At 41.0% G+C, this 72,089-nt stretch overlaps 6 protein-coding genes across 6 annotated transcripts in view; 5 read left to right on the top strand and 1 right to left on the bottom strand.

Annotated features, from left to right (window-relative positions):
* Positions 1–14,882: 14,882 nt before the first annotated feature.
* On the top strand, positions 14,883–19,657 carry unc93a (unc-93 homolog A; the record flags this gene model as incomplete). The annotated part of the gene is made up of 8 exons (XM_080833562.1): positions 14,883–14,972; positions 15,592–15,773; positions 15,969–16,198; positions 16,769–16,894; positions 17,329–17,540; positions 18,844–18,979; positions 19,085–19,216; positions 19,365–19,657. The coding sequence occupies 8 exons, from the start codon at positions 14,883–14,885 to the stop codon at positions 19,655–19,657; spliced, it is 1,401 nt and encodes a 466-aa protein (XP_080689688.1).
* A 3,119-nt stretch (positions 19,658–22,776) lies between these two features.
* Positions 22,777–41,395, top strand: LOC308360594 (protein unc-93 homolog A-like; the record flags this gene model as incomplete). The annotated part of the gene is made up of 8 exons (XM_080832606.1): positions 22,777–22,866; positions 23,350–23,531; positions 28,627–28,856; positions 29,338–29,463; positions 30,621–30,832; positions 40,602–40,737; positions 40,843–40,974; positions 41,133–41,395. 8 exons carry the CDS (start codon positions 22,777–22,779, stop codon positions 41,393–41,395), a joined length of 1,371 nt encoding a protein of 456 aa, XP_080688732.1.
* Positions 41,396–44,630: 3,235 nt separating this feature from the next.
* Positions 44,631–48,618, top strand: LOC308382834 (protein unc-93 homolog A-like; the record flags this gene model as incomplete). The annotated part of the gene is made up of 8 exons (XM_080860356.1): positions 44,631–44,717; positions 45,188–45,369; positions 46,196–46,425; positions 46,699–46,824; positions 47,034–47,245; positions 47,516–47,651; positions 48,001–48,132; positions 48,338–48,618. The coding sequence occupies 8 exons, from the start codon at positions 44,631–44,633 to the stop codon at positions 48,616–48,618; spliced, it is 1,386 nt and encodes a 461-aa protein (XP_080716482.1).
* Positions 48,619–49,074: 456 nt separating this feature from the next.
* Positions 49,075–53,434, top strand: LOC308382832 (protein unc-93 homolog A-like; the record flags this gene model as incomplete). Its single annotated transcript, XM_080860353.1, has 8 exons — positions 49,075–49,161; positions 49,512–49,588; positions 50,346–50,575; positions 50,710–50,849; positions 51,274–51,409; positions 51,974–52,105; positions 52,723–52,826; positions 53,342–53,434. 8 exons carry the CDS (start codon positions 49,075–49,077, stop codon positions 53,432–53,434), a joined length of 999 nt encoding a protein of 332 aa, XP_080716479.1.
* A 725-nt stretch (positions 53,435–54,159) lies between these two features.
* On the top strand, positions 54,160–55,941 carry ttll2 (tubulin tyrosine ligase-like family, member 2; the record flags this gene model as incomplete). The annotated part of the gene is made up of 1 exon (XM_080860715.1): positions 54,160–55,941. The coding sequence occupies one exon, from the start codon at positions 54,160–54,162 to the stop codon at positions 55,939–55,941; it is 1,782 nt and encodes a 593-aa protein (XP_080716841.1).
* A 14,100-nt stretch (positions 55,942–70,041) lies between these two features.
* Positions 70,042–72,089, bottom strand: part of LOC308382831 (G-protein coupled receptor family C group 6 member A-like) — a gene marked incomplete at both ends in the record, with an annotated part of 7,700 nt that continues 5,652 nt past the window's right edge. Inside the window, one exon of the mRNA XM_080860352.1 lies at positions 70,042–71,213. Coding sequence (XP_080716478.1) covers positions 70,042–71,213 — 1,172 coding nt within the window. The remainder of the gene's footprint in view (positions 71,214–72,089) is intronic.

The raw sequence follows: 72,089 nt of genomic DNA, 5'->3' as shown, positions 1-72,089 counted from the left end.
TCTACTCTACTCTATTCTACTCTACTCTACTCTACTCTACTCTACTCTACTTTACTCTTCTCTATTTTACTCTACCCATCTTGAGAGACATTTTGGCTAATCACTGATATGATATAATTTCTACAGTGGTGATTGTTAACTACACAGTAAGGCTTTGGCCAGTGCTTAGGTTATTGGTGTTGACGAAGTTTGCTGCACAAGAGATGTGAGATGTTAATTCTGGGGGAGAAAGAATGTTCTGTTCCAGCAAAGAATTGAGTAATCTCACTCCTGGTTGTCAGTCAGGGAAGTTGTTGAGCTGGAACACCAGTTAAAAGGGTCCTTGTTATTGATTGCAGGTACTTTAGTGGTTGGGCTTTTACTAAACTGTATGTCAATTTAAATAGAATCAGCTGCTTAAAACTGTGAATGTTTTCCACAAAGCCACAAAGTGGCTCAGATTGAATCACAGTGACAGACCACTGAACAGGATCGTTAGTGTCCGGCAAGGCTCAATATTCTGCTCATCTCATTATCTCTCTTTATGGGATGAGGTCAGAGGCCTGTCCTAAATGAACAGAATGCGGACATTCCTCCTTGGCATTGTCCAGCACACGCGGAATGTCCTGTGCCCTTTTATGTCCCGAGAGAGGCCCCGCGTCCCCTAACACTGCGGCCCCAGAGATGGAGTGGCTGGGCATTCCACCGTCCAGCGAACGCGCTTCAAAGGATGATGTGCTTGAGTGAGCGTGGGCTCGCATTTACTGACGCGCTTGCTTCTCCCGAGAAGCGTGGTTCTCCGCACCACTCTACTGCACCCACACCACCCCACCCCACCCCACCCCCTACATCTCTCACCACCGTTACATCAAGGAAGCTTTTATCATCATTATTCCCCCATGACAATGAAAAGAAAGGAGGGAAAAGATACCAGGCGTCATAATCCGAGGGCACCATCAGTCAGCATGTGTGAGTAAGAGACATTCTACTGCAGATAAAAACAAGTGCAGTAGTGCTGAGAGCTCTAGTCTCATGTACAGTATGATTACATGCATACTTCTTTGGTTTCCTAATCAGAGTTTTCCACTCTTTTATGGGGTGTAGTTTGGGTGTAGTTCACTTAGCTATCTGACCTAAAGGAAGTGCAGTCCTACATATCTCAGGGAGCAGGCCACTGTGAACAGGCATGTGAGATTAAGGCTTAATACTAAGGCATTCCATTTCACCTCCCACACTGTAAACCCTGGAAGCAGTCCTTATAAGGCTGAATTTGCTCATAAAGGGGAGAGTACCACAGTGAAGTCGGTTTCAGGCACACAGAAGTAGCTTGTCCAAGCAGCTTCCTCTACTGATGATTTCATCGGCCTGACAGATAAGCCAGAAACATTGAGCACTCGGGCTTGCATACATGCGTGGCCGGGTGTATAAGCACGAAAATGTCTCCTTGGCCAGAGCTGGGAAACACTGACAAAGCACTACTCATCAGGCACCCAGGCAGTACCATGAGAATATATACACACAGACTATACACGAGCTCACAGCTCGAAACGTAACTGATTTGGGGCGAATGCTATGCTAATGGCCCCTTGAGTAAGAGATGACCAGACTAGAGAAGTACTTGTGCTCCATTGAGGATGCAGACTACTTCTCGTTGCAGCTGCCAGACAATAGTGCGCGGGAGGAACATATTCATCCCACAGTGTGTCGAAGGGGCGACGGCATCAGCGAGCGGCGGCAGTAATTTGCGGGGCTAATTAAAAAGCCGTTCGAAAGAGTGTAAAGACGACAGCAAAGAGAATCAACCTGCCAGGAGTGTACCAGCACAAGCACAGCTGAAGAGGAATACACAAAAGAGGACATGAATTATTCATACTAGTGTTTTGGCACAAAATCTCAATCTTCACTCTTTCACTCTCAGACAGTATAGGAGTCTTCTGATTACCATCCTCTCAAAGGCTCCCATGTCTCTGCTTGGCTCTATTTTAAATTAACCTCAAGTTAAGTTGCTCGCCTTAGGCCTACGTCTTTCGTCTGGGTGTTACTGTCTGTCGAGACTTTCACAAAACGTTCTCCCAAATGTTGCTTCATTTGTACAATTTGCAGCTTTGCTAATTAGTGTGGTTCTGAAACCTAGAGCTGGAAGCAGGGAGTGACATCAGATAGCTCTGCTCGACCTAAAAGAGGGCCGGTTTTCATTACTGCCATAAACTCCTGCAGAATTGTGGTTTTGGAGTGTAGGCTCTGAATCATGGCCATTTTCAGAAGCAGTGGATTACATCACTGCAAACGAAATATGATGTAATGGTGAAGACGAACGGAGTGCGACAGACAGATTCAAAAATACCCGACTTATGTTTTGTCTCCATGGTTACAAGAGTTCAGTGTAATTTGTCTCAGGGACACTGCAAATGAGAGACTAATTAAACTGAAGTATTTCACAGTGAAACAGTTTGGCAAGAAGTGATATAATTAAAGCCGAAATGACTTTGTGATCTTGTGAAATGGTTGCTGACAGCCAAATGACTCGTGCACAAAATAATTTGCCACTTCAATACAGTACCATCCTTAAAATGTATATGTGCAATAGCCTACATCTATGAATCCTAAAATTGAAATGTGACACATTGAATGTATCCATTTGTCTTCACCCCATCCATCCATCAATCCATCCATCCATCCATCCATCCATCCATCCATCCATCCAACTATTCATATGTTTTCATCCAGACTGTCTGTAGTCTCTCTTATTGTCCATCTGACTCTCCCTATTTTGCCCCCCCCCCCCCCCCCAATCCAGCCCATAGACCACATGCGTGTCAGAGGTCTGTTGGGGTTTTGCTAAATAAAGGCATTTTTGTGGGATGTCAGCACCTCTGGGCCATTGTGCGTTGTGCTGGTAGCAGCACCAGAAAATGCCCCACAGATCCACATTGACATCAGCAAACAGCTAACAATGGCCTGGCACAGCGTGAGTCACACCGACCAGGACTGCTATCAGCAGGAAAAACACGTCCCGCCTGCTCAGCCACGCTGGGACACAAAAACACACTCACTCACTCACTCACACACGCACACGCACACACACACACACACATACACATACACATACATACACACACAAACACACACACACACACACCCGCACACACACACACACTCACTCACTCACATACACACACACACACACACACACACACACACATACACACACAAACACACACACACATACATACACACACACACAAACACACATACACACACACACACACACACACACACACACACACAGACACACACACACACACACACACACACACTCACACCCGCACACACACACACACACACACACACACCCGCACCCGCACCCGCACACGCACACACACACACACACACACACACACACACACACAAACACACACACACACACACACACACGCACACACACACGCACAGAACACACACACACACACAAACACCCACACACACACACACACACACATCCCCCCCCCCCTACACGCATGCACAAACACACACACACTCATAAACACACACTCAATCACCCCCCCCCCCCAAAAAGTATGTTGCAAAAATATGGTGAGGTTAGCCCATTCACTACCATTGTATAGATTGACAATTCAGATGAGTCCATTGTTGACGTGACTACCTCCGATTTCAGAACACAAATATAACAGCTATTGGTATGACAAAATGTCATTTCATTACAATATGACCATTTAGAGAGCATCAGTAACTACTGACTTGAAAAGTAGGGCTCCAAAGTGTACTGACAGATAGTTCAGGGACTTTACGAATGTGTCTGTCACAACAAAGAGCTAAATCAGCAGTCTCGTTTTCCACCACGCCTCTTCTGGTTCAAGTTGGTTCCTGGTGAGCATCACCTGTGAGTCCTCCTGGTTGAGTTGTAGTCAGAGTAGTTTAGGGAGCAGCATGCAGCCTGCAAGTGTGTCAGCCTCTGTGGAGCTTATGCCCAGCCTTTGGTCTGTGCGTGTCTCGGATTCCTCAGCGGATTTGGGGAGAGCGGGAGGTCAGAGAGACGGGGGTAAATCCACTGAGTTCCCACCAAAGAGAATGAACATACTATATTGCCCCCTAAAAACCTGTCTGCACAATTCTGAGCTTTGTATTGCACAATATGTTTTTAAGTGAATATATTGGTCTTACATGAAATGAAATCCAAAAGGAGGATAAGATTTGGAAGCCGTCCATCACCTTTTGTTGTATTTCAGGCCAAGCAAGTGACCCAAGGTCTAGCGAGGAGAGCAGAAAAGGGTGCAGCATTTATTCAGATTCGCCTTAACCTTTTCACTCTTTCGGTTCTATCACTTGCCAATTGACAGAGATATGACCAATATGGCAATGTTGTCTTGAAAAACATGGGTTGGAAGTGTACAATTATGAAAGTGGAAGTCCCAAACTCATTTTGTCTAGTGGTCTTAAATTTAAGGAATAGATATACATTGCTGATGTGGACAAGGACACGTTGCCTAGAAATATAAGTTCTAATGAGTTTTAAATGTACCTCCTTGTTAAATGTTATCAGTCTGTACGTCTCAGTGTTTGTTCCATGACCGACTGTTTGTATGGGGCACCATTTTAATGTATTTGGGTAATGATTGGATCTGTCTTGATTGTTGTCAAGAAAATAATAGCTTTTCTGTATCAACGTGAAAATGTCCGGTTCCCACAAAATGAGAGGTTATTTAAGATATGTCTCAGTCACATCCTCGCTTTAGGATAGCACAACATGTAATATCTGAAATTCTCTTCAGATTGTCTTGATAGGGCCTCACATACTCTTTGAGACCTTTTTAAAATAAGAATCTTTTGAACAGTATACAATATCCTACATTTCCTGTTGTTCTTTATATCCAACAGGTTTTTCATATAGGGTGTGGTTTTTATAATAAATTGTTGCGTAGCTGGTACAGTGTCTATTTGAAGGCTAATATTTGTGGGTGTGGTGCAACTTCAGTGCTTCTCGATTCAACATCTCCCTCTAGTGGTCAAACATTATAACAGCAATTTAAGGAACCCCCTGAGCAGACAGAAAGGTATTTATTTGGATGTTGCTAGCAAATGAGTTCCAGTCTGTGTTATTGAGTAGACAGGTGGTTTGGGGTGCCCTGTGATCCTCTCTGCTTGCGGCAACAACAACAGGATGTACCTGGATATGCTGAAAGGCAGACACTATCCTTGGACAGTCTGTTCTTGCTTGTGCTCTGAGTCCTAGTGAAAAGGAGCTGTGTGAGTTCTCTGTAATTGCATATTTGTGTGTGTGTGTGTGTGTGTGTGTGTGTGTGTGTGTGTGTGCGTGCGTGCCCGCGTGAGCGTGTGCTTGTGTGTGTTAAGCGGGAGGTGTATGTGTGAATTGACCATCTGAATCTTGACTTTTTTCATCCAGATATAAGATGCTGAGAGATGGGAAAATGTCATCATATCTGAACAACATCCATTATAAAATAAATAATGGTAAAAAGCAATGTTAATGTATAAAATATAAGTGAACACTGTCTTGTTTAAGTCATTGGTTCATGTTTTGGCATCGATAACTCTCACAGCTCTGCTGGTGTTGAAAAGAAACGTTCTAGAATGCGCCATTTCAATGCTTTCATTCCTGGCTGCTTGTCTGACTAAATCTACTCCTCCAAAAGCAACAATTACATCCTTCTTTATGAATTTTTCAAACCCCTGTTTTTTTCCACTATATTTCCGAGAGAGACTCATGCATCAAGCTCTCATTTCCTTGTAAAACAGTGAAGAACTCAGAGTCCATGATTTTAATTTCTGCCAGGGGGGAAAATAAGAATAATGCGATTGGAATCTTACATGAAATACTTGAGATTGAATACAACCCAAACCTGAAATGCAGGCGATTGATCACCGTTCGCATATGCAGCACGTACCGCCGAAATCCTCTGAGCCTTGATTCTTCGTTTTCCACCGCTTTCTTGGGAGTTTTTTTTGTGTCTGGCCTTCAGGCTGTTTTTACCACCATCTTAAAGTATGTCTGGATCATTAAAAAAAAAAAGAACTGAACAAGTCAGACATTTTGGACTTACTGCATCAGTTTGTTATTCGCTCCACTGGTGGATCTGTGCTTGGGGTCTTGCTTAAGGCTGTGTAAGGCAATTGGGAGACATTTGTTATGGAAATCTCAGGCTTAATGCCTGCAGAGGATGTGGGAGATGGAGAGTTCCTTCCACAGAGAGACAGGTAAAGGCCGGGCTGCTGCATTTGTGATTCAGATGAAGCTTTTAGAAATGGTAGGAAAAGCCAAATTTACAGTATTTCTCTGTTCCTAAAACACATTTTTTCAAAACATGCCTCGGTTTCTCTGAACACTAAACCCAAGTGCCAACTCCCTAAACCAATTCTGCTAAACTTTAAGCACAATTCTCTGCTTTAAACACAGATTTCAATTGTTAACCGCACTTTCTTCAAACCACAACACACAATTCTCTGCTTTAGACACAGTTTTCAATTGTTAACCACATTTTCTTCAAAACACTAAACACCATCCTCTCTACTTTGCATGCTTCATCAATGCCAAAACCGCATTGTGTTCAAACAGAAAACACTGCTAATCAAATGACAAAACTTCCATTTCCAAAGCTGTTGTGCAATTTGAAATCAAAACTTTAGCTCCTAGTTTGGAGAACAATTTATGGCAACATTGAAGTGAGTGGTGATCAGAGGGGCAGAGGAGTGAGAGTAAGAGGAGGAGGAGGAGGAAAATGATGAAGAGGAAGAGCAAGACGGAGAGCCATTACTGTATCTCTGATGAGATTCAGGCCAATGTGTTCAACCATGTGGTCAACATGGGTTTGACCATGCAGGAGGCTGGCAAGGCTGGCCAGAGGGTTCAACCAAACATAAGCCGCTTCTCAGTTGCACCGATTCTCCGGACATTCAGAAGAGAGAATGGGTAAGAAACACTACTACTATGACAGTAAAACACTAGTTTGAATGTATTTTACTGTAGAATATTTTACATTGCACTGTATTTGTAAAATTACAGTATACGTAAACAAATACAAAGTGCAACCACTGATGACCAAGACATATTCCTAAACATCAATACAAAGAGCCTAGCCACAGTGGACCATGTTCTAAGGCAGAACATCTCGAGAATGAAGCAGGTGTACAGGGTGCCTTTTGACAAAAACTCTGATAGAGTCAAACAATTACAGTATGATATGACTATGTGCAAGTAAGTCATATACGTTTCCACAACTGATTACGTCCTATCAGCACAGAAACATTACTGTACTGTATTGTAATCCAATCAAATGTTCAAATCAAACTGTATTTTCAGATGTTTCACAACACAACAATTGTCGATATTGTCTTGAGCAAGAACAGGATGCAGTCTAGTTTTTTTGGCCTTTTATTATTTTACATTTTTCTTTCATTTTTGAGTTAAAACATTATACAGTTACAATATTTTACAACAGAAGAAAGCGTACAGTAACACTGGAGATGAAAAGGCATAATACTCCTGATAAGGCCTTCATACTAGTGTTTTCCCATTTCATAGTAGTGTTTTCCATTGAGCACATCAGTGTTCAATCAATGCTTAGAATGTCTACTCAAATAATGGTCTGTGTTTGTTGTTTGAAAACAAAATGCCCTTTTGAGGTGATATAATAGTGTTTTGAAACCAAAGTGTCATTTTGCAAGAGATATAAAGGGTTTTGCATTTTGTGTGAGTGGTTTTGGGATTTGTGTTTAGAGCTAAGAGAAACCGAGGCATGCTTTGAAAAAATGTGTTTTAGGAACAGAGAAATACTGTAATATTTCTCCTGCATAGCTGAGATATACTGTAGCATATTGCATTGTGTCAGGCCAAGACAAATGTTATAAGACCCTCTAGCATTCCATTGTGAGTCTCTCTCTCTCTCTCTCGCTCTCTCTTTCACACACACACACACACACACACACACACAAACACACAAACACAAACACACACACACACACACACACAAACACACACACATACACACACACACTAACACACACACATACACACACATGCACACACAGACACACACACACAAGCACATTCTCTCTTCTCTGTCTCTCTGTCTTTCTCTCTCTCTTTCCTTCCCACTCCCAGCCTTTCTATTTAGCTCCAATGTTTTTGGTCAGTGTAGTGCTGGAATTAGCATTTGTGGTACTTACAGTAAGTATTCATTCCATTCTGTTGAGAGCAAAGCTCAGTCACACACCCATGTCTTCATCACCTTCATGGATAGTCGTATTGAATTATCAGGCCACTGCAAGGAAAGTAACAGTCTCATGGCTCAAGGGAGAGAGATGGATAGAGAGCGAGTGATTGAGAGAGAGAGAGAGAGTGTGAGAGAGAGATTGAAAGAGAGACATAGTGAGGGAGAGAGATAGAGACAGAGAGAGAGTGAAAGAGAGTGAGGGAGTGAGAGAGAGAGAGATTGAAAGAGAGACATAGTGAGGGAGAGAGATAGAGACAGAGACAGATAGAGAGTGAAAGAGAGTGAGGGAGTGAGAGAGAGAGCGAGAGAGAGAGAAAAAGAGAGAGAGACTCTAATGAGGCCCAGGCAGGGTTAAGCCCTGCATTTAATGGAATGAGTGAAGTTTGGGAATGAGAGGGGGAGGAGATGGGTGGAATTTCTAATTGAGAAGAATTCCTGTCTGCTTTCCATTGTGTGGCTGGAAAGCAGGGTTCCCAATGAACTATCAACAGGGACGCTTTGGTCTCATCTAATTATAAAAAGATGAACTTCATGATCTCATGCTTGGCCAACAAGACACGCATGAAATGTCTGCATGGCAAGAGCAGTCTCTCAGCTGTGGATGCCAGCATGTCATCCATTAAAGATTTGAATGAAAACTAACTGACAAAAATCATAGTGGTTTCTTATTGGGTGCCCATTGATATCTAATCTAGTGTCTTATACGGAGGAAAAACATTACCTGACATTCGTCCATGATCACATTACTAAGAATTTTCACCTTATATCAGTTGATTAAGCAGAAGCTGGAAATGATAATAGGCCATTAGAACCATAATTCATCAAGGTTATTTTACTTTTAATACTTAAGTATATTTGAAGGCAAATACTTTTGTACTTCTACTCAGGTGGAGATTCAAAGTGCATACTTCCACTTCGTACTTCGTTACCAAAGCTCTCATGCAAAAATGGCAGTTGTTAATTTGAACTTATTTCAATCATTGCATTCAATTCTGATGAAGTTGTCTCTCTGATGAGCTTATGTGTGCTGTTAGAGCTGCAGTCTGTAGTAAAGTACAATACGCCAAATTGACAGCATTTGATATCAATTAATCTGGTTACATTTATATCCTGGCTTGGCTTACTAGAACATGGATTCATGCAGTGGTGGTCCGTCAGGGCCTTCAAGGCCTTCTCTGCTGGCCTAAACATCATCAGAAAATAAATGTAATAAAATACATTTAATTTTAATATTTTCTTTTCATAAATATGTATTAAATTATTCCCCATAGTCCATTATCTTCATTTCATAGCTCCCAGCGTTGTTAATTTATGTTAGAGCTTTCATCCAATCATATTTCAGCTATCATGTGTTGCCACGCTCCTAGAAATCTTCCCCGAGAACAGAAATCTTCCCTGAGGCCTTCAGAATTCACATTGAAGGCCCGTGTACATCTGATTGGTTATCACAACTGGCTGTTTCAGTTCATTTACAGTATTTCTCTGTTCCTAAAACACATTTTTTCAAAACATGCCTCTGTTTCTCTGAACACTAAACCCAAGTTCCAACTCCCTAAACCAATTCTGCTAAACTTTAAGCACAATTCTCTGCTTTAAACACAGATTTCAATTGTTAACCGCACTTTCTTCAAACCACAACACACAATTCTCTGCTTTAGACACAGTTTTCAATTGTTAACCACATTTTCTTCAAAACACTAAGCACCGTCCTCTCTACTTTGCATGCTTCATCAATGCCAAAACCTCATTGTGTTCAAACAGAAAACACTGCTAATCAAATGACAAAACTTCCATTTCCAAAGCTGTTGTGCAATTTGAAATCAAAACTTTAGCTCCTAGTTTGGAGAACAATTTATGGCAACATTGAAGTGAGTGGTGATCAGAGGGGCAGAGGAGTGAGAGTAAGAGGAGGAGGAGGAGGAAAATGATGAACAGGAAGAGCAAGACGGAGAGCCATTACTGTATCTCTGATGAGATTCAGGCCAATGTGTTCAACCATGTGGTCAACATGGGTTTGACCATGCAGGAGGCTGGCAAGGCTGGCCAGAGGGTTCAACCAAACATAAGCCGCTTCTCAGTTGCACCGATTCTCCGGACATTCAGAAGAGAGAATGGGTAAGAAACACTACTATGACAGTAAAACACTAGTTTGAATGCCTTACTGTATCAGGAGCATAGTATTCTTGTATTTTACTGTAGAATATTTTACATTGTACTGTATTTGTAAAATTACAGTATACGTAAACAAATACAAAGTGCAACCATTGATGACCAAGACATATTCCTAAACATCAATACAAAGAGCCTAGCCACAGTGGACCATGTTCTAAGGCAGAACATCTCGAGAATGAAGCAGGTGTACAGGGTGCCTTTTGACAGAAACTCTGATAGAGTCAAACAATTACAGTATGATATGACTATGTGCAAGTAAGTCATATACGTTTCCACAACTGATTACGTCCTATCAGCACAGAAACATTACTGTACTGTATTGTAATCCAATCAAATGTTCAAATCAAACTGTATTTTCAGATGTTTCACAACACAACAATTGTCGATATTGTCTTGAGCAAGAACAGGATGCAGTCTAGTTTTTTTGGCCTTTTATTATTTTACATTTTTCTTTCATTTTTGAGTTAAAACATTATACAGTTACAATATTTTACAACAGGAGAAAGTGTACAGTAACACTGGAGATGAAAAGGCATAATACTCCTGATAAGGCCTTCATACTAGTGTTTTCCCATTTCATAGTAGTGTTTTCCATTGAGCACATCAGTGTTCAATCAATGCTTAGAATGTCTACTCAAATAATGGTCTGTGTTTGTTGTTTGAAAACAAAATGCCCTTTTGAGGTGATATAATAGTGTTTTGAAACCAAAGTGTCATTTTGCAAGAGATATAAAGGGTTTTGCATTTTGTGTGAGTGGTTTTGGGATTTGTGTTTCGAGCTAAGAGAAACCGAGTCATGCTTTGAAAAAATGTGTTTTAGGAACAGAGAAATACTGTAAGTTGAATGAACTGAAACAGACAGTTGTGACAACCAATCAGATTTCGAGTTGGCGACACTGGGCCTTCTAGAAGGCCCGAAAGAGTTCTTTCCTCGCTTTGAACGTGACACGTAAACGTCCTTTGATTGGATACTGAGGCAGACCGGTGCAGTGCTTCAGTGCTCAGTTTAGCTGGCTAAACGACGTACATCGGTTTCAATGCTTATTATGCTAGTTGTTTCAATTGGTAAGACTAAATATAATTACATTAACCAACTCAAATAAACTAGTTTACACCAACTTGATAATTCCAGTTTTTGATACAATTACAACGCCATTTTCAAGACGGAACTTTCAAGAAAAACTGGATATCGTGAGGATGGGACGTTTAATGAAACTGCTTTGCAGGTGGGACAATGCGATGTTTAGTGGACAAACTTGTTAAAGCTCACATAGGCTACTTTCGGTGGACTTAATAAAACTTTGTAGACTAATCTCTGAAATTTAGTTTTTAAGTTGTGACAGTAATATCCAAGCGATCATTTAACTGAGAGTTTACTACTCTTAATGTATTGTTAATACGGGTGTATTGATTTTAAATGCTCCGGAAATATTAATAAAGTCTGTTGTACTCGACTATGTGAAGGTGATGCAATGCTCACTTATACTGCCTTTCTGTATAAATATAATGGTTCGAGAGCCATGGCGTCATAATGATGGTATTAGGAGGTGGATTCACTCAGTTTAACATCGTGTGGGACATCGCTGAAGGCCTAGTCGTGAAATGCACGGACCGCCACTGGATTCATGTAAAGAAAATACACATATGTAACCTTACAGTAATGTAAGGTTTTCCTGAAAATGTTGACAGAAATCTAATTAAAATAGCTTATTCAAGAATCAGGTTTTACAGTATGCTTCATAAATGTGCCTGATTTAAGAAGTGTTGCAGTCCCTCTCACATTTCAAGTCATGTAATACAGAAGTTTCGCACACATCTGGACCTGTGGAAGATTCCTGTTCTGACTCTCTGTATGGCAGAGGTCACTAATGGCATGGACCCTGGCGTGTGTGCACGTCCAGACAGGAGAGGGTGTGAAGTTATCAGTGGCTCACATTACTGATGTGATGTTAATTGTCTGGAGGGTATTTAGTGTCCTACAAGGCACCATAATCATATTACATGAGGTTATAGATAACCTATAAGTACTGGCAACAGAGTTTCTACTTCATTCAGTAACTTTTAAATGGCATAGCTCTAGGTATATTGCTGACCTGTTGGATGTGTGGCAGATAAGGTATCATAAACCGTGACACTCCTAACACACCCACAGAGTCAAACTTGATTTCCTTGTTGTTAGGTGGAGTTGTTAGGAGTTGATGTTGGAAATGGTTCCTGGGTAGAAATACAGCCAATAAAATAAGATTTATTTGATTTCACTTCAACACCATATACTTGACATCATTTAACAGGTGATTCACTGATATCACCTAGGTGTGTGTGACAAGCAGAAAGTGTGCCAAAAGGGTTCTATGGGATCTTCAGGAAGGAGGGACCCCACCCATGTAATGATGAACTGAACCCAATACAACGTCAGCAATACTGAGAGATGGAATGTCTGATCTGTAAAAATGGGCTCCATTGAAAGTACTTTAAGTGTTCTCAGGTTGAAAACACAATCTGTTTCACTGACTTTATTATCATCTTTGCCGTTGTTGTTATTACTGAGGGCTGCTTGAATTGTATAGTTAACTACAAATACATGTTATTGTGATTTTATTCATTTTAGGGTGTGGGCGCATGACTACAATCTTGTTTGTACCTCACTAAACTTAAGCATAATTCTGTTTTTTTTTTTCAGTAGTCAGGCAGTCAATGCTGGCAGTTTCTCCTGAATAACTGGCATTTACTTATGATCTTTGTATCGAGAAGTAAGAAAATGGGGTGACAAGTTTACTCCAAGGATTTCCCTAACTGTAAAAAAATAAAAATCTAAGAGAAGCACCCAACTGTGGCATGTTGTATAGTACGCAGATAAGAGATGTTGTGGCATTTCAAATGACATTGTGTGCTCTCGGTCATCTCTTGCCACCGATCCCTGATATGCGGCCTTTTTTCAAAAACTGACAAGCTCTCCTCAATTGCTTGTGTCCAGACTATGTACCCAGTGAACGGACCAGGATATTCCTAGGCTGTCTCCAGACAGGCTAGCCCAAAGGCAGGTTGTAGCAATGGGCATTGATTAAAACACAAAGAGTGACCTTACTTCAGGTAGGCCATCCAGCAATTTTCTATTGCCCTGTTGAGCAAGTTCATATGTTACTCCATAATGACAGTGACAAAAGGTCCAAAACGTTTTAAGTCAAATCAAATGAGCAGGTAATTACTGTGAGTATAACACTGTAGACAAGGCATGACAAATGAACGTTTGGCGCTATAACAGGTGAATTTGTTTCATAAGGTTCTGGCCAACACAGAATTCCTGGTGGAACAGTTGGGACATATCTCGTCGTCTCACATAAATGTCTGTTAAAACGAGATGTCTGGTTTTCACTGCCAAAATTGATGCAATATTGCTTGTATAAAACAGTTTTTATGAAGCAGTTCAGGTGTAGTTAGGGAACCTTTCTTTTGTGCAATGACAATAAAGATCTATCAAATCTAATCTAATCTAATCTAATCTCATCTAATCTGAATTTCTGGAAATTTCACCATGGAGATATAATCTGAAATGTCTTTCTTGTTCCCCTACATTTAATGAATCTTTTTTTAATCTCTTTTCTTCATTGTGCCTGTAGGCTTACTCTACTGTCTACATATATCAATGTCATTATTTAACAAGGAGTAATGCACCTTCAAATCTGAACAGCAGATCCAAAAACATAAAAGGCTTCACAAAGTCATCAAAATCATGAAAAGTTATGATTGTATAATCTGACTTCACGAACATATGGACTGATAATATAGGAAATAGATGCAGCAAGTCACAACCACTTCCTCCACGAGCCACTGGCTGTGTAAGGACAGTTTAGACTCTGCTGGGGATGATAAGAGTTTATGAGGAACAGCTACCTTCCTCCATTTTACGGGATGTCCAATCATCTAGTTTCCCCGTATCGTTTTTATATCATTTAAACTTTGCCCCTACAAATCTACATACAAAAGCCAGATTGTATAATGAAGATACAATTCTTGTTGATTTGTAGAGCACACATTTTAGTGTAAATTTGTACCTGAAAACAAATCGAATTACAAAAGGAGAAGTGTTAAAAAGAAAATCATGGTTGTGTTTAAAAAACTGGGGGACAGTTAGTTGTTCTCATGCGTCCTGAGGAAATCCAGTGGCCCCATTGCACCCGCAATCTCAGAGACACATTTCAAAACACACAGCCCACATGTTTGCATGTCCCTGTCAGGCACCTGAGCAGAACAAACACCACAGGAGTTGACGGTCTATGTAATGATTGATGGGATGGGCTGGCTGATAAAATGTATGACTGTAAGGGCCTCTTGAGTTGAGCTTTGGCCTTATGTAAGCTGTAGTATCTTGAATAAACTCACTCTCTGATGAGCAGTGCTGGCTCTGTCATTACAGTCACAGAAGCCGGGGAAATCTTCTCAGTTTTAGCCAGAAAAAAAAACACACCTAACAAAACAAAAAAAATGATTGGGCGGAATTTAAAAAATGTCCTTGTCGTATCCTTTGGATTTTTATCCCTCTTCACAGCATATGGAGGACTGCAGAGTTTACAGGTAATAAGAACATTTGATATGTATGAAGGTGTGTTTATTCAAGTAGAATGCACAAATGTTGACATGTAATGGTTACTGTATATTAAATGATGTGGACTAAGTTTTCTTAAATGCTTTGGCAGAGAATAATATTTGAGTTCATAATACACATTTTTGATATTTACAAATATGGCCTGGTGCACTTTCAAATGTCAAATTTGTGTTAAGAGTTTAGTTAAGAAGTTATCCTATTGTCATGTACAAACAAGAATGTAAGTTCCAGAAATTACTAGTTTTATTTAACAATGTTCATCTAACGCAGCTGATGGTTAAACTGAAAGGTTTTAATGGTGAATTTGAATCTGTGTGTCAAGATCATTTAACAGGTTGTGATTTCACAGTTTAGAGTGAACGTTCTTTTACCATCACCCAGAGCAACTATCTATGTTCAAATTAAAGCTTTTTGTGGCACAAATTCATAGTTTTACAACATTTGTGTCATTATGTTAATTCAGACATGTAAGAATGATGTGTTGTCTTATTTCAACCATAGAGATTACTATAAACCTGTTTCTCAGAGAGAAGGCTTAGGATGCTTTGGTTTTTTGTACTTACTGTTGTTTTGTGTGTCCCAAACCAGAGCAGCCTGAATGCTGAGGAGGGCATGGGCGTGATCTCTCTGAGTGTGGTCTATGCCTCCATCATCGTATCCTCTATGTTCCTGCCTCACATCCTCATCAAAAACCTGGGCTGCAAATGGACAATTGTGGCCTCAATGTGTTGCTATATCACATACTCGTTTGGGAACCTCTACCCTGGCTGGTAAATGAGACATCTTGAATTCACCAAATTATATCAATGCCGTCCATAGTTAATGTATGTAATCTAACATACTGCATGTTTATGGCCATCATTGAGGGCAGCTTTCCATTTGTTTACAAATGTTCAACTCACACACATGCACACTCTCACACACTTATGTATGCACAAGCTAATGCTAACTGTTGGCTAATGCAGGGCCACTCTCATTCCCACCTCGGCCATCCTCGGTCTGGGAGGCTCTCCTTTGTGGTCGGCAAAATGCACATACTTGACCATCAGTGGAAATCGACAGGCTGAGAAAGACAACAAGAAAAATGAGGACATCATCAACATGTACTTTGGAGTCTTCTTCTTCATATTTCAGTCATCTGCAGTGTGGGGAAACCTCATGTCATCCCTCATCTTCGGGCAAGATCTAGAAATAGGTACAGGCAACTAACCCAAACAAATCAGCCGTAAATGATTGAGGACCCAACGTCAAAGGATCATATGTTAAAGTAACAGTATGTAGCATTTTTACGTTAGGGTTAGGATTAGGATGAGCAATTTTACCTTAAAATAACAGCTTAAAAAAAATGTGGGTGCTAAAATAACGTTTAATATGGAGAATGGCCTCTGTGCCATTGCCATACCAGGTTCCGTAGGCATGTTACTGCGCTATGTACGTTTCTGGAAGCTGGAGTAGGCTGCTACTCTCTGTCGGACTAGAAAGTAACTTATTTGCCGTCTTGCTTTGTCTTGTGTTGCAATTGCTTGATGTTTGACTGTGTTAGGAAAGTGGTTGACTCAGTACTTTGTCATAAAGTCAAAGTAAGCGAATTTCAACAGGTTTCTCTAGGTTTAGCCGCTAGCATCTCATTAGCGATTAGCAATTCCTCCATTGTGCTGCTTTAATAACTGAGTGTAATACTTGCATAAACATTAATATGGAACAGGATATAATGCATGATAGTTTTGCTGTTGTTATGTACTATGAGATGTTGGTTTGTTTGCAGCTGACATTCCAGAGGACCAATTCCAGTACTGCGGAGCAGCACCGTGTAGTGAAGAGTTTATCCCGTCAGGAAATTCAACACGACCTGCACAACACCTTGTCAACACACTTCTCGGCTGCTACATTGGTAAAAACTGGGCATTGTGTTCAAAATGAACAATATGACTGCTTCTTTGTAAAATAGTATTGGAAACCTTTTAGCTGTGGAAATATGCACCCCTTTCAAGCTTTACCCAACGTTATAACCAACAACGATTACATGTATGTATAAAGCTATATGAAGAAACATCAGATTGATAAAGAATCAATGAAGTTTGCAGATGTCACAACAGCCATAAACTTGCTAGTTATCTTCAACATGATGCCCTCCCACTCCCCAACTGCCAGTCAGTTGCTCTCCAGTTTCCGTGTAATATGCCCAGTGATATGCAATAAAGGTTGTTAGAATAAGCAGAGACCCCACCCTGTAGTAAAACTAATAAGAATGGATTCTGAATCATAAGTTGAAAGAAATATTAAAGTTATGATATGAGACTGGGACAAATGTTTGTTTCATAACAGGTGTAGGGGTGTTGGCCGTGATTGTAGTGGCTGTGTTCCTGGATAACATCGACAGAGACATGGCTAGGGAGTTCAGGAGCAACAGGACGCCATTTTGTGATACCTTCTTGGCCACCTTCAAGCTTCTGAAAGACAAGAGGCTGCTCATGCTCATTCCCTTGACTATGTACAGTGGCTTTGAGCAAAGCTTCCTGTCTGGTGAATACACCAAGGTAAAGAGTCAGTTACATTTATTCATGTATATTAATGCTAAACTTCAAGAATTACTTCACTAGACACCTCAGGTCTTTTACTAGAAGCTAACCTATCAATGCAAAATTACTACAATACTACTACTATAGATCAATAGCTGACAACGGGCAATTATGAACTGTTAAACAGCATGTACATTTAAACTTTTACAAACGTTTATTTTATTGTAATTACAGTGCATGAAATGCCCTGTATTGTTATTCCTAGGCTTCTTCTTCTTCTTCTTCTTATTCTTGTTACCTTTTTCTGCGATTAATTCAGCCCGAACCGCTTAACGTAGAAACTTCATTCAAACTTTGTCACGTAAGTCTTGTAAAGGACACTTATGCTATGTATTTTTCACTTTTCTAAACGTTATACTTTTTAAGATATTAAATAAAAACGAATCGAAATTTTCCGATTAACTTACATTGGGCCATTATGACATCATAATAGGGTCTTTAAACTGGCTTGCACCTGTGCTTCACTGACAGCTGCGCCAAATCAAAGGAACCTCTTCTCTGTCCCTCTCAATTTAACTGTAACTAGGAACATTAAGACACCTTCCATTCTCTACTTTTTTTCTCTCCATCTCTCTCTCTATCCCTCTCAGTCTACTTTCTCTCATACTCAATCTCTCTTCTTCACTCCATTTTTATCTCCTTTTTTCAATATTTTCACTCTTTTTCTCTTTCACTTTTCTTTCCTTTCTTCACTCTCCTTTCTTATTTCCTTCTTTCACTCTTCTTTCCTTTTCTTCTTTCCTTCTTCAACTATTATTTCCTTCTTTCACTCTTCTTTCTTTTCTTCTTCCACTCTTCTTTCCTTTCTTCACTCTTCTTTCTTTTCTTCTTTCCTTCTTTCACTCTTCTTTCCTTCATCCTCTCTTCTCTCCTTTCTTCACTCTTCTACTCTTCTTTCCTTCTTTCACTCTTCTTTCTTTTCTTCTTCCTTTCCTAACTTTTGCATTTCATGCACTGGTATTTCCTTCAGTAAATGCATTTTCTAGTTCATCTTATTATCTGATGTTTGAGTATTGTGTCAGCCTCTGGGAGGCTGTATCTTTAGATGTAGAGTAAGGTACTGGATACCTTAATTGTGTTGTAAGTTGTGCACACTGAAATTGTTGTTTTTTTATTAATTTTATAACTTATTGTGGTAGCTCTGGTATTTTCAGCATAGTTAGATTTATTAATTTGTAATGCCATGAAGAGACTGATCCCTTTTTGAGTTTTTGGTCACATAAAAGAAACTAATTTCTTATTACTAATTTCTCCCCTCTAGAACTATGTCACCTGTGCATTGGGAATACATTACGTTGGATACAGTATGATTTGCTTTGGCGCAGCAAATTCACTGTGTTCCTTTGCATTCGGGAAGCTCGCAAGATACACAGGGAGAATTCCCCTGTTTTGTTTGGGTAAGACGACACTTCAGTGCAGATTAGCATAAGAGATGTTTACTTAGTTGGGGAGACATGTTCAGACTGCTGGACCTTTAACCAGTTTCTCTGTTGATCTCACAGCTGCTGTCACAAATCTCAGCTGCATCATTGCTCTCCTGCTCTGGAGGCCTCATTCAGACCAGCTTCCTGTGTTCTTTGTGTTTCCTGCTTTGTGGGGTATGGCAGATGCTGTCTGGCAAACCCAAACGAACGGTAAGTAACTCTGACCTTTCTGTCAGTGGATGGTCAGGTATGCTAGAAATGACTACAATGATATCTATATTTGAGGGCGTAGATCAGTCAGTGTCTCAAGGTATCCTCAGAGGGATGTCAAATTAACGGCCAATCATTCAAATTGCAGCACTCTATGGAATTCTGTTTGCTGATAACAAGGAGGCAGCGTTTGCCAACTACCGCATGTGGGAATCCCTGGGCTTCGTCATAGCATTCGCATACAGCACCTTCCTCTGCCTCTCCTACAAGCTGTACATTCTCCTGGCCATGCTTATTCTCACCATGATCACCTACCCCATGGTGGAGTACCATCACTATAAGAATCCAGTGTCTTCCGAAAGTCTAACCTTAAACACCACCACTGAGAAAGAGAAGGACACTTACAAAGAGGGAGACATTATAAAACAGACCGAAATGTAGCTTTAAACATGAAATCCCCTGCTCTTTAATGATACAGCAGAGCAACCAGAGCACAATGAATGTGGCTGACCCTTGCACTGGCTCGTACTCACTTAATTTTCTTTATCTGAAAGTGATGCCTGCCATATTTGCATATGACGTGACATTTAACTCAGTATTTTCTCTGGGTGTTGTTTTTTCCAAATGATATAGCACAATAATGTATATATATTTTTTAAATCCCTTTGACACTATTATTCTTAAGAGTTCCTACTGTACAAAACCATAATGTTTGCATTTGAAAATGGGCCACATCTGTTTACGGTTTGTATGCACTTTTTATCTACAGTAACCACAACTGCTTTTATAGTACTATTTCTAAAGTAGGTAAACTTTTAGATATGCACTTTTTCAGCTTGTTTGCACATTGTATGAAATGGTCTGTATAATATATAAAGTAAAGTGATGGGGTTTGTGGCTTGTACATGTCCTGACATGTAAACTGATTGCTTTCAGTTCAAATTGAATCATTGATTTCAAACATGCCTCAATAAAAGATATATGCAATAATTAGAATACCACAATTAATCAAATACTTTATTTTATTTCAGAGAATGCTATTAAAGCTTATAGCTACAGCTTTCAGTTCAGTGGAGGTTAAGTGTTCCTCTTGGCATTGTGAGGCTAATAAAGTGGATGTTGTGAAACAGCCAATGCTAAATTGGCCACACTATGTACAGCTGAATGGCCAGTCCTTATCTAATGATGTCAGAGATTTTACACAGGCTACATAAATGGACACATTTACAACAGTTAAGTGTGACCTTCTAGGTTTCTACAGTACCACGATGTTCTTGGAGATTTGAAAGGCAAGAGTGGAATGAGACTTTCCCAAAGATTTTAAACCTTTTCCCCAAACTGTTGCCTGATTGTTTTCTGATTTTCTGTAGACCTAACCTTATAAGTGGTGAGTTTTTTTGTGAGTTTTTTCCCGAAATTGAGACCTTGTGACAAACTACGAAGTGACATGGCTATGACAGTACTGTTCTCCCATGAATTTAAATTTAACAATGCATACAACGATCATCTTGAATTTGCTGAGCCCATTGCAGGACTCTGTAGTATGCTCTACAGATTGGGCTTCTCATTTGCTTTATGCAACTTCATCTGTGTGTAGACCAAACTGTACCTGGTCTCTGGAGATCTAGTGATCTTGGTCGCAGGCATTGTATGTGTGGAAATTGTGAAGAAAAAGGAAAACAAGAACCGGACTGGCTGTCAGACCATGGGAGAAGACACATGCACTAACCCCCTTGGGAGTACGGTTGATGAATATTAATGGGCCCTGCTATACAATGGTAATGTGTAGAACCCATCATTTGAACTTTGCCCTTACAAAATCTCTAGGAGAAATATGCTCTTTGCTGAACTATGAACATACAAAAGCCAGTTTGTATAATTAAGATTAAATTCTTGTTGATTTGTACAGCATACATTTTAGTGTACATTTGGGATGCACCTAGAGGTACCCCTGAAAACAGACATAAATATAGCTGCAAGCAGCGATGGCGGTTTCCTCCTCCAGACATTGCGAACCAGGGAAAAATGTATTTGTTATTGAGGTAAAAAAGGACTGTATAATTATCTGGTAGGTTGCTAGATTGTGCTGCTCGGGCAGTGTCTGTAAGAACACCACAATCACGGCACTAGTCTTCTTGTTCTCTTTTAATAGGCTATCATCTGTTTTGTACATGACACTGCATGAGTTGTTACATGGGTGTGGTCTGCAATGAAAACAGAGACCAATCAGCACTGCACTGGGTCACATCAATGAATAAATCCTACACTACACATAACCAACTACAAAACTACTAAATATGATCGTGGACATTACTCTAATCAACATAGATCTTATCTGTATTACGTTTACATTATGAACAGTACAAATTCATCCCTATTGCATCAATTAATACAAGAAAGCATATAACAGAACATGCTAATAGCGAACTAGTATGCTAACCGCGAACTGTTATACTAAGCGCTAAACACTTCAATACAATACAACAATACAAGTCAATACAAACACTATAACGTCCTGAAACACACTTACTTGTAGCAGGAACGCACACAATGCCTCACATATGCAATTGAACAAAGATGATTCACTAATAATATATTTAACCCTCGGCCACAACTGCCACAGGCTACGCGAGAAACTTATGGAAACGTATTCATAACTGTCAAAACTGACGCGTTGCTAGGCAACGCCATAATCAACGTAGTCTTTTGTACAGTATTTTTGTGACAATTTGTCACTGTATAGAAAAATCCATGCTGCAGACTTGCCAATGGGATATTACATTTCAAATGCATTACTTTGAAGATCCTCAAGGGCCATGGCTTCAAGCTAAGAGTGAGAAGGGGTGTGGTCATCCCTAAATTTCCTTAAATGTTGTGTGTGTGTGCTTGCGCGTGTCAAATTTGATTTATATCAATCATTTTTGAAGATATGAAGTTGCCTTTGCACATGGCAACATGTTGTAGTGTCACACGGTTCAAAAGTAGCGTGTGTTACAAAAGTCCAACTTTGACCTGTTGGTGGCGCTAGAGTGGTCTAATGAGAGCCATGAAACTTGGTGTGAATGAAGAAGGGACTGTCCTTAATGCGTACACGTGCCAAATTTCACAAAAAGTTACCATATGGTTCTAGGGGCTGCCATTGACTCCCATGGTACTAACAGAATAATACTAACAGATACAATAGGTTACCTCCTACCGGAGGAAACCTAATGACAAAAGAAGAAGAGTTAAAAAGAAAATCATGGTTGTGTTTAAAAAACTGGGGGACAGATAATTGTTCTCATGAATCCTGAGGAAAATCCAGTGGCCCCATTGCACCCACAATCTCAGAAACACATTTCAAGACATACTGAGCAGAACAACTACCACAGGAGTTGACGGTCTATGTAATGATTGATGGGATGGGCTGGCTAATAGAATGTATGACTTTCTTGAGTTGAGCTTTGGCCTTACGCAAGCTGTTGTATCTTGAATAAACTCACTCTCTGATGAGCAGTGCTGGCTCTGTCTTTACAGTAGTCAGGGAAATCTTCTCAGTTTGAGCCTGAAAAAACTAAACAATGATTGGGCGGAATTTAAAAAATGTCCTTGTCGTATCCTTTGGATTTGTATCCCTCTTCATAGCATATGAAGGACTGCAGAGTTTACAGGTAATAAGAACATGTCTGGTACATACGTGTGTAGGTGTGTTTATTCAACAAAGTAGAATGCACAAATATTGACGTGTTATCATTACTGTATATTAAATGATGTGGACTAAGTTGTGCATTTTCTGTTAAAAGCTTAAATGATTTGGCAGAGATTCATATTTGAGTTCATGATGTACATTTAGGATATTTACAAATATGGTGCACTTTCAAATGTCAAATTTGTGTTAAGAGAAGTTAAGAAGTTATCTTATTGTCATGTACAAACAAGAATGCAAGTTCCAGAAATAACTAGTTTTATTTAACAATGTTCATCTTACGCAGCTGATGGTAAAACTGAAAGGATTTAATTTGAATCTGTGTGTCAAGATCATTTAACAGGTTGTGATTCATAGTTTTCATTCATAGAAATTCAGACATGTAAAAATGATGTGTTGTCTTATTTTTGTCTTTGTACTTACTGTTGTTTTGTGTGTCCCAAACCAGAGCAGCCTGAATGCTGAGGAGGGCATGGGCGTAATCTCTCTGAGTGTGATATATGCCTCCATCAATGTATCCTCCATGTTCCTGCCTCACATCCTCATCAAAAACCTGGGCTGCAAATGGACAATTGTGGCCTCAATGTGTTGCTATATCACATACTCGTTTGGGAACCTCTACCCTGGCTGGTAAATGAGACATCTTTAATTCTCCAAATCATATAAATGTGCCGTGCCATAGTTAATGTATGTAATCTAACATACTGCATGTTTATGGCCATCATTGAAGGTTAATACTATGAGGATGACACACTAATGTGAGTAATTTAGTCAAACAACACTAGAAAATACATCCATTTTGAAAGTAAAACTTCTAGTTTGTAAAAGGCAAATTAAAATGTAACTGTCACGGAACGTAATGGATCAGCCGGGAGTTTTCAGGGAGTTTAATACAAACACAGTCACGAACGGGGCACACAGAAACACAGGGAATACTAATTAACCAAACCGCAACGCATCTCCTCAACCCGGCTTGGGAAGACGTCGTCAGGGGATGAGGCCGGACATGCAGCACCAGTTGCTGGGGGAGTCAGCGACGCCCTTGGTGTTGCCCTCAGCTACGTCCTTAACGTTGGCATCGTCGCCATCGGAGACACCTGAGATACCTGGGACCGGTGTAACAGGCCTTAGTATACCCCCGGCCCGGACTATACCCGGGGTTAAAGGGGCCTAGGCTAGATTATACCCCGGGTATAATATGGCCTAGGCCAATGTATACCCCGGGGTTTAAATTGGCCTAGGCCAATTCATACCCCCTCGGGCCAGATTATACCCCCATGATATCAGTAGTGTTGAGTGATATACACAAGAATTACTTAATTTTTCAACATTTTATTGGGGGTCAGCTTTGTCAGGTAAGTTAAGTGAGAGAGCTCATCGACTTAAATCTTAAAACTGTAAAACATAGACTTTTATTACTTAAAAACTGAAAAAATATTAGACTTCCACAAAGATCAAAGATTACTACGTCCTGAAACTTCAACTTCTAAATGTTCAAAGTTAAATGCTGAAAACAACATCTAAACATCCACAAAGATCAAAGATTACTTCAACACCTCCCATAACAATATCACATAATCATTGACAAGTACTAGATTTTTTTGTGTCACACCGTTTATTTCCCGTTATTCCAGTGCATTGTGTTTTATTTTCTGTCAAGTTATAATAAGAGTGTCCAGATATTCTTTTTCTTCCAGTACCAGAAAATTAAAATACCACTTCAAAATTATCAGTTTTTCTGGTTTTACCATTTATTGATATGTGTTTGAGTAAAATTAAAATTGTGTTTTATTTTATTAACTACTGACAACATTTCTACCAAATTTCCAATAAAAATATACTTTTTGCAGAAAAATTACAATTGGTCAAATAACAAACGTTGTCCTGGAAGAAAAACTTGCTTCCTTTTGCTCTGGCAATGTTCCCCAACTTTGAGGAGTGGTTTTTACAGCAGAACAATGCTCAATGCCACACAGGCCAGTGAAGGTGTGGATAAAAGACCACCAGATCAGGACCCTGTCATGGCCAGCCCAATTCCCAGACCTGAATCCTGTTCAAAACCACTGGATTGTGATCAAGATGAAGATGGATGGTCACAAGCCATCAAACAAAGCCGTGCTGCTTGAAATTTTGCGCCCGAAGTAGCGTAAAGTAACCCAACGGCAATGTGAAAGATTGGTGGAGAGCATGCCAAAACACATGAAAGTTGTGATTGTAAATCAAGGTTATTCCACCAAATATTGATTTCTAAACTCTTCCTTAGTTAAAGCATTAGTATTGTGTTGTTCAAAATGAATATGAGCTTGTTTTCTTTACATTATTAGAGATCTGAAAACACTGCATATTTTTTGCTATTTTGACCAATTGTCATTTTTGTTGGCAAACAAATGCTCTAAATGACAATATCTGTATTTTAAATTTGGTAGAAATGTTTTCAGTAGTTAATAGAATAAAACTTAAATTTTCATTTTACTTTAACACATACCAATTAATAGTCAAACCAGAGAAACTGATAATTGTGATAACTGATAAAAAGTGATCTCTTAATTTTCTGGTATTGGAAGAAAAAGAATAGATATCTGGACACTCTTTTATTATAACGTGACAGAAAATAAAACACAATGCACTGCAATAACGGGAGATAAACGGTGTGGCTTCAAAAATAGGTTTGGAGAACACAAAAAACCTCGAGAGGCACCTGAAAGCGCACAACCCTGTAATTTATGTTATGCCAAATAAGCTAGTACTTGTCAATGATTATGTTATGTGATGTCGTTATGTGAGGTGTTGAAGTAAACTTTGATCTTTGTGAATGTTAAGATGTTGTTTTCAGCATTTAACTTTGAACATTTATATTGTAGCGAGGACTTGCTAGTCTTAGAAGTTGAAGTTTCAGGATGTAGTAATCTTTGATCTTTGTGGAAGTCTAATATTTTTTCAGTTTTTAAGTAATCAAAGTCTATGTTTTACAGTTTTAAGATTTAAGTCAATGAGCTTTCTCACTTAACTTACCTGACAAAGTTGACCCCCAATAAAATGTTGAAAAATGAAGTAATTCTTGTGTATGGGCCATTCTACCGAATTCGTGTAATATGCAGTCCCTCAACAATAAAAACTATTTACAAAACAATTAGGTATTTAGGCATAGATATTTAATTAGAAAATGTTATGGTCTATATAAACCCAATGCATTACATGAGATAGTGATAAGCTAAATATATACAAAATCATCATTTATAGGGTACTTTCTATTGGGAAGTAGCTGTCCCCAACCCTGACATCTAAATTTCAATGCCTTTAAATAACACTTTTCAATTTTTTTAGATTTTTTTCAATGATTTAATTCCAAAGATCTTTATGATTGGGTTGAAACAAAACTTGGAATATTTAGATTTATTGTGGGTTTAATTTTTAAATCAATTTTCTATACTCAAAAAATCATGTCCCTAGTTTTCATGTCACTACCGAAACACAAGAGTTTTAGTCCATTGGCTGAGCATGTGTTTTAGCCACGACTCTGCATTTTTGACCATGCAGTGACACTGCATCTCTGACCCTCATGGTTGAATGGTAAGTAGCTAAATTCCATAGTTTTTATATAAATGTGTTCCAAAGTCTGAAAATCAACGTGTAACCTTAAGAATTGTCACTACCGAAACGCATGTTTTCTTCAATTAAGTAAACCTTTTGGGGTTTCATGGAAAATCTTATGTTTGTATGTGTGTTCACCTCTTCAAAGATGTGTTTGCATGCCGTGTGCTTGTTAGAATTCTTTATTTATGCTTAAAGTTAGCTAGAATTGTCACTACCGAAACAGTCACTACCGAAACACATGGTAGTGACCTGATGATTTCAGTAGTGACAAAATGAAATGGTATGTAGTTCAATCCCATAATTTTTAAATAAATGTGTTGTGTGGACTAAAGGGCGGCCCAGAGCACCTTTTGGAAGATTTTGGGAGAGAAATGAACATCCATCCAACAGTGCAGTCACTACCGAAACACTGGATGTCACTACCGAAACAGTGCAGCACTACCGAAACACAGGATGTTTTGTAAAAAATTAAGTATATTGAGTAATCAACTAAAATGTTATGATACTGATTGGATTAATGTATGTTCAATTTCATCAATCAACAACTCTGGAATCAATATGATCAGTATTTTGCATTTTACAAAGAAATATTGCACTTAGATTTTGATGAATTGTATAAATTGAACTTGAACATTTGGTAAAAAATTCATTTTTATGGATTTCATTTTGAAAACCTTCAAGAAATATTTGTAAAAATACTCTTCAGAGAAGGGAAGGAAACACAATCTGAACAGGTCAATAATAATACTTTTTTTACTATAGTAAATGTGATGTTTCGGTAGTGACAATTTTTGGAAGAGGAAAAACATTCCAACACATTCTGAAAATACAATATAAAAATTGACTGTTCTTTTACTAGATAAGTGTACTTTAGATATGGTACATTATACATACGGACAAAGTTTTGGGAATAAAACATACAAAAAATCAAAATATTTCTGACCTGTCTTTGCACCAATTCGGTAGAATGGCCCGTATATCACTCAACACTACTGATATCATGGGGGTATAATCTGGCCCAAGGGGGTATGAATTGGCCTAGGCCAATTTAAACCCCGGGGTATACATTGGCCTAGGCCATATTATACCCGGGGTATAATCTAGCCTAGGCCCCTTTAACCCCGGGTATAGTCCGGGCCGGGGGTATACTATGGCCTGTTACACCGGGATTGCAGGAACTGGGACTGAAGGAACTGGTGTATCTAGGACTGAAGGAACTGGTGTATCTAGGACTGAAGGAACTGGTGTATCTAGGACTGAAGGAACTGGTGTATCTGGGACTGAAGGAACTGGTGTATCTGGGACTGTAGGAACTGGTGTATCTGGGACTGTAGGAACTGGTGTATCTGGGACTGAAGGAACTGGTGTATCTAGGACTGAAGGAACTGGTGTATCTGGGACTGTAGGAACCGGTGTATCTGGGACTGAAGGAACTGGTGTATCTGGGACTGAAGGAACTGGTGTATCTAGGACTGAAGGAACTGGTGTATCTGGGACTGTAGGAACTGGTGTATCTGGGACTGAAGGAACTGGTGTATCTGGGACTGCAGGAACTGGGGCGCCTGGGACTGCAGGAACAGCACTGTGTAGCGAAGAGTTTATCCAGTCAGGAAATTCAACGCGACCTGCAAAACACCTTGTCAGCACACTGCTCGGCTGCTACATTGGTAAAAACTGGGCATTGTGTTTAAAATAAAAACGAATGGAAACGTTTCTTTAGTTGGCCCCAGCAGACAATCCTGAAAACTATTTAACCTGTAATTTTCTTATGACGCCTCCTAACTAGTAACCAGCATGCACTAGAGCCATTCATAATAGGATGCACTTGGGCCCGCCATAACTACCTTACGCCACTGTGCTATACACTACCCCTCCATCCAACCCCCCCCCCCCCGCCCTTAAACGCTGAAGTGTCCTCTTTTTCACAAACTCAAATTTGTTCACCCTAGCTTTTGTCTAAAACTAGCAATCAAACTAGCTAACAGTTAACCAGTCACTGTATAGACATATTTAGAGAACAAGTGCAGTCAAGTGCAGTTTTCCATTTGTTTACAAATGTTCAACACACACACATGCACACTCTCACACACTTATGTATGCACAAGCTAATGCTAACTGTTGGCTAATGCAGGGCCACTCTCATTCCCACCTCGGCCATCCTCGGTCTGGGAGGCTCTTCTTTGTGGTCGGCCAAATGCACATACTTGACCATCAGTGGAAACCGACAGGCTGAGAAAGACAACAAGAAAAATGAGGACACCATCAACATGTACTTTGGAGTCTTCTTCTTCATATTTCAGTCATCTGTAGTGTGGGGAAACCTCATGTCATCCCTCATCTTCGGGCAAGATGCAGAAATACGTAGGTACAGGAGACTCATACAAACAAATCAGCCGTAAATTGTTACATATGTTAAAGTAACAGAATGTAGCAATTTTACTTAAGGGTAAGGGTTAGGATTAGCAATTTTTCCTTAAAATATAAGCTTTAAAAAAATTGGGGCGCTACAATGGCTTTGAACGTTTCTGGAAGCCGCCTGAATAGTACTTTCTGCCGGACTAGTGAGTAACTTATTTGCCATCTTGCTTTGTCTTGTGTTGCACTTGCTTGATGTTTGACTGAAAGTGGTTGACTCACTAGTTTGTCATAGTGGCAAAGTAAGCACATTTCAACAGGTTTGGCTAGGTTTAGCCGCTAGCATCTCATTAGCGATAAGCAATTCCTCTATGGTGCTGCTTTAATAACCGAGTTTAATACTTGCATAAACATTAATATGGAACAGGATATAATGCATGATAGTTTTGCTGTTGTTATGTACTATGAGATGTCGGTTTGTTTGCAGCTGACATTCCAGAGGACCAATTCCAGTACTGCGGTGCAGCACTGTGTAGCGAAGAGTTTATCCAGTCAGGAAATTCAACACGACCAGCACAACACCTTGTCAACACACTGCTCGGCTGCTACATTGGTAAAAACTGGGCATTGTGTTCAAAATGAAAACGAATGGAAACATTTCTTAAGTTGGCCCCAGCAGACAATCCTGAAAAATATTTAACCTGTAATTTTCTTATTACTGCTTTTTTGTAAAATAGTGTAGCGACCTGTATGTGTTGATATGTTCATGTTTATGTTCATTGTGATGTCTGTGCGCCTGTGTGCCTGTGTCAGTGGCAGCCGTGGCCTACTGGTCAAGGTTTCAGGCTGGATACCGAAGGGTGGCAGGTTTGATCCCCGACCAGTAGGAAAAATGTTGGCGGGGGGAAGTGGTAGACCACTGCTCTCCCATGCCCACATCCACGGCTGAAGTGCCCTTGAGCAAGGCACCTAACCCTGATCACTGCTCCCCGGTTGCCGCCAAAGGCAGCTCACTGCTCCGGGTTAGTGTAACTTCACTTCACTGTGTGTGTGTGTCACTTCCCTGGATGGGTCAAATGCAGAGAGTGTGTGTGTCTACACCAAGTGCCATAGAGTCACTTTTCACTTTCACTGTGTCATTGCTCTCTGTCAGCCGCGGCAGCTTATGTGCGGGCTGCTATGCGCTGCAGGGGGCTGGCAGAGTAGTGGTCAGACAGACAGCTGGATAGGATAACCTGTTTCTTATTGTTGAGCCGCTTCGTGCTCGCGGTTCTGTAGTAAGAAGTCACAGTTATTTACGTGAGAGTACCCGGTGTTATAAGGGCCTTGATGCTAAGCAATAAAGTAATCATTCTGTAAACCCTCTCTGTGAAGTGACTGAGATCGCTACAATAGTATTGGAAACCTTTTAGCTGTGGATATATGCACACCTTTCAAGCTTTACCCAACGTTTTAACCAACAACGATTCCATATATGAATAAAGCTATATGAAGAATCATCAGATTCATAAAGAATCTATGAAGTTTGCAGATGTCACAACAGCCATAAACTTGTTAGTTATCTTCAACATGATGCCCTCCCACTCCCCAACTGCCAGTCAGTTGCTCTCAAGTTTCCGTGTAATGTGCCCAGTGATATGCAATAAAGGTTGTTAGAATAAGCAGAGACCCCACCCTGTAGTAAAACATAAGAATAGATTCTGAATCATAAGTTGAAAGAAATATTAAAGTTATGATATGAGACTGGGACAAATGTTTGTTTCATAACAGGTGTAGGGGTGTTGGCCGTGATTGTGGTGGCTGTGTTCCTGGATAACATCGACAGAGACATGGCTAGGGAGTTCAGGAGCAACAGGACGCCATTTTGTGATACCTTCTTGGCCACCTTCAAGCTTCTGAAAGACAAGAGGCTGCTCATGCTCATCCCCTTGACTATGTACAGTGGCTTTGAGCAAAGCTTCCTGTTTGGTGAATACACCAAGGTAAAGAGTCAGTTACATTTATTCATGTATATTAATGCTAAACTTCAACAATTTCTTCACTAGACACCTCAGGTCTTTTACCAGAAGCTCACTCATGAACGATAGCCTGATAGCTACAGGCCTATAGATCAATATCTGCCAAACAGCTTGCACATTCAAACTTAATTTATTTTTATTGTATTCAGCTTATTATCTGATGTTTGAGTATTGTGTCAGCCTCAGGGAGACTGTTTCTATAGATGTAGACTAAGGTGCTTAGCACTAGGTCATGGCTTTGGGGGCACACAGATAAACTGGATACCTTTATTGTGTTGTAAGTTGTGCACATGTAACGGAGGTAATGTTCCCCTCGCTGTTTAACTCTCTGCGTTGTGTTTCAAGAAGGACACATCCACCGACCTGATATGCAAACTTTTATTGCAGCTTCCTGATAAATGAAATGAAGAAAATAAAAGCATTCAGACAAAAGCTAGCCAGTCGCTCAGCTCCCCTGTCACATACATCCAGAGAAAGGGAGCTTGCGCACAAAACACGTGCATAATATACATAAATGTCTAACGTGACCCACCTGATAAATGAAATGAAGAAAATAAAAGCATTCAGACAAAAGCTAGCCAGTCGCTCAGCTCCTGTCAACATAAATCAGGCAAACCACGTAAATTACTATGTACAAAACTAGCTCAATCATATTGCCACATGTAGGCTAATAAACTTGTTAGCCTCTGTTTGAAAGACATTTACCTACCCCTGTCACATACATCCAGAGAAAGAGACAGAGGTAAAGAAGAACCCAGAGATAAAGAAGTCATCACGCCTACTTCAAAACAATGTTTCCAAACAAACACGGGAACCAATTATCTGCTTCTTGACCGTTCTAGAGAATTAACCCATGAAGGGAGGGAAATTCAGGGAAGCATATTTAACCCTGTTACACTCACCCCCACTGACTTCACTGAATTGACATCAATAAAATAAAAACTATATAAAAAAATAATAAATGCAGGGAAAGTGTAACCCATAATAAGGACCGGAGGTCCACCAGCATCAGAGTGCTGTCCGTTAACGGACTAGAAGAGGAAAGGAGCCAGCTAGAGGGGTTAACTAGGCCCTAACTCATCATAAGAAAAGGTGCCATATACACCTTGCTATTGAGGGGTACACCTACCTACAACCATAGCCTAATATAAAAAGGCAGAATATAAACATTTCTCCCCACAAGGGGGAAATACATTTTCTTTTTTTTTTTTTTCCAAAAGAAAACTTATCAAATATACATCAATAAACCTGTACATCCGATCTACACAGCTCCTCTAAGGAGATTCCGCACCCACTGAAGAGCCATAGTCTGTATAAGCCTCTTCACAGGCCTAACAAGTCTACCCTGCCTGGTGTATAACCCACCCCCATAATGACCAGGTGAAGCACGTGTGTGGGCAGTAGACTTAATTGTTGAGGGGGGTTCCACGGACAAAGACACCTCAGCACTATCCCCTGGCACAGCACAGGCAGGATTGCTGTTGTCCAAAGACAGCACAGTGCTTACTGAGTCCAAATGAACTGTATCCGGAGCCACTTGAATCCCCTGTGAATCCCCTGTGTCGCTACTGTGAGAAGTGGAAGCACCAAGAATCCCAGCCACCCACGAAGCTGTGCGGTCGACAGATGCATTGTCCCCACTGGACCCTGAGACAAAAGCCTCACTAAGACTACCCCCAGAAAATGAGAGATTCTCCTCATCATCCACATCGGTCAGTGGCAGGAAGTTAACTGGCATGATGAGGTTCCTATGTACGGTTTTCACAGTACCTGATGGGCTCCTGATGTGGTATGTGTGTGTCCTACTATTCACAGTGACAACAGTGTAAATAGTCCCCTCCCACCTATCTGCCAGTTTCTTCTTGCCCCGTTCACCCTTGTTAGCCAGTAAAACTCTGTCACCCACATTAACCAAGTGTCCCTTAGCCTTTCTATTATACAGCTCCGTCTGACGAAGCTGTTGTTTCTCTGCGTTGGTCTGCGCCAGAGTCATAGCCTCCCGCAAATCCCTCCCTAAGGATGCCACATACGTGTCGATGTCAACTGTCTCCCCGTCCAGCAAAACACTTTCGAACATCAGGTCTACAGGCAACCTAGGAGTGCGACCATACATCAAATAGAAAGGGGGGTACCCTGTGGTCTCATGAACTGTGCAGTTATAGGCAAAAGCGAGGCCATTCAACATTTGAGGCCACTTAGCCTTTGACCTAGGTGGTAGAGCCCTGATCATATTCCCTAGAGTGCGGTTCATTCTCTCTACCTGACCATTCCCCATGGGTTGATAAGGGGTGGTGTGGGACTTTTCCACCCCAGCCAGTTGGAGCATCTCCGCAATTAAAGAGCTCTCAAAATTAGCCCCCTGGTCAGAATGAATACAAGCTGGAAACCCATAGACACAGAAGTACTTGTTCCATAGGACCCGAGCCACAGATTTCGCCGACTGACTAGGGCATGGGAAGGCACATGCCAGCTTAGTGAAGTGGTCAGTCACTACTAAAACATCAACAGACTTATTATTGGAGTCTTCTGCAGACCAAAAATCTATGCATACTAACTCAAGAGGTGCTGAGGAAGTAATGGAAACGAGAGGAGCCCTAGCCTCAGGTTCCGGAGCCTTGCTCACTACACATCTCTTGCACCTCTGGACGTAAGCCCGGACATCTTTCTCAAGTGTGTCCCAATAAAACCTCTGTCTGGCCAACCATAGAGTACGCTGCTGACCCTGATGACCAGCCTCATCATGTACGCCTTCTAGAACCATGAGCCTTAGTGCCTCAGGTACCACATACTGGAAAGCATTCTTTTTGGACACCGGGTTCTTAGACACCCTATACAGCACACCCAACCTTGTGGTGAGTTTACTCCATTGCCTCAGGGTTTTAAGGGTCTCCTGGGACTCGTGTACCCGCTCCCGCCTGGACGGACGACGTCCCCTGTCAACAAAGAACCTGACCCTGGAAATGGTAGCATCTTGACACTGCTTGTCATATAGTTCGTCATGGCTGAGCACTGGCAAAGGATTTTGGCCAGACATGGACATAGCCTTCAACTGCTGAGCATGAGAGACGGCCCTAAGCCTAGCACCGTCCCCCCAATGGTGAGAAGACTGTAATACAGCAGACACTTCTTCACGCGAGACTCTTCCACCCACCTCAAACCTTACAGCATGTGCAGCCCCGACACACACATCGTCGGGCCCAGAAACCACCCGCCGTTCCCTCGCTTCAGAAAGCTCAGTGGACAAGCGAAACATGTCCTGGACTGCATCAACTTGCAAGTTCTCTGCCTCTTGGAGCAGATCAGCATATGGCGTTCTGGTCAAGCGGTGCATAACTCTAGGCCTCACAAAAGGCTCCCTGCTAAGAGCATCTGCCACCACATTCTTGGGACCTGGAATATACAAAATATCAAAATCATACGGTGCTAGCTTAGCCACCCAACGCTGCTCGCATGCATCCAGTTTCGGCTTTGTCAAAATATACTTAAGTGGGTTATTATCAGTCCACACTGTGAACTTGTGACCCCGCAGCCAGTGACTAAATTTATCACAAATAGCCCACCTCATGGCGAAGAACTCGAGCCGATGAGCAGGATATTTAGACTGGGCATGATTCAATGACTTGCTTGCAAAGGCAATGGGCCGAGCTTTGTCTAGATTAGGTTGCACCTGGGACAGTACAGCTCCAAGACCACTAGTGGACGCATCAACAGACAGCAGAAAAGGCTTAGTGAAATCTGGATGAGCTAGAGGCACACTATTCACCAGTGCAGACTTAAGGGCCTGAAAAGCCTCTGAACACTCAGGGGACCAGTCTTGAGGGCAGAGCTTTCTCCTTTGCACTGGCCTACTCACCCCCTTATTCCTACGTGGCCTTTTTGACCCACCTGTAAGTACAAACAGTGGCCTAGCAAGCACAGAACAGTTCTCAATGAAATGCTGATAGTAAACCACCATACCAAGGAAGGAGCGGATCTTACTAGCTGAGGGTGTGGCACCATCAGCCTCCATCAAATCTGACTGCGAGACATTCACAATAGCCTCAACCTTGTCTGGATCACTTGCAACCCCCTCCTGAGAAACTATATGACCAAGAAATTTCACAGATTTCCTTAGAAATTTACACTTTGCAGGCGACAACTTTAGGTTGTGTTCCCTCAACCTCTCAAAAATCATTCGCAATCGCTGCAAACTCTCTTCTTCAGATCTCCCAAAACATAACAGGTCATCCAAATAACAGAGAAGGCTTACGAAATTTTGATCCCCAAATATGGAGAGCATCATTCGCATGAAAGAGGCGGGGCTATTACATAAACCCTGCGGGAGCCTGTTATATTCATGCAATCCTAATGGAGATGAAAAGGCGGTATACTTCTTATCATCCTCATGCAAAGGCATGTTGTAATAACCTGAGGTTAAATCCATAGTGGAAAAGAACACATTACCACCTAAAGCAGCAAGGACATCCGCTTGGTGAGGAAGTGGGTGAGCATCCTTAACCGTGCGCGTGTTAAGCCACCTAAAGTCAGTGCATAATCGCAGGTCCCCGTTCTTTTTCCACACCAGCACTAATGGAGAAGCATACTCACTACTAGATTTTCTAATTATCTCCTTTTCCTCCATTTCATCCAAAGTCTCTTTCAACTTCTGATAATGTGCTGGGGACAACCTGCGATATGGCAACCTGAAAGGACGGTCATCTGTTAACCTGATCCTATGGCAAAACTCGCGCGCCTCACCACAGTCAAGCTTATGCCGAGAAAAGATAGACTCGTATTCCTTTATCAGATCAACTAACTTGTCCTTCCCACAAGGAGAGGCCTGACAATCGTCAATGGGAATAGACCCTAGTCCGAGGCCCTGCAATGTACTGTCAACATTCCCAACCACACCACCAGAGTCACTGTTAACAGACAAACTGCCATGAGAACTGCCTGACCTCACCGTAGCTACATTCTGTGACATCAAGCCATGATCAAAATCCTCCAGAGCAATGCACGGGTACACATCTGCTACCTTTGCATTCCGGCGCAATGTAACTGCGTCGGGCGTGGGATTAACAATCTTAACCGGAAGCCACCCATCTCCCCACATAGGAGAGACAATACGTCCAACAAGCATCTGTCTATTTATGCAGCGCGTAGTGCTGGGCTCCACAACAACCGTGCTGCCAACAGAGATATGCGTTTTCGGAGGCAACCTGGCCCACACCAGATGCTCAGTCATAGGTTGGAGTGTGACTGCACTCTTCAGCCTCAGTGTACCCACTTTATCTGGAATGGACTCACCTCTCCATCTCTCCAAATTTGATAAAAGGCGTAAAAACTGGCTGCTATCACCCTGACCTGCTCCATCAGGCTGACTCACAACCCGCCAGAAGGCATCACTGGACTTAAATTGCCTGATTAGAGGCTTCAACACATTAGTGCCAACAATCAATGGATCCACCTGTCCCTTGATAATCAACACAGGAACTTCAAACTTGAATCCATACATCTCAATGACCATGTCAAGCACACCAAGAGGACTAGTCTGTTTACCACCGCAACCAACCAGGACAATATCCACAGGAGTTGGAGACTCACCAAGCAACACCCCTGCTTCCCTCAGACGTGGCACAACGTCTGCACTAAGCGTGGTCGCCATAGACCCAGTATCCAACATCCCCTGTACTTCAACCTTGCCCTGCACTAAAACCGATGCATAAAACAAACTGTCACTCTGTGACACTCTCATGGTGTTCTGCATGACTACTCTGCTTGACTTTGGTAAGGTTTCACACAAATACGAATACACAGACTCCATGTCATCATTCAAACTGGAGGGTAAACTAAGCTGCCTGCCACTGCCCTCCCCTGAATGGAGGCTCACCAGTTTCCCTGAAACGGCTTCCGCATCTGTGCCGGGTCCACCGCCACAGGCATAACATCCCGACTCCTACCTAGAGACCTACTCTGACATTGAAGTCGTGTGTGGCCAGGGCTGAAACACAGAAAGCACAAATTATGCAATCTACAATGTGACTGAGTAGTGTGGTCGGAACTCTGGCACACTCCACATCTGAGGTTGCGCGTCACACTTTGCCTAGGCTGGCCAGCAACTTGCGCATTACACACAACCATCTTTTCTACCAGGTCAAGTAACCTGTCAAGTTTGGTATCCTCTACAGCTTCACTAGCTGGCTTGCCCACCCCCACTGCAGACTCACCAGTCGGCAAACTGCTGACCACCGCCCCACTTACAGATGTGGCTGTCAAAGTGGTGTGCTGAGATACACGGCCCACCTTTCCCGCACGGCTCCTCAAAAACTCATCCAACTGTGCTTGGACTTCACAGGCCGTCCACATAGTCTGTGGCTTACTCATGAACATCAGGGACAGGTCTTTGTCAGGGCAATGCCTAATAAACATGGCCGCAACCTCTACCGTTTGCGGATGTAATGCCTCACCGCCTTTTCCCATAGACTGCTCAACCACCTCAGCTGCCTTGTTCAGCCTGATCCAGTAGTCCAATGGCTGCTCACTGGCATACGGCAAAGTAGCATAAAAATCCGCCAGTGGCATACCTGAACGCACCACTGAATCAAAGTGCTGCCGGAGCACCCCAAAAACAGTCTCCACATCACCAGAGTCAAACACATGACTATTGCTGCGCAGCCAAATGCGGACTACATCTCTAGCCCTGCCCACCAGTCTGCCCACCAACTCATCCACACATTCCCGCCCGGTGTAGCCACTTCTACTTAAATATGCTCTCAATAAACCCTCCCATTCAGACAGAGAGAACTTATCACTGCTATCACCTCTGAAGAACGGCGGCTCTTTTATCTGTGATTTAAGGACCAGATTTAACTGTGAGCCATCTATAAAGGAACCACCCCCCGGTAAATGGCCAGTAGATAGAGATGGAGAACCAGAATGCATGGTATGCAAAATATTTGCACTGACTGCCTGACTAATGTTAGAACTGATATCCCTAACTTGTTCACTGGTCAGCACCGTAGGGGTATCAGACCTAGTAGATGCCTGGTGCACAGGTGTAGAAAATGAGATCCTATTCCTAACACTGTCGTCACCCACCAACCCAGGACTACCTGAAGGACTATATGTAGGAAAGCCCCTCCCCCTCCCAACACTGAAATAGTAACCACCAGTAGGCTCCATAATAATACACGTTATAAAAAAAAAAAAATTCGAGAAAGACAAAAAAAAAAAAATCGAGAAAGAGAAATAAAAAAAAAAATCCAAAATGATATTAAACAGTGTTTCTATTCAAACATATTCATTGTTCATTTGCACCGCCTCACTGACAGAGACAACGGACGCAATCACCCTTGCAATGCACTCAGTACAGTTCAAAAGATACACGGTGATGTATGCACGCGCATCCAGCCTCGACCATGCAGCAAGGTCAATAGCAGCGCAAGTCGGCGATGGTCCCAGGTCGGCGTTGCTGTCGTAGCTAGCCCAGTGTTCGGCATTCAGCTGAACAGAAATCCGGGTCGTCGCGGCACCACTGTAACGGAGGTAATGTTCCCCTCGCTGTTTAACTCTCTGCGTTGTGTTTCAAGAAGGACACATCCACCGACCTGATATGCAAACTTTTATTGCAGCTTCCTGATAAATGAAATGAAGAAAATAAAAGCATTCAGACAAAAGCTAGCCAGTCGCTCAGCTCCCCTGTCACATACATCCAGAGAAAGAGAGCTTGCGCACAAAACACGTGCATAATATACATAAATGTCTAACGTGACCCACCTGATAAATGAAATGAAGAAAATAAAAGCATTCAGACAAAAGCTAGCCAGTCGCTCAGCTCCTGTCAACATAAATCAGGCAAACCACGTAAATTACTATGTACAAAACTAGCTCAATCATATTGCCACATGTAGGCTAATAAACTTGTTAGCCTCTGTTTGAAAGACATTTACCCAGTGATGCCAACTCGTACGAATTGATCCGTATTAATACGAAAATGTGGTGGAAATACGGCGATACGAATATAATGACTCATTCATACGAATTTAGGGTCAACTTGCAATATTATTTAATGAATAGAATATTTGACGTAAGTCCAGAAATAAGCAAAAATGTGTCATGATTTGGCTTCCTGCTTACGAACGCGGAGGGCGCCATTCTTGTTTTGGCCGACGCTTGAGCTGATTGGTCGATATTATAGCTGCAGCGACACGGGAAGAGTATTTACTTTTGACGTTGATGGATAAAGTTAACTTGTCGCTTTTAGTTTACAAATGGCCACCACCAACATATTTGGGTACGTTTCTGTGATTGTTTTTAATCAACTACTGCTTAATATGGTACCCCAATCAAAGGATATTAAACTACTGATCAAGAATAAAACTTTCTTGACTCGAGCGATATATTTTTCAAACACAAATACGAATGGTCAACGCAGAATTTCCGTCGAATCAAGTTATATTTCTGTCAAAAGAGTGAGCTAAATGAAAAGACTGAAGTTGGAACAGATCGCATTTGTTGTCATCCCCGTGGCAACAAACTGACACGAGCACCGCTGCTGTCACTGCTCTTCTGGGCGTTGTCTAGCAGTACTTTCCACTTGACGGTATTCCGTATAATCGAGCTCCTTTCTTACTTCGCTCAATTTGCCTTACTGAGTCTTTTCATTTAGCTCAATCTTTTGTGGACGAACACTTTCTCATTTTTTATACGTGATCGAATATAGCATGCAACGTTACAATCTAAAATTATGGCTGAAAAAAAAGAAGCCATTTCCTAGGAATCAGACTTTCTCCCAGATACCAAGGAATACACTTCTATTAGTTGAAGTCCTGTGTAGTCATGCCTTTTGCACTATATGCCGGTCCACATTTAGCATTGCCCATAGTGGACTCTATGATGTTAAGACACACATGTCTGCCATCAAACACAAAACAGCCAGCACCCAAGTCCAGGGGAATAATAGTCTGCTGTCAATGGGTTTTGAGACCCAGTCCAGTGGCATGACCCTGACTGAGAAAGTCACCTTGATTTTATTTTATAAGGGTTGCATTTTGTGTACAGAAACTTATAAAATATGAGATACTTCCACCATAATATGAAAAGTTTGCCAAAATACACTATGACACAGCCAAATTCACGTGATTAAGAAAAGAGAGACCCTCTCAAAGTGAGCTTAAAGTCTATGAGTCTACGTTTGTAGGCTGAATGCCAAAATATTGTTTCTTTTACAAGTACATATCAACATTTTGCCCGTTGCACCCATTAACGCAGTACAGATTTCACTTAAGGAAAAATACTAATTTACTGGGGAAAATACTAATTTTGGAACCATTGAGTACAGATTGGCACACCACAATGTTGGCAATACTGTTTACCTACCCCTGTCACATACATCCAGAGAAAGAGACAGAGGTAAAGAAGAACCCAGAGATAAAGAAGTCATCACGCCTACTTCAAAACAATGTTTCCAAACAAACACGGGAACCAATTATCTGCTTCTTGACCGTTCTAGAGAATTAACCCATGAAGGGAGGGAAATTCAGGGAAGCATATTTAACCCTGTTACACACACTGAAATTGTTGTTTTCTATACATCTTCATTTCATACATTTCTACACCACTTATTGTGGTAGCTCTGGTATTTTCAACAAAGTTACATTTATTAATTTGTAATGCCATGAAGAAACTGATCCCTTTTTGAGTTTTTGGTGACATAAAAGAAACTAATTTCCTATTACTAATTTCTCCCCTCTAGAACTATGTCACCTGTGCATTGGGAATACATTTTGTTGGATACAGTGTGATTTCTTTTGGCGCAGCAAATTCACTGTGTTCCTTTGCATTCGGGAAGCTCGCAAGATACACAGGGAGAATTCCCCTGTTTTGTTTGGGTAAGACGACACTTCAGTGCAGATTAGCATAAGAGATGTTTACTTAGTTGGGGAGACATGTTCAGACTGCTGGACCTTTAACCAGTTGCTCTGTTGATCTCACAGCTGCTGTCACAAATCTCAGCTGCATCATTGCTCTCCTGCTCTGGAGGCCTCATTCAGACCAGCTTCCTGTGTTCTTTGTGTTTCCTGCTTTGTGGGGTATGGCAGATGCTGTCTGGCAAACCCAAACGAACGGTAAGTAACTCTGACCTTTCTGTCCGTGGATGGGCAGCTACGCTAGAAATGACTACAATGATATTTATTTTTTAAGGCGTAGATCACTTATTGCCACAATCATTTTGAGTCATTCTGTCTTTGTGTGACGAAATAACGGCCAATCATTCAAATTGCAGCACTCTATGGAATTCTGTTCGCTGATCACAAGGAGGCAGCGTTTGCCAACTTCCGCATGTGGGAATCCCTGGGCTTCGTCATAGCATTTGCATACAGCACCTTCATCTGCCTCTCCTACAAGCTGTACATTCTCCTGGCCATGCTTATTCTCACCATGATCACCTACCCCATGGTGGAGTACCATCACTATAAGAATCCAGTGTCTTCTGAAAGTCTCACCTTAAACACCACCACTGAGAAAGAGAAGGACACTTACATATAGGGAGATCATTCTGAAACAGCCCAAACTGTAGCTTTAAACATGAAACCCCCTGCTTTTTAATGATACAGAAGAGAAACCAGAGCACAATGAATATGACTGCCACTTGCACTCCTCCGCTGCGCGTCGGGGTTCTGTTACCTCGTCTGGATTTATTTTTGGATAATGACCTCCGAACAATACATTATCACTTACGTGATGTCTGCCATATTTGCATATGATGTGACATTTTACTCAGTATTTTCTGTGGGTGTTGTTTTTCTTCAAATGATACAGCACAATAATGTATTTATATATCACCATGAATTTATTATTCTTCCATGTCTATATTTTTCAAAAAGTTCCGACTGTACAAAAGTATACTGTTTGCATTTGTAAATGGGCCACATCTCTTTACGGTTTGTATGCACTTTACCTTTTTATCTAACCAGAACTGCTTTTATAGTACTATTTCTAAAGAAGATAAACCCTTAGATATGCACTTTTTCTGATGTGAAACAGCAAAGGCCAAATTGGCCACACTCTGTACAGCTAAATGGCCAGTCCTTATCTAATGATGTCAGAGATTTTACACAACTACATAAATGGACACATTTACAACAGTTAAGTGTGACCTTCTAGGTTTCTACAGTACCACAATGTTCTTGGAGATTTGAAATGCAAGACTGGAATGAAACTTTCCCAAAGATTTTTAGTCTTTTCCCCAAATTGTTGCCTGATTTTTTTCCCTGATTTTGTGTAGTCCTAAACTTAGTGATGAGTTTTTTTGTGAGTCTTAAAACAAATTGAGACCCTGTGACCATCTATAAAGGGACATGGCCACGACAGTACTAGCTGTCCAGCTGTCAGGGGCGCTGCCAGGAATTTTGGGCCCTATGAAAGATTCTAGGGGAGAGGCCTGTTTGCGCGCATAGCGCGCGGCAATTTTTTGGGGTGCCCATTTGAAATAAATCTTCATTATCAATGATAAATATATTGTATAATGGGCTGAAATGGAAGGCACCCAATGCATTCACTTTAATTATGTCAAATTAAGATTCACTAGCATTAATAACTGATTATAAAAAACAACATTCTATTGGTAGGGACTGATATCATTGTTTCGAAATACTAGAGAGATATATTAATGCAAAGAATAGAGAGATGTCGGTAGTTATTTCTTGTATTTCGAATTGCTCGTTCACACTAACAAAATAGCTAGCTAGCTTGCTAGCTTAGTGTTAACATAGCCCACTACATTACAATATTCCCTTTCATTAACCTCAAGTAAACCTACATTTGAGCTGGTAACAATCGTTAACAACTACAGATAACAGATACAGCCACATTCTGTAACTACCTGTACTTACAATTTCACTCCTTGCACCGTTTACTTTGAGCTAAACTCCATGGCTATAATCCTGGCTGTCTTGAAGAGACGTTAGGCAGAAACAAATACATTGTGTAACGCTGGTTGCACAGGTTATGCAGACGCAGACCACTTTGATTGACTGACACACGCACACATTGTTCAAATCATACGCTGGACACTTTATTAGTATTTCTACATGGGTTTAGATAATGATCAGGCTATAATAAGACCACATCGGCTATGTAATCGCTGACAACCGGGACGATTTCATAGTGGTTGGTGTATACCAGGACATATTAGCGTCCCGACAGGTTTTTGCCCGGACGCGGGACACGCAACTCAAAATCGGGAGGGTCCCGGTAAAACCGGGACGTCTGGTCACCCTAGGTTAAGACCTGACCTCAGCCAGCCCAGCCGCTCTGTACACCTGCTGCCTGCCAGTGCCAGCATCTCGCATTTCGGATGCTGTTCGATTCAACGCATCGCGCGTTGCGGCCGAACCATTTCGCAAGCGCTCAGGGGGAAGGGCAAATGACAATATGTTAAATAACTAACGAAAACGTTATGGAAATCGACAGTTGTGAATTTGATACGTTAATTTCCAATTACCATTACTTTGTAATGAGACATTTTTTAAAAAAAGGCAAGAATATTAATATTATATTATGAATTGCCATCCGCGGGCCGTGGGCCGTGCTGCGTTGGGCTGGGCCGTTAGAATCAGTACCACCTTTCCCCGCCAGTCAGCGCCCCTGCCAGCTGTCAGACTATGGGAGAAGATACATGCACTATAACCCCCTTGGGAGTGCGGATGATGAATATTAATGGGCCCTGCTATACAATGGTAATGTGTAGAACCCTGAAAAGGAAATGTGCAGGGGTCTGCAGTGGGATTGAATAGAGAGCTCAGGTAGTGTACTTAGGACAGCATGGTTTACATTAGCAGGCCTGTGGAGGCTGCTCCAACTGATAACACTATAAAGTCAACCACAGTCTTTTTGTTCAATCATAGTGTAAGGATTTTTTTTTAAATGTAAATAGTTATATTGCAGTTGTTGGTGATTGGGGTTGTCATTTTGCTAGTTATTTTTAAAAGGTTTCCATACATTTCTAATATTTGCATGTACAGTGTTAGTGTGGCTAACACAAAATTCACAAATTCATGTCACAAGGTTCTTTTTTTAAGATGATGACATGAATAAAGATCAACTGAGCGTTTTATTTACATTTGGGTAACATGCTGTAATTGTTCTCGTGTTTCATGTTGTAAAATGTATTAATCGCCTGCTTAGACTCAGTCTTCCATTATCTGTGCATGTGGAGAAACCACAACTGACATGCAGCGGTGTAAGGACCTGCACTTCAGTACTGAAACAAGAAGAGCTGAGCTGAGATTTGCTGATGCTTGCAACATACATGTAAACGTGAAATTAATTTTAAAGATATAGTCCTGAAGCAGGCTCCTGTTTTAAAGATACAGTCCTGAAGCAGGCTGCTGTTTTAAAGATACAGTCCTGAAGCAGGCTCCTGTTTTAAAGATACAGTCCTGAAGCAAGATGCTGATCTGCTGGTATAATGTATGTGTCGGTCTGAGCCATTCACAGGCCTCACAGTTTCCCCTTCACAGTGCCAGGGCTGTGTATGAACACTGGAGGGTTCTTTTTAGCACACACACAGAATGGACAGCTGGAGGGCAGTGAGGAACAATTCACTAAAAAATGATTCCATTAGAATCACAAACTCTCCCTTTAATCTTGACAGAGAGGACAAAGGTTCGCTGATGAGGTATGAGGTATCACCTTTTGGCAAAGCAGTAAAGTACAGCAGCAGTAATTTGCTCACATCTGTGGCGGCTGACCAGAGAGCCAGGCTGATATTGTGATAAAAATGGGGCGACATATAAAAAATGTCTTGGTGGTTTCATTTGGATTTTTACTCTTATTTACTGCTACTGGGAGCCTGCTCAATCTACAGGTAAGGTTGTATTTAACATGTTGGGCTTTAAATGGCAACAGGCACGATTAGTGATAAGGAGACTAAATGAATGGTGACCCTCTTGTCCCAGACTCTGTACAGCAGGTTGAGCTTAATCTCAGCTCCTTTATCAGCTACTTTATCTTTGTTCATTGTGTACTGGACTGGTGTAATATGTATGAAGAGCTCCATTTCCTGGAGATCAGTAGACACATAAAGGCTCATTTATATCCACAGACATGTCAGTGCAACCTACAAACTCCCTGTAGACGTGGCGAAATTATGTAAAACTATGTATGCAGTAGTAATTGTTGTGTAGTGAAGTCCAGTTTTTTGCCTCAATTCAAGATTCAATTCGTCATGTGATGAAATGCAATTCATTCACTGAATTAAGGGAACAAAGCTTTTTTTTGTGAGGGGTTGACACAGTTAGAATTAAATGAAGTGTCATGGCCTCCTCTTTAAAACAGAGCAGTCTGAATGCTGATGAAGGCATGGGTCTGGCCTCCAACAGCGTGACCTTCTCCTCCATCATCCTGTCCTCCATGTTCATCACCCCCACCGTCATAAGGTATCTGGGATGCAAATGGACCATCGTTGCCTCCATGGGATGCAATGTGATCTACACCGTAGGGAATTTTTATCCCGGCTGGTAGGTTAATAATTTCATGTGACTAGAATGTGATTTGAGATTAACACATGTGCATATTTTGGTATATGTGCTGTCTGTGTATCTTCCATAGGTGACCATTCACTACTCTAAAGTAAGCATAGGGAAGGACAATGACATTTAAAAAAAAAAATTAATATTAAAGTGAGGCATGTACTGTACATACCCCCAAAGGGTTAACTATATGCAAAAGTTCAGGTTCATTGAGCAGTCATTATCTTTGCATTTACAGATGATATACATATGTACTGCTAGCATCAGATTTCTTCCATTAATTAAGGCTCTCCGTCATGAATATCTATTTGCATAATAGGAACACCTGCCTTTCAAGAGACGAATTAGTACAGAAATTAAGCCTTCAGGTCATCATACCAGGATCAAATCTACCTCTTTTCTTTGATGAAGGGAAACTATACTACCATGAGTTGAGAACTGCTAATTATTGATAAGGAACAAGTGCAACAATCAAGATGGGTTCATAAATGTTGCAACAGGGCACATTAGGACTATAAAACATTGAAGGATCTGATGACTGAAGACTATTAGACATTGCTAAACATGGTTAATAAACTTTGAACAAAAGGTGTTACACATGACATCCATCATGATAAGATCACTTATTGGTAGCAATAAGCTTTGCATGGATGTATGATCTACTTCCAAAGTAATTGTCTTTTTATTAAGTTGGCAGTCTCAAACTATTTCCTGTGTGAAATACTGCATTGCACAGTGTCCACATTTGAGCCCTTGTGTCAGATGTTGAGGTGATTCATAAACCAGAATAGCAAACCAGTCAACTCTTTTTCAGGGCAACCCTGATGCCCACCTCGGTGATAGTTGGGTTAGGGGAGTCTCCCCTGTGGTCGGCCACCAGCACCTACCTCACCATCAGTGGAGGCCTGCAGGCAGTCAAAGAAGGCAAGAAGAGTCAGGATGTGATCAACCAGTACTTTGGGATTTTGTTTCTCCTCTACCAGTCCTCCGCAGTGTGGGGAAACCTCCTGTCGTCTCTGGTTTTTGGACAGGAACCAACAACAGGTGATATTAGCATATTGTGGTACATGCAGCATTCACTTTAAAAGCAGGAATTCTATTTTAGATTACCATTTCAATAAGAAACCATTTATGATTATCAGTATGGATGAAGGTGTGTGTTTGTTCATGTGGTGAAGAAATTAGCTAAATTCCCATATAGCTTGCTAAGACCTAGCCTTTTGATGCAAGACAGAGTGATTAGACTTTTGTTGTGTCATTGGCGGTTTGAGTTCATACCGACGGGGCCATTCAACACGTTCTTTCTCCTCTCCTCAGGGAACATTACTGATGGTGATTTACTCTTCTGTGGAGTGGACAGCTGTGGAATCCCTGATGCCACTTCCGTAAATTCCACCAGACCAGGGGACAGACTGGTGCACACGCTCTTGGGCTGCTACGTAGGTAGGCCAGCATCATCTGACGGGACAACTGGACCCAAATATGAACTATATAAAGCACAGAAATGGTGTTAGTTTTGAAAATAATATAGTCATGTTGTATTTCCTCTTTGTTCACTTAGCATTCAAATTTAACTTAATACAGTAATTTAACAGATGACAGACTTGAGTGGAGCCAGCACGACAGAACTTGAGATGCTGTTGTTCTTGTAGGTGTGGGTGTTTTGGCGATGTTGGTGGTCGCTGTGTTCCTGGATAACATTGACAAAGGAGAGGTTCCAGAGCTCAAGAGCAAGACGGAACCATTTTGCTCCACATTCTTGGCCACATTTAGACAACTTAGAGACAAGCGGCAAGTTCTCCTCATACCAGTGACATCATACATTGGACTGGAACTTGGTTTCCTTAACGGTGATTACACAAAGGTGCAAATAACACACCAGACTCGAGAGGCGCCATGAGCCAAACTACCTTATTCTAAGAAATGCAGTGAAAAAAATATAAACACCTAGAATACTGCAAGTTTTTTTATTTTAATATACATAAAAGTGTAATTTTTATCAACTGGAATATGCTGGCTTCAAATGATCTCAACATTGACCCCTGTGCTTTTCACAGAGGAGAAACGTTGCCCAGATTGTAGATTCTGGTTGGTGCTGTTATGTGAATATCAATGATTCCTTTTGTCTCTGCAGGATTATGTAACATGTGCCTTAGGAATTCATTTTGTTGGATATGTCATGATCTGCTTTGGCGTCACCGGTTCCTTGTTCTCCTACGTGTTTGGTAGGCTGTCGCAGTACAGTGGAAGAGTAACACTTTTCATCTTAGGTAAGACATGGGAAAAGGCAGAGAGAAAGGTCTAAAGCTCCTTAAAACACATTCAGATTCTGAGCTCTGTGTCTGTTCTTCGAAATACCACACTGAGAAGCAAAGGGTGGGTACTTCTGCAAGTGTGGGCGACCCTAGGTGGGTATGAAATGAATGTTTTAAGTGGATAGTGGGCCACATTCTGAAACATGGTCTGACCTGCAAAACACATCAGCACAAATATGCATACAAATCATCCACTGTCTCAATGAAATGTGGCTGTTCATAATCCATCTGTTATATTCTCCTTCCTCTTGCTGACTGCTGAAGCTTGACCTGCACATAAATGAAGTTGCACATTTCTCCACAGCTGCAGTCACACAATTCTCCTGCATCCTCGTACTTCTGCTCTGGAGGCCTCATCCAAACGAGCTGCCCATATTCTTTGTACTCACTGCTCTATGGGGAATGGCAGATGCCGTGTGGCAAACACAAACTAATGGTATGTGCATACGAGATTCTTGTGTAAACCCACAAAGTAAAATTATAATATTCAAAAAACACACACATAAAGACGCAAATACAGAAACAGTTCTGTATTTGACAGTTAAATCTACTTCAGTACAAAAAACAAAAAACCTACCAGATACAAACTACCAAAGTATTTACAACTTTCCACTCAATGACAATGCCGCATTATTTTTCAGCCCTTTATGGAGTTCTCTTCCATGGCCACAAGGAGGCAGCGTTCGCCAACTATCGTCTCTGGGAGTCCATGGGCTATGTGATTGCATTCGTCTGTAGCTCTTTCCTTTGCGTGGACATCAAGCTGTATATGCTTTTGGCAGTCCTTCTGTTGTCTGTAACGCTGTGTTGTGTGGTCGAGTATCAGGAGTACAGAAATCCGACACCAGGAGTGGAGGATGTCACCTCTAAGGTGTCAGATGAAAAAAATACAGTAGATTTGAATATGCTGGATAGTGTCTGACTCTGGCAACTTGTAGCATGCCAGCACAGGTCACAATAGAGGAGATTATGCACACAAAAAGTCTTACTCTGTCATTAAACTTTTCTTCTGGCATTGTCTGCAGATACACAGTTTGGGTTGTTTGTGTGACATCAGATTTAAAACTGTTGACAGAAGGCAGAATATAGATGTCGCCTGTAAATATACTTCTCATGACATACACAATGAACTTTGCTCAAATCAAGACTATTGCCTTTCCACTTCAATCACTTTGACAGAGGTGTTACTTATTAATAAGATTATCTATTGCTGACTCACAAATCATGATATGAAGTTGGTGGTAAATCTTTTATCAGTTATGAGGCAGAGCAATGCCATTGTGGGTGGCCGGCGGAACTCTCTTCGATATTTTCCCTCAAAAAAGAACTGGAATTCAAATGTAAAAGAATTTGAAGAATTCAATTATACACAGAAAACATGGGGAGACACTTGAAAAATGTAATAGTTGCTTCTGTTGGATTCTCATTCGCTTTCACAGCAACAGGGAGCCTCCAAAGCTTACAGGTAAAATGGAATAGCTTCCTTTTTTGTTGTTCTAGTAAAACTGTCGAGTTTGTTGACCTTGCAAAGTATTATTGAGTCTAAGTAAATGTTGTGTTTGCATTTCTTTGACATAATTGAATTTGTGAAATAAAATACTTTAAAAAAACCTAAGACACTTTACTTTGCTCTCAGCCTCATAAACAGCTATACCACAGTAAATTAAGCAAGTAAACAAGTAAAGGCTTGGAATACATATGCTTATATATGGTGTACATTTTACCTCATTGTTCTAATTTTTAAGAATGGGAAAAGCGCAAAGTTCAAGCAAAATAAGAGCCTGGTCCTAAACTCAGCTTCCATGTTTTCCACAGAGTAGTTTGAATGCAGAAGCAGGGATGGGTTTGACATCAGTGAGTGTTGCGTACTCAATGATGATCCTGTCCTCCATGTTTGTAGCACCGACACTTATTAACTATCTGGGATGCAAATGGAGTTCTGTTGCCTGTATTGGATGCGCAGTCATTTACACACTTGGAAACTTCTTCCCAGGATGGTACCTATACAGTCTCAAACTCGATCTGCTTACTTCACAAATCTTTCCCAAAGAGTTAATATTTGATTAGACACTAAGTGTGAACACCAATATGTATAATTTCCCCTTCAATACAATTATCTTAAACAAATCTGTTTATTTAATTTTGTTATTGCAGCTACTTAAAGGCACAATATGAAACAATTATGCTTCAGGATTAGGGTTAGGATAAGCAGTTTAACCTTAAAATAACAGCTTAAAAAAAATTGGGGCGATACAATGACTTTTAATATGGAGAATTGCGTCCGTGCCAATGGCATAGCAGGGTCGATAGGCATATAACTGCCTTCTGTAGTTTTGCCTGCCGATGCCCGCCGACCTGACTTTGATTACCTTCTGCCGATCTAGTAAGTAGCTTATTTGCCGTCTTGCTTAGTCTTGTGTTGCACATGATTGATGTTTGACTGTGTAAGGACAGTCGTTGAGTAATTAGTTTGTCATAATGTCAAAGTCAGCACATTTCAAGAGATTTCGTTAGTTTTGGCTGCTAGCATACCTTTAGCGAATAGCTATTAATCCTTAATGCACCTTTAAGTTCAGTTGGCATATGTGGGTTGTGGCATGGATGTGTGTATGAGGGTACTTTTCTTCTGATAATGTCTGTTGTTTTCAGGCCAAGCTTGATCACAGTGTCCGCCATCATAGGCTTAGGAGCGTCTCCACTGTGGTCAGCTATGAGCACCTACATCACTGTCTCTGCCAACCTGCAAGCACAGATAGACAAGAGGAAAAGCCAAGATGTAATCAATCAATATTTTGGCATTCTGTTTCTTGCCTACCAGTCATCCAATGTTTGGGGTAACCTTATGTCCTCCCTCATCCTGGGTCTGGATTCAAAGACAGGTAAAAGAGCTTACACAGTGAAATGTATGACTCAGCAGAAAAAATAATCTTGCAAATGGCGCATAAAAAAAAACAGATACATAGAGTAGAGGTTTTCTTTGGTTGGAAACTAAGCTTGTTCATCTGTCACACAGCAAATGTCTCCCAGGGTTCCCCCTTGTTCTGTGGAGTCAGTAGCTGTCTCAACTCCAGTGGGCTGGCTGTGCTCTCAGAGAGGCCTGGGGCAAAGCCTTTGAACATTCTCTTGGGCTGCTATCTTGGTGAGGCCATCTTGGTATCAACTTATCTTGAAGAAACTGTTGACCACTCTTACCATTTGGTTCATTTTACATGCAGCATTGCATAATTATTGTACTTTTTCAGGGTTTGGAACCCTGGGAATGCTCATCATGGCTGCATTTCTGGATAATGTGAAAGGAGACGAAGACTGTGACACAGAGCAGAAGTCATTTTGTAGTGTCTTTTTTTCAACATTCAAACAGATGAAAGACTATCGACAAGTCCTTCTCATTCCACTTACCACATTCATTGGTCTCGAAATGGGTTTTCTAACAGGAGACTATACCAGTGTGAGTTGGCCACAGAAACATATACTCTGAACTAATTTGGTTTAATTGAAACTAAATATCTAAAGCACCTGTTACAAATTATGGTCAGTGAATTTCCTTGATGTCATTTTGAGTACTTCCTCTTCCTAGGTGTATGCAACCTGTGCCTTAGGAATACACTATGTGGGCTTTGTAATGATCTGCTTTGGTGCCTCAAGTTCATTAACTGCCTTTGCAGTTGGAAAGCTATCTCAATACACAGGCAGAAAGGCACTGTTTGCATTTGGTAAGAAGACATTAATTATCTTATATAATTATCTATACTACAGAAACCCTAAGCTGCCATCATTTACATCTAATTTGTAGATCCCGTTCTCACTTGATATTGAGTTGTTTCACTTTGTTTTCCACATGATCTCGTAATTATGTCATTGTCTTGAAAATTAGTTTTCAATCATTTCAATACTTTCAAGATAACAAATGATTAGACCAATGAAGTAGCCTATCCTGTATGTGACGCCATTTAGGGTACTAGTGACTGAGGAGCAAGAGTAACCTATATTGACTAGTATATCAGTTCTGAACATCGCCGAAAAAAACTAACCAATTCCTTTGTGCTGTTTTTTATAGAGCTAGGATTAGACTTGCTGTACATAGCTAGTCCTATTCTGTCTATGATGGATAATATGATGTAACAAACTCCTGAGACATGCCATAAATGTAGTCAGTTTGTTCTAAACATTTTTGTTAGGGCTAGACTCCATAACTAGTCATGTTTTGCTGCACTGATCTGATGTCAACAGAAAGAGAAAAACATTTGAAAAGTCAATTCTCAATGTCCATTCCACAGCTGCAGTGACAAACCTGTCCTGTATACTGGGTTTACTCGTATGGAGACCTCATCCAAACCAGATGCCGGCCTTCTTTTTGTTCCCTTCGCTTTGGGGAATGGCTGATGCTATATGGCAGACACAAACCAATGGTAAGTAGTAATTAGACATTGCCAGCTATATCACCAAAAGACACCACTTAGTACATTAGCAAGCTTTTAATCAGTGCCAACTCAAGGTATTTGCTAAGTTTTTGCATGCTTTTGAAGTAGTTAACTAACTAGTTTTAGCCCAAAACTCCCTACCGCTGCTTAAGATTAGAGCAATGTTTTGTATGTCTTGCTTATACAAACAATACAGTTGTGTTAACACAGAGTCATTATGTATAGGTTAGTAAAAGTAAAAGTAGAGACAAAAAACACAAGCGATTATTTTCATATTTTGATCACTGCATATTATACATTCAGAAATATTGTATCATTTGTAAAAAAAAATATACCATAATCAAATATTTGGAAATGCAGGTTTAAAAGAAGAGCATTTTCAGGGGTCAATGAACCCTGTTAGGATCCATTTAAGTGCTTTGTTGCTTTAAAAACTTCAATATGTGCATCTATTTTACCACTAAAATCAGTATTATTTTTGAAGGATAGTTTAAGAAGTACATTAATGTGTTCTGTTTTGTAGTATGTTAGAGTTAGAACATAATGGACAAGTCGCCAGGAAAGTGTGCTGGGTGGATTGTTTATGGTTTGTTATTTCTTATCAGCTCTTTATGGAGTCCTCTTCAATGACCAGAAAGGAGCAGCATTTGCCAACTACCGCCTGTGGGAGTCGCTGGGCTGTGCATTTTCCTTTGCGCTCAGTAACTTCGTTTGTGTGGAAATTAAGTTATACATACTAATTGTTGTTCTCGTACTTGGAATTGTGTTCTACGCTTTGGTGGAATACGTTGAGAGCCAATGCCAACGATTCGAAATTAACACAGAAAGTTCAAGTGATAAGGCAGTGCCAAAAGAAAGTAATCTGTAGGTTCCTTCTCAAGTAGGTTATTTTTAAGTAATTGTACGTTAAACGTAAACATTTAGGTATTAGCATTATTTAGGCCCTCCGTTGGTGTTTTGACTGCATGTGCTTGGCCTTATAAAATACGGAGGCTTTTTTTTTAACTTAATAAACAAAAAACAAAAACAAAAATTACTAACATGCTTTGTTTTGTGCCTTTTTCGTTTCCAATATCTTACAATTCCCGTCATCCAATGGCTGCATAAAGGCCACAAGTAGGCTAACCACGGTTCACTGCCGCACGATGCTGTTCTTTAGAATGAACAGTTTCAAATATTCAGACCCTTAATTTCCGTAAGAGCGCGATGCCCCTGGTATCTTAGCAACACAAATATGACAAGTGCGGATGGATGATACAGAGTGAGAGACAGCAGGGCAGACGGATCGAGGTTGCGGGTGTGCGCCCTGTCAGGTAAGCAGCCTAGATAAAAGCATCTTTAGCGAAATATCTTTATTTTTTTGTAATGCAGTGACTTTTTTGTTCAGTCATTTATTCATGGCCAATATGTCAGCAAGTTCATGAACTTCTATGGCTGAACTTTGGCATCATAGTAGCGGTCGGTGTGTCATGGATGTCTGTGGCGTTTATCTGTAAAACGCTTTGAGTGCTCTATGAGTAGAATAGCGCTATATAAATGCAGAGGCATCGCATTTAATGGCAGTGACTGAGTTTATCGAACTGAATAGAACGTTAGCCTGATAAACTGAATGCGTTTGTCATTTCCATTTGTTAGCCCAGATAGCAAATATGTCCACCGGTGGATTTTGGTCGGCATCCCACTGGTGGTGTGCCACTTCAAGACCACCATCGTCTTAAATGAAAAAAATAAAAACATGAAATGTTAGCAATTCCTGGAATTTTTAAATCATATCCTTGGCATAGTCTATTTCAAATATCAGCCATCTAAGAGAAGACGTTCATGGTAGTGGCCTATAAGGCTCTCAAGTTGAAAAATGACTCGGGCCTAATGTTTTTTCATTTGTCTGCAGTGACACCTCATCCAGATATTTGAATAAGTCCAGTTGTTTGAATAGCTACACCAAGCCTTGTCATCGTTAAACTATTTGAAACTGACACTGTTAAAAATATATTTTACTGGTGTTTCTTTTCAGCATCAGACACTAAACACCTTAGCTTAAAATGGCTGCTGGTGTGTGTGGCACTGAACCTTTGGTGTTTCGCCTTCACGAGGGAGCACCTGAGCTTGTGCGAGAGGTGCTTTTGGAGAGAGGGTGGGAGGAGTTTGAAGAACAACGGCAGGATGAAGGAGATTGGAACCTTTACTGGCGTTCATCTGCCTTCCGCAACTCAGACTATGAGAACATCATGCCCTGGCAGAGGCTCAATCACCACCCAAAGACAGTGGGCATTACCCGCAAGGACTGGCTGGCACGGAATTTGAGGAGGATGAGGGGCACATTTGGCTCAGCACTTTACAACTTCAGTCCGACCGCTTTCAATCTCCCTAATGACTATGTAAGATTTTTGGAGGAGTACTCAACGCACCGTTTAGCAAATGGTGGTAAGGGCACTTACTGGATATGCAAGCCAGTGGATCTTTCAAGAGGGAGAGGCATATTCATTTTTGAAGATATGAAAGACTTAGTTTATGACTGCCCTGTCATTGTGCAGAGATATATTAGCAATCCACTTTTGATCTCGGGCTATAAATTTGACCTTCGGATATATGTTTGTGTGAAGAGCTTTAGTCCCCTCACTGTCTATATGTACCAGGAAGGCTTGGTTCGTTTTGCAACAGAGAAATTCAACCTTGGTGCTCTGAACAACCTCTTCTCTCATCTTACCAACACCAGCATTAACAAATTCGGGCCTTTCTACTCAACAAATAAAGAACACATAGGACAAGGTTGTAAGTGGACGCTTAGCAAATTCCGCTGCTTTTTGCAGAGCTTGGGAATTAATGAGCCACTGCTTTGGCAAAAGATCAACAACATTGTAACTCTCACTCTTCTTACCATTGCCCCGTCCATTCCCTCGAGTCCCAACTGTTTAGAGCTGTTTGGGTTTGATGTCCTGATCGATGAGCACTTCAAACCCTGGTTGCTCGAAGTCAACTACAGCCCTGCTCTTTCACTGGATTGCTCTGCTGATGTCACTGTAAAAAAAGGACTCATCAACGACCTCATTGACCTTTTGAACTACAAGGAGACTGACAGCCTTCGACAGAGTGGATACTTGAGACAAAAGTATAAGACCCCTTGCTATTTAGGAAGTCAGATTCTGCAGGCCAAAACCCCTCCGGTGCTCCTGCTGTATGAACCTTCTTGCAATGAGCGATGTCAGAGTCATTCTTGCTTGTGCAGTAGGGGAGGATCACCAGAGTCCTGTGGAACAGCGCAGTGGCCATGGCATCATTCAGATGAGAACTTGAATTCTGCCCTTAAGTTAACCCTGGGATCGAGCTTTAAACCAGTGACTCGTTATTGCAGCAGGAAGAGACGTTCCCTTCTTTCACGGAAGCCAGAGCCTTTTGACTGTTCAAAGGCATCTAATTTGGAGTCAGAGAGTGAAGATGGATCGTGCTTTTCAACTCCCGACATGGTGAAGGAAAACTCAAAGCGAAAGTCAGGTAGTCCTGTGAAGTTACCATCAATTCATGGACATAAGAACAAACCTCCTATATATCCCTCGGCTTACGAAATTCAAAAGAAGAGTGTGCCCCCAAACCGTGTGGGCGATTTCATTCTGACGTTTCCCTTTAACGAGGTAACTTTGAAAAGCTCGCAGAAGAAGCTCAACATCAAGATGGCCATACAGGAAGTTCACAGACTCACCAGTCAGCTCATCTCCTCCTGTGGTAAGAAAGGAAAACTAAGGAAAGAGGAGAGCAACAACACTTTAGGGGGAGAGAGCAATCATGAGTCTCTGTTCTGGGGGGGCCAAGGATCCGACCTGCGCTGAGTGAATGCTGCTTCAAAACTTGACTAATCTGTCATTTCAATTCATAATAATATGCTCATCACATCAGGTCAGAAATGACAACACAGTGAGACCCAGCTCTTTAAATGGTCAATAAATAACACACAGCTTGCTCTTTCTATCTTGGTGTTTGGTTGTGAAACAAGAGAACTGTAAGGTCAGGTCACAAGGTCAAAAGTCTTCCTGAATACTGTATCTGTGTTGTCATGTAGGAAAGGCATGCCACTTCATGAATTATAAGTTATCTTGTGCAGTAGTATATATTTGGTGGCTTCAGTGGAAGAAGTTCTAGTTTAGCAAACACGAAAATGATATAAATAATCAATCAGGCTATAATTTTACCCAACAAATAACAACAACTTTGCTTGCAATTTAGCAAACAGCTATGTTGCTTCATGGACATATGCTTGTAAAATGGAGGATGAATGGTCTTAAAATGCTGTCATCAGCTCGTAGATGCAATCCCTGATCGCTCTTCTCTGAGCACTGCATTTTTGGCAAGAGGCTAGTATTATCCGATTCACGTTTTAGCATGTTTCAACATGTTGAGCCGTTAATCCTTTAATTACGTAACACCTGCTGGTATCTTGTTTTAACACAGGCTGTATGGTGTTGTCAGAGCTTAGCCTACACAGTGCCCTAGAAACAACAGTTGTCTGGATCAACAGAGCTTCTAGAACATGAAGGAAATGTCCCTTATTCAGAGGAACATTAATCAGTTGAGATGCAGAGTAAATTCAGCAGCACCCATGGAGATGTCTTTACTTCAGAATAATAACTGATTCAGACCTTTAAAGTAGTTATAGAGTGGAACTAATTGAGTTTTGAAACGCAGAATTTCTTTGATATACATGGTGCATGCAAAACTGTAGAACAGAGATATCAACCATGAAACATAATCCTAATTTCAAGATTTGTATACAGATTAAAAAAGTTGAGGGTTTGCTACGGTCAAATGGTTCTGAACACCAGGCCAGTGATTGCCTGGAAAAATAAGGGACTGTGCAAGTGCAATTTAACAAAATGCTTCCTTGTAATCAGTTTCTCTGAGCTCATAAATGAAAAATGAAGCAAACTACTGAAGCTAAATCAAATTGTAACACTTGTGTTTGTGTGAGAGGTCGTCAGGCATCTTCATTACAGTGGTATGAATTAGTAATGACAGCCTGAGTCCAGAATCTGACACTGGGTTTTGTTCACCTGCTTAAATTATTCCTGCCATGGTAAAGGACCACTTAAAAACACATTTCACGCTTTAATACATTGATAGGACTGAAATTTAGCTAAAACAGTTGGGTGGTAGTCTAGAGAGATTTCAATTACAAGGAATAAAGTTAGATAAAAAAAAAGAAGAGAAAAGTTATTTGAAATTACAGGTATGAAGATATCTAGCCCAGAGGGCAGTGACAAGGGTTCATTGTTTTAAATGCATGCCATTACACCGTAGCACACAGCATCTGCATATCTCAGGTTATCAAGTGACACATGAGTAGAGATGGTGAAAGATAATTAGACATATCTCAACAGACTACAACATGTCTGCTCCATTTCTGCTTCTCATCCTGCCATGCGTCGCATTCTTTTACACGCCACGATCACCTGTACTCTAATCTCCCTTTGAAAACTCACTTGCATTCAGGCCTAACGTTGCAACACTCACACATTGAATTATAGGCGATCTGCACAGTGCTGTTGTTATGGCATTATCAAAGGTTTGTAGGGTCATATTTTGTACTTGTAGATGAACTAGTATGACGATTGCTGCTACTCAACAAGCGGCAATGAAATATTTTCATTACATTACTTACTTCATTACATGTTAAATACAAATGAGGCTGGTATTCGTATTCCGTATACTGTCTTTATACAAGCCACAAATACTATGTATAATGCTCTAGCCTTAAAAGTAAAATAATGCATTTTTTCAAGGTTTGTATTTAGTTAGTAAATAGTTTTTATGAAATATTTGCTATTGTTCCCACAAAGCTACCTAGGCTATGTAGATTTATGCATTGACAAATGTCAATCAAAAGCATTAAACATTTTTTGAAATACATCATAGTTTTCAAACACCTGTGTGAGAAAATGATGCCATGAATTTCTTTCAGCCTCTAGATGGAAACCTTGAGTTACACAATGTAATTTCCCAAACTTTGCTGGCTCAAAATTTCTCAGGCATTGTGATGACACAGTTTAACCAACCTTCCATACCTTAGACGTAGTACTTACTGACTTTCAGTTACAGTACATTATCATGACAAGAAGTGAACGGACTTCTTGCAGAATGATATATAATATGTGAATCAAAAGCTGTTGCCAGTGGCAGCGGCCATTTACTTTTTTGCAGTGGACATCATACAAAATTATCTGACCCCAGTTGGTAGGGCCCATTTAATTAAATGGATTTTTCTACAACATTCTGGAGCAGTTTAAGATTCAATACTATTAAGATGTAAATTATCTCTCATCTCTCTCCCAGCTATGTAGTCAGCTCATCAAAACTATCTGCCCATCAATCAAGAAATTTGAATATTGATACAAAGATTGATTCAAGATCCTAGCAGGACATTATAGGATTTTAGATTAAGATGCTTTATGAATTGTAGAGTAGCAGAGGCACATTGCATTGAAGACATGAATCGTATGTTCAGTGCTGGAAAGTGCTTTAGATATGGGTCCCCCTAACAACTTCTTTATGTTAGATTCATTGAAGTATGGAGCAGCAGTGAATTTTACCCATTTAAAATCTCAGCGTAACAGTAAGAAGTCAGTCGCCAGTCAGTTACATTTGATAACCTGGCTGGTTGGCCTGGTGCAGTGGAAGATGGGTGAGGAGGGATGGGTGGAGAGGTTACCTCCTAATTTACCACTAAGGCTAGCTTGATTAAAATATTTGTTCAAAGCCTGAAAGTGTTAGAATATTTCCACAATTCAATTTATTAAAATGTATATTAATATTATTAATGATCAAATAGATAAGTAAATAGATAAAAGCCATGCTGTTTGTCTTCACAGAGAAGTTTGCATTCTCCCCATGCATTGCCTTGCTTTGCTTTTATATTTATCCCCTAGATTTTAAGGCAGTCTATTTATTTACTGAAATAATCAAGTCAAATGTTTAGGTCAAATACAAAAATGTATGGGCGATTTGGGAACAATTACATGGTAACGTTATACTGGCATCACTTGCATAACTGAAAAAAGAAAGAGTCATGGAAACCTGTTGTGAGGTTATATATTATATTGAGAACATGTAGAAAACAAACTCAAAGCAAACACCAACATGAAGAATGTAAATGAAAGATCAAACTAGAAATGAAGGAAGAATATAGCAATGAGGGGGCTAGAGCAGCCCAGCAGGCCAGAGTTGCCATGGGAACTCGTTGTCATTATGTCAATGGGATGGTTGCAAGCACTCACAGCAAGTTTCATATCAAATACTGTATGTCAATTTGGAAGATAAATGAGCTCACTTCCTTTTCGATAGACTGTAACGGACAAATAATTGGACAATTAGAATATGTATATACGTCTGATAACGTTTGTGAGGCTTTGTCTGAAGATGACCTGTGCCAAATGGGTGATGATTCGACAACTTTTTTGAACAGTGAAAACTTTAACGTTTTTTTGATGAAATTCAATTTGGCGGCAACATAAATTTGGTTGACAGGAAATGGTTCAAAAGTAACGTGCATAAACGTTGGTCCAACTTTGAGCCATTTGTCATGCTACAGGCGCAGACATGAAACTTGTTGAAAAGAATCAGGATACTGTCCCCAGTATGTTTGCCAAATGTTAAAACAGTTCTAGGGGCTGCCATAGACTCCCTAGCCAGTATAAGAAAATGGAAAATGTTGAAACACAATGAGTGCCTATTCAATAGTACTCTGTTTTTGCTGAATGTTTATAGGTTATATTTGTTTCATTATTTGTATCTTTGTTATTTATATATTTCTTTAGCAATACAAATATTTTCTTCACTTGCTCAGAATAACTGGATAAACAGCAAAATAAGTGTTCACTTAAACAGTACTGAAATCCTGAAAACTTGTAACGCCTCTCATGCAGGCTGTAGATGTTGTTTTCACTCTTGATTAATATGTTTCATATGTCATGTTAACAGTTTTAGGCTATGTTATCGATAAACATATTTGGCATTTCTTTAGTCTGTTCTTCACAACTACAGTGAGTTATAAAACATAAAAAAGTGATTGGATACAAACAGTCCAAATAAGCCACAAAAGTCCACATCTAAAAATAGCAAACAAAGACACAATTCTGAGAAAACAAATATGTTGTTATATATTGGGATTTGTTACACAATACACCTCACTGGAACCGGCATCTCTGTCAGGTCCTATAATGTTGTTAGAGAAGAGAAACATTCTTCACCCGAAAACCCCATTAATCCGTAATGTGCATTGGCTCCTCCTCTTCATCACCTACAGTGCTCTGTTAATCCTGGATACCGCTGCTCAAGGAGCACTTAGGGAACCAACATGCAGAGATCTCATTGGTCATCTACCAGCACTGTTCATGTCAATCAGTTGGTGTCCGACCTGTGAGAGAGCAGAGGTGGTGGGATATAAGTGCAAGGGGAAAATAATTGGGGCAGCAAAGGACTGTAACCGGGCAACAATTTGACCAACCAAGCACAGCTTCAGTGAAGCAAACAGGAGAAGGCTAATTTCGGTTGGGATTAAGATTAGCAGTTGGCCCTCCCTGAATAGATCTTTCCTAAGTAGATTTAAGGCAAACCAGTGGATGTAACTGTAGGGCTGTGTGGAGTTCAACAGAGAATGACGGCCATGAAATAGTCAGATATGTCCTCTCTCTCCATCTTTCTCTCTCTCTCTCATAGTCAGATATGTCCTCTCTCTCCATCTTTCTCTCTCTCTCTCTCTAGTCAGATATGTCCTCTCTCTCCATCTTTCTCTCTCTCTCTCTCTAGTCAGATATGTCCTCTCTCTCCATCTTTCTCTCTATCTTTTATAGTCAGATATGTCCTCTCTCTCCATCTTTCTCTCTCTCTCTCTCTAGTCAGATATGTCCTCTCTCTTCTTTCTCTCTCTCTCATAGTCAGATATGTCCTCTCTCTTCTTTCTCTCTCTCTCATAGTCAGATATGTCCTCTCTCTTCTTTCTCTCTCTCATAGTCAGATATGTCCTCTCTCGCCATCTTACTCTCTCTCTCTCATAGTCAGATATGTCCTCTCTCTCCATCTTTCTCTCTATCTTTTATAGTCAGATATGTCCTCTCTCTCCATCTTTCTCTCTCTCTCTCTCTAGTCAGATATGTCCTCTCTCTCCATCTTTCTCTCTCTCTCTCTCTAGTCAGATATGTCCTCTCTCTCCATCTTTCTCTCTATCTTTTATAGTCAGATATGTCCTCTCTCTTCTTTCTCTCTCTCTCTCATAGTCAGATATGTCCTCTCTCTCCATCTTTCTCTCTCTCTCTCATAGTCAGATATGTTAGGTGAAATGTTTTTACTTAATCTTGCTCATCAATTTCTACTATGATGCTGACAGGATATGAACATGTTTACCTCTGAACACACCACTGCCTACAGAAAGAATGGCGATTGTATCAAGAGTGAGGGAAATTCCTTTTCACTGACAACAGCAAACTGACGAGACAAGGTTGAAGGAAGCCCTGTAACCACCACTTAAGTTGTCAAGCCAAACATGCTTTCAGTTTGATAATAATCCAATTGATGAAATGTGCTGTTCCTGTGTCTAGTCTACTATCCAGTCTGGCGTCTGCTCTGCAATGGCCATGTGTTAATCTTTGAAGGATGATGAGCTGTATATTGAACAGGAACCCCTGAATAATTTATCTCTGAAAGGTTTTGTGTATAAAGTTAACGAATTGTGAGTGAGCTTACAAATTGGACTTGTGATCCAAGGACATGATATGGTTAATAGCAGTGTTAACCCAACCCAGCAACACAAATGTAGGAATTATGAGGTAAAAAAAAAGTACCTAAATGTTTAGATTAACATGATGGCATTATGTAGGTCTATGTGTATTCACTAGCCTATTTTTGAAAAATACATTTGAATTCTATAAAATTTTGGTCACGACTTCATGACCATGAGAAATGTTAAGTCCAAAAGCCAGACTAGTTAAGAACCACTGGTTCATGGCAAAGCCAGTAACTCACTCTGCATGGGTGTCACTGGCCTCAGCTGGATCCTGGGAAGTTGTAAGGGTCTGCTCAGTCTGATGGGAGCTGGATCCCCGCTGTTCTGAGGAGCTGCGCCGGGTGAGGCCCTGCATACCCCTAGTGACGGGTTGTCTCCCGCGGGAGTTTTCTCCCCAGGGGCGAGGCAAGGTAGACGTGCAGGATGGTGTCTTGGCTGACTGGTCTTGACAGAAGACAGAGCGAGCGCTTGCAAATGCCACAGCGGTCAAGAGAGGGATATTTTCATCACTGTTGCTGTTTCCGCTTATCCACCTTGGGGCGGTTGAGGGTGAGGGTGCCCGCCACTGGCCCCCAGAGGGACAAGTTAGGGGCGCAGGGATTGTGTGGCACACCGAGGGGCAAGAAGGTGGCATCCGGGTTCTGGAAACAGGAGGTGTCGTTGGTGGGTAGGTGTTGGACGGTGGGCTTAAAGTATCGCCATCAATACTTTGGTCATTGCTTCCTTGTCTTGATCTTAGCCCATCTGGAGCATCATAAGTGCTCCAGGGACCACCCTGGTATACATTGGCTGGAGAAGCGGCAGCGTCACGCAAGTGGATGATCTTACGAGCCTGGCGGTAGAGTGTCTCAGCCTCCTCGCTTTCAGCATCTGCATCATCTAGCTGACCCTCCACAGCATCTGCTTTAGTGGGACAGGCTGGAGATACGCTTAGGGAGCCTGGATGGATACTTCGACGATTAGGCAACACTGCCATGGACTGTACAGATGCCCGAAGTTTCTGGGACATGCTGTTTTTCTGGCGCGCTGCGGAACGACCCATGTTAGGCCCATTGTTTTCCCCTTCTTCCTCACGACCACGAGATCCTCTTGTTATCTCGAAAGAGTTGTCCATCAGTACCTCTGGGGGAGGTGGAGGAAGGCTATCCACATCTAGATCATCTTGCCTGTCAGTGGAGACCCCTCGATTGTTTTTTTTGCTGGGGCCATCAAAACTTGTCTGTGCGTTGGAGATCATGGGGAAACGGCATTTCCTGTTTATTTTCAGACGGGGAGGGACAGGTGTTTTTTCCTCCACTCCGTTGCTGAAAGTTGTGATTAGTCTCTTGACTGCATTACGACCTGGAGGTTGTGGGGCCAACACAGGGAATGTAGTGGATGGGGCACTGGCCCCAATACTTGAGGAGTGTCTTCTCAACTTTGCCTTCAATGAACTCACTCCAACAGCCCCTCTCATACCGTCCATGTCTCTTCCAATTCTCTCCTGCCTCCTCTGATTCCCATTTGGTTCAACAAAGGAGGGGTTTTCAATTTGCCTATGTAGGTTCTCCAAGGAGCGTGTACGACCTGGTCTTCTTAACTGACCAGGCCTCTGTCTTGGTTGAGTATTGTCAGCAGTTTTGGGGCGTGTTGTCAACTTCTGTTCATTGGTGGGATTTCGTTTGGATACTCTGAGATTGGGCTTTTGATTGTGAGCTGGTAGAGAGGAGCTAGACCGCTGGTCTATTCTTTCAGCTACATCTTCTACTTCTTCATCGTCATCCTCTTCCTCCTCCTCCTCCTCCTCCTCATCTTCCTCGTCTTCACCATGTGGTTGAAGCATGTTATTTGCAGCATTTTGAGCACCAGAGGATGTACAGCTCTCCCTGTGCTGTCGGAGCCGATCTGACCCTGTGAGGCTCTCATTCTCCCCACCAATGCCACTATCCTCACTGTGCAAGGCACAATCTTCCGGACCAAGCTTGCGTACAGCAGCAGCTTCCACACGGGTCAGTACGAGCTTCAGACGACTCTCTACAGCCCTCTTTGTGTCTAGCTTCTCCCCCAAAAGCTCTGAGAGGGAGGCAAAATATACAGTGGCCTCCTCAAGGGAAGAGTCGCCCAGGCCTGTTACAGATTGTCCCACCAGACGCATCTTCTCCGTGGAGTGCTGAAGGAGCTGCTGAAGCAGGTCTGGGGGTGGTGGCCCAGGCGAGCTCTGATCATCCCCACTTTGCTTCACGCCAGGAACCAGTGGGGTGTTCATCAGGGCAGCTGGCCAGGCCATGTGTTCCCCATGCTCCTCGAGCATCCTTTCGCCCTCTCTGGCCATCTCCTCTAAGGTTTGGTTCATCTCATCATACCGCATTGCCACCATGGTTACCATTGGCTGCAGGGAGAGTTGAGTTTGGGCTGCTTGGTCCAGGAGTCCCAGCAATGTCTCATATTTAGAGATATTGGGGTTCAGGTAAGCATAGGCAGCCTGGTGGGCTTTCACCATGTCTTCAGGAAGCTCAATTTTTGCTTGGACAAGGGAATTCTTTTGAACCTTATCCTTTGGCCTGACTTTCTTTACTCCCTTGCTTTTCTTTCTTCTCTCACCTTTCTCTCGTGGTGGTTTACCATGGGGCTGTTCCACTTGTGATAACTTCCCGTGGGCCACTTTATTTTCATCTATTTTCCCTATGACATCCTCAATTACTGTATTGGTATCACAGATGACCTCAGCCAGAGAAGGTCTTCTTTCTTGACAGACAATAGGGTCTTCCCCTTCATCTTTAACAAAATCAGTAGCAGATTTGTCCATAACACATTGATCACTGCTCTCAGTGACTGTGGCAACATTATCAGAGTTTTCAGGTGGTGCCGTAAGAGCCTTTTTGTTAGAGCTGGAAACCCCAGGGAAAAGTTTACCCTTGGATGGAGAGCAGCCCATTTTATCCGATAGCCTTCGTCAAATGTCGGCAAAAACCAAATAATCAAAAAAAAGAATAAAAGAGGCAAAAGGCTTTGCGGTGACTTACAAAAGACAGCTGCAAGCACAGAATGAAGTTTTTTCACCCACCGCGAGTTCCCATAGTTGTCATCTACATGTAATCCCCGCAGGTAGTCTTCTCTCCACAGAAACCGTGGCTGACTCGATCCAGAGGAGATATTCTAGGTATGAGAGCCTATTTTCAGGAAGTCATGACCATTTCCTCCAATTTCTTAGCAATGCTTTCATTGGCATGTCCAATCTCGGGTCAGTATCTTCAGATCCAGGTGTATCGACAACACTGTGCGGCTCACCGTTCAAACTGAAAAGGTGAGAGCACAAAGAGGATTGGAGTTCCCCTTCTCTCAGGTCCAAACCCTTTGCATGCAGCAGATGGCCACGTTAATAGAATAAGGCCCACACGTAAGACCTTAAGCCCATCAAGGTAATCAGGTAGCCTGTCAGATTGCTTTTCCTTTTTTCTTAAGCCTCATCTCTGTGGTCTGATCAGAGTTTAGCAATAATGTGGGGGTGGAGAGAGAAAGACTTGTCTTAGAAGGAATTGCAAGATTTAATCAAGTTTTAATTTCGATGTTTCATTGATGCAGTACTGCTATCCCTGACATACCACTCTCACACTTATGAATAAGTGCACTTATACTTAGCCTACATGTTGTGTAAAGAAGCTTACCCACGACTGGGAGAGGTTTCCATTTCAGGACCCCACTGACAATTTAGCACTCAACTCTGAGTGTGAACCCAGAGTTGAGTGTAAACCCAGTTGTCTAAATAGCTTATTGTATGTGGGACTAACTTTCCAAGATGAAACACACATTTGCCTTTCATGATTATAAGTTCAATTTATGTGTGATCATTTTGTTTAAAATATAAATATGATTGGGTAAAATTATGTTGCATCTTCATTTTGATTTCTTGAATTTCTATAAACTTATGGGGGAAACTGCTTTGCTGACCTCAAACAAAACTTCATTTATTTCTTTTGAAGCTGAAGATCTAACTAAATAAAGTTCTGCAATAGTACATTCACACAATGCCATACATACTGCCAACTACCAAATATGGCTGACAAGAAAGTGACAGAATGAGTTGGGGTTGATTGGTGAAATTTTTCTCACGCCAACACCCACATACCTCGACACAAACATTTTAAGAATCACACACACACACACACACACATTCACACACACACACACATTCACACACACACACACACACAAGCACACACACACACACACACACATTCACACACACACACACACACGCACACAACCACTCACGCACAAACACTTACCGTAACAACTTCCTTAATCTTATTTACCATGCCAAGTGACAACAAGGTCAAGCAGTCACATGTGCTGGCAACAATGGCTTTAACAAATGGAAATTCCCAAAGAATCATGGTTCTGTCATTGCACAGAGCTAATTAGTCTGGTATGCTTCACTGTGTGAAACAAACATGATCACTATAGATAAACAGCCCTTATGCATGTGTGTTTTTACTATCTGAGCACGTTTTTCTTCTAGTGAATTTATTAGTGGCATGTCAGTGGCATAATCCAATCCAATACTGTACAATTTGATGAGGTATTTTCGTCTTTGTCTTTATGGTTGTGTTCAAAGTGCAGTGAGGGGTTTTGATCAACTTGAGAAGTTCAGCCATTTCTGTGCACCCTGATTCCTTGTTTGTACACAGAAAAAGAAAAACTCTTTGGACGTATTTCATTGTAGTGTGGACTATTAATCAGTTGTACATGAATGAAACGTGTGAAATCAAAACAAAATGTCTGATTCAATTCATAAAATGTAGTTAAGACCCTTTTTTAAAGCATAATTTAATAAAGGTTATATGAAATGGGTGCAATGGTTGTCTTTATATAATCATACAATCTTGTATGTTCCACCAGTTTGAAATGCTTTTACTTTCTGTGTAACAAACATGATCACTATAGATAAACGGCCCGCATGCTTGTGTGTGTTTACTATCTGAAGTAGCACATCTTGATAACCATTCTGTCAGTGTGATTGATCGTTTTTCTTTGCTCTTCTACTGAAATCTTCATAGATTTATTAGTAGAATGTCAGTGGCATACTCCAATAAAATTCTGTAAAGTTGAATATTTTATTTATTTATTTTTTTGCGGCACCTTCCTTCCTTTGAAGGCCAGCAGGAAGCAGATGAATGCTAACAGAGCGATGTAGCCATGCATCACCCCAAAACCCACATTGGAGCCCTCGCTGCACTGCAGAACATGGATCATGCTCTGGTTGGATGGGTCAGTCTTATCCACAACAGGGCTGTCATAGGTCATCAGGGGTGTCATTTGTCTTTATGGTTGTGTTCAAGTACAGTGAGGGGTTTTGTTAAATTGAGCGATTTCTTGGTCCCGTTTTTTTTTCATTGCTCCTTAATTCTGTTTTTCATGTACGTATGTCACCAACTTATAGGGCTTAAACTTTTCAATGAACACATACAAAAACAGAGAAAGTAGGGTACCGTTCACAGCAATGTTGACAACACTATTTATTCTGCCTTCAGAGATTCTTTACCAAAAATTCTCTCTCCATTTTTTATTTGCCCCATACTGAAACAAGAGGCACTTGAGAGAGATGGGATTCACTACAAATTGTGTTGATAATGTTGGGCCCCACAAGATCAGTAGTTCATTGGGCTTCCAGGTAAGTGTTATTAGGGATGAAAGGATTTGTTGGAGGACAAACTTAACCTTCTATTCTGAGATTCTGAAACAATGCCAGCCACATTGGTTGAGATAATCTGTTGGTAACAATATCACTTTCTGTCCCCCACCCTCACTTAATTCCTTTCTCTTTCAATGTGTTGAGTCCAGCATTCAATTATGAAGTATTAATACAGTATTAAATAAGAGTATTAATCAGTGAAGTTTATTATAAATGTACATATTATTTTTATAGTATCTGGTTAAATGCAAAAATCCATATTACATGTAATTTACATGTAAGTATCTCCTGTCTTCGGTATGGGACGCCGCTATATGATGTTTGTATATGGGCCATTCTACCGAATTCGTGTAATATGCAGTCCCTCAACAATAAAAACTATTTACAAAACAATTAGGTATTTAGGCATAGATATTTAATTAGAAAATGTTATGGTCTATATAAATCCAATGCATTACATGAGATAGTGATAAGCTAAATATATACAAAATCATCATTTATAGGGGACTTTCTATTGGGAAGTAGCTGTCCCCAACCCTGACATCTAAATTTCAATGCCTTTAAATAACACTTTTCAATTTTTTTAGATTTTTTTCAATGATTTAATTTCAAAGATCTTTATGATTGGATTGAAACAGAACATGGAATATTTAGATTTATTGTGGGTTTAATTTTTAAATCAATTTACTATACTCAAAAAATCATGTCCCTAGTTTTCATGTCACTACCGAAACACAAGAGTTTTAGTCCATTGGCTGAGCCTGTGTATTAGCCACGACTCTGCATTTTTGACCATGCAGTGACACTGCATCTCTGTCCCTCACGGTTGAATGGTAAGTAGCTAAATCCCATAGTTTTTATATGAATGTGTTCCAAAGTCTGAAAATCGACGTGTAACCTTAAGAATTGTCACTACCGAAACGCATGTTTTCTTCAATTAAGTAAACCTTTTGGGGTATCATGGAAAATCTTATGTTTTTATGTGTGTTCACCTCTTCAAAGATGTGTTTGCAAGCCGTGTACAGGCTAGAATTCTTTATTTATGTTTAAAGTTAGCTAGAATTGTCACTACCGAAACATATGGTAGTGACCAGATGATTTCGGTAGTGACAAAATGAAATGGTAAGTAGTTCAATCCCATAATTTTTAAATAAATGTGTTGTGTGGACTAAAGGGCGGCCCAGAGCACCTTTTGGATGATTTTGGGAGAGAAATGAACATCCATCCAACAGTGCAGTCACTACCGAAACAGTGCAGTCACTACCGAAACAGATAAATTGAACTTGAAAATTTGGTAAAAAATTCATTTCTATGGATTTCATTGTGAAAACCTTCAAGAAATATTTGTAAAAATACTCTTCAGAGAAGGGAAGGAAACATAATTTGAACAGGTCAATAATAATACTTTTTTACTATAGTAAATGTGATGTTTCGGTAGTGACAATTTTTGGAAGAGGAAAAACATTCCAACACATTCTGAAAATACAATATAAAACTTGACTGTTCTTTTACTAGATATGTGTACTTTAGATATGGTACAATATACATACGGACAAAGTTTTGGGAATAAACCATAAAAAAATTCAAAATATATCCGGCATGACATTGCATCAATTCGGTAGAATGGCCCATATATTATGTTCATCTACCAAATGCATGCTGTGTACATCTACCACTTGTTGTTTCCTTTCCCCTTCTGCCACACAACCCCCCCCCCCCCCCTTCCTATCTACTCCCGGGCTAACCTCAAGCAGAAGGGTCCCCCCTTATGTGCCGTGGTTCTGTTAAAGGTTTCTTCCTGATTAACAGGGAGTTTTACCTTACCCTGTTGCCATTGTGCCTGCTCTAAGGGATCCAGGCACTGTAAAGCGCCTTGAGAAATTTGTACTGTTTTGGCCCTACATAAATAACATTGAATTTACGTAATTGAAACAATGCCAGCCACATAGTTTAGATAATCTGTTGGTAACAATATCACTTTCTGTCCCCCACCCTTAATTAATTCCTTTCTCTTTCAAGGTGTTGAGTCCAGTATTAAAGAATAAAAATACTAAAATAACGGAAGTATTAATCAGTTAACTTTATTATACTATATTAAACTTTAATATCCATATTATTTTAATAATATCTGGTTAAAAGCAAAATCCATATTAAATGTAATTTACACCCAAATATAAGCATAGATAGAGTAAATGTATTTTCTAAATTCAAAAGTTTACTACATATTATATAATTACAAAGGTGAAAACGACCACATAGTTTACCATATGATATGAGACAACGAGAGAACAATGTAACAGTGTTAAGCTCTAATAAACTGATGTTTATCATGAAGAAATTTCTGATGAATATCATCAGAATAACAACGCATATCACATATAACGCATATAACATAAACAATGGGATCACAAAACACACCTGCACATCTGAAGTGTGCTTACTTGGATCGGCTTCTCAGTCTCTGTCTTATTGCCATGTCTGGTCTCTCTAAAGCAGTGTGACCTCAGGTAGTGTTATAACAGAGACAGAATCAGCACGACTCGGGTAGAAAAAAAGGTCTTCTGCTGATGGACTGGTTGACTGGGGAGAAGCAGAGGTCAGGGAAGGATGCCTACTGGTAGGCAGAAACACAGAATCTGTCAGGGACTCTGATGACTTGAATGGGGGAAGGGCAAAGCTTACGGAACGATGTGACCCGGAGTCCATCACTAAGTCTTGGGAGCTAAGGCCGGAGTCTACGGAGGCGCGGTTTTTAGACTCCGAGAACTTGAGTAGACGAGCCCTGATTCGCTCTGTTGTGTTTTTGCCCCAAATGGCTCGGTAGCACTTGGGTATGAAGTAACAGAATATGATGCCATAGTTGGAGACTAAGATGGCGGAGGCCTGTACGATGGGGCGTGATTCGTTTTTGGTGATATAGATGGGGATGAAGCAGAGCCACACAAACAAGTGGATAAGCATGCTGAAGATGATGATGCCGGTCTCGCTGAAGTCTTGCGGCACCTTCCTTCCTTTGAAGGCCAGTAGGAAGCAGATGAGTGCTAACAGAGCGATGTAGCCATGCATCACCCCAAAACCCACATTGGAGCCCTCGGTGCACTGCAGCACATGGATCATGCTCTGGTTGGATGGGGGAGTCTGATCCACATCAGGGGTGTCATAGATTAGCCAGAAGACACAGACCAGCCCTTGAACAGAGGTCGCCAAGACCATAATAATCAGGGGCTTATAGAGCTTGTTCAGACGATGGTGTCGCACAGGATCAAAAGCCATGAATGCCAGGAACGTGCGGAAGGCTTTGACCAAGATGCAGGAGACACAGAGGGTGAAGCCTAAGGCATACATAGTCTGCTGGGCTCGGCAAAGGTGGATGCTGGGTTCATCCATGAATAAAACCACACTTCCAAAACTCACACCCAAACCAACCATCATGAAGTAAGACATGACAGGATTGGCGGACTTGATTAGTACGGTGTTCCGGTAGACAATGAAACAGACAAAAACTATTATGAGAAGCAGCAGCCCAACGCCCACCCCCACTAGGAGAGCAATGGGATATGGGTCAGACCACTGCAGATACTTATCAGTACGTGGTTTACATTTAGTCCATCCCTTCTGAGACCAAGTGTCATTAGGGCATGGATGGCAGTCATCTTCATCTGGAAAGAAAAAAATGTATCCAGAGCTTGAAACAAGATTCAAAGGGATTTAATATAGAATATAGGATTTGTATAGTAAATACAGATCAGACAGTTTAGACCATGGTAGTAGCTAAGGGCCAGCTATTTTTAAAAGCCCTTTAACCCTTTCGTACTCTTCATGCTGTATAAATCTACATTTCCTAATTTGCGAAACTATTGCTTTTTGCCTACCTTTTAAAGTATAAACTTCATATCTGTTTGTAACACAAAAACAACAATGAGTTATTGTCATTGAGGGCCTGATTTACTAACATTAACGCACAGTGTTTTTGCAAATTTTCCGTGGTATTTATCAAACCAGATCCACGCTGGGCACTCTGTGCTTACTCCGCCCTTTAGGGCCTGATTTGCTAACATTGCGACCGCAGCTTAATCTGCGCCTTTGCCAGGTGCACATTAACGCACGGTGTTTCCCCGCATTTTCTGTGGTATTTATCAAACCAGATCCGCGCTGGGCAATCATTATTTCGCGCACCGTTAAAAGACGGGAAAAATCGCCTGCAAGTTACTGCCACCATGGAAATTCGAGGAAGAAAAAACTAAGGTTCAGCGAAGAGGAGATAGATATATTGGTTCACGTTCGCTCAATCACTGAACCTGATTCAATGTGCACGCGGTTATATTGTTATTCTGCCCACTATCACCTACAGCGAGATGTTTAAAAGAACACGATTATAAAGAATATGCTATTGGTGGCATTAATGCATAAACTGTCTATTATAACAATATAGATGTGTACATGGCGAGATTAATAAGTTCTACAAGGGACATGGGTTCACTACAATATATCCGGAAGATAAAACTGTCATGGACAGATCCAGGGTATTTGGCTAC

The sequence above is a fragment of the Sprattus sprattus genome, assembly GCF_963457725.1.
Source record: "Sprattus sprattus genome assembly, chromosome: 2".
NCBI lineage: Eukaryota > Metazoa > Chordata > Actinopteri > Clupeiformes > Clupeidae > Sprattus > Sprattus sprattus.
Note: the sequence above shows the minus strand (reverse complement) of the source record. Positions and strands in the feature narration are given on the sequence as shown.